At 46.0% G+C, this 58,385-nt stretch overlaps 1 protein-coding gene across 1 annotated transcript; it reads right to left on the minus strand.

Annotated features, from left to right (window-relative positions):
- Window positions 1-23,434: 23,434 nt before the first annotated feature.
- Window positions 23,435-43,407, minus strand: LOC142589055 (epoxide hydrolase 4-like). Its single transcript, XM_075700843.1, has 7 exons — window positions 43,331-43,407; window positions 33,993-34,223; window positions 32,878-33,008; window positions 31,552-31,664; window positions 26,691-26,868; window positions 26,095-26,231; window positions 23,435-23,931 (listed from the first exon to the last, which is right to left on the minus strand). Exons 4-7 carry the CDS (start codon window positions 31,646-31,648, stop codon window positions 23,513-23,515), a joined length of 831 nt encoding a protein of 276 aa, XP_075556958.1. The 5' UTR covers window positions 31,649-31,664; window positions 32,878-33,008; window positions 33,993-34,223; window positions 43,331-43,407; the 3' UTR covers window positions 23,435-23,512.
- Window positions 43,408-58,385: the final 14,978 nt, after the last annotated feature.

The raw sequence follows: 58,385 nt of genomic DNA on the forward strand, positions 1-58,385 counted from the left end.
TCATTATTATTGCACGAAAGGAGCTGGCATCGCGCTTTCTGTTTGCCCACTGCAGCCCTTGATTAATTGCTTACCTACGTACACTAAAAAATGCATTTAAAGATTCCTTTGGTGGTTGTTTCTATCCGTTGTTGTGAAGTCATCGGAAGCCACAATGAAAGTGTGATGTTGGAGGAAAAGGGAGGAAAACGCCAGAATAACCAGTTGGATCAATGAGGACACTGGGGTTAAACTCGATGGTTTACCGCATACAGAATTCGCACACAATATTGTGGTTACTCAGCGTCTGGATCTTTTAACTATCAAGCACAGGGTATTATTTTTGTTGGACTTTCAGAGGACGATCTATTTTGAGCCCAGGAAAAGGAAGAAAGAATGTCATTTTGTGGTTTAGTAGCATTGACTACCTAAGTGACCATTACTACCCAGAAGTACCATTACTAGAAAAATTCATGGGATAACAAGAGTCAATATGAGAAACAAATACTGAGCACCCGGCTTTGGCAGTCTGAAGATGCGCAAATAGGCTGCTAGGTTGCCCCTCCCCCCGCCCCCCATCTGCTGCAGCTCCCACTAAATTCCTGCTCTCAACTGAGCGTCCCTTGTTGCAGCCTCTCAGTCCATGAATACTTCGTTTAGCGCAAAACGACAGGCGCAAGAAAGACTACCCCCCCCCCCCCCCCCAGGACAAGGCGCTACTATCAACTGACATCATTTTATTGCGTCACTCCTTTATAGACCGCTCAAACCAGAGGAACATGCGCAGTGAGCACCATGCGGTGGAACCACCAACATGTTCCTCTGGTTTGAACGGTCTATAAAGGACTGACGCAATAAAATGATGTCAGTTGAGAGTAGCGCCTTGTCCTGGGGGGGGGGGGGGAGGGGTCGTCTTTCTTGTGCCTGTCGTTTTGCGCTAAACAAAGTATTCATGGATTCGCACCAACTAGCCCGCCAACGCATTGAGCCTCTCCCTCCCATAATGTAAATGGTTACACGTAATAAGAAAAGAAAAATGTAATTGAAATGCAGCGAGCGTGGCCACGTAAAGAATGTAATTGGCAAATTGGAAAATTACGGAGAAATCTAATCGATTGCAAGCATCAAATACGTGTTAATCGTTACGTGCATATATGTCCAGCTTATAGTACCACATGAATTGTCTCGTCATTTGACTGCCTCAATTGACAAGGCTTAGGGCCGCATACACATTGATTCGTTCGCGATAGCTTTAGGTTTAGGTTAGAGGAGATAGGTTTCTCCTCTTTGCTTTTAGGAGTTTATTCTCAGTTATGTTTTCTCATTCAGTTGCACTTCACTATGGGTGGCCATATTTTAGCAGTCGGTGGGTAACAATCATTAAATATCGCTCACGCTTGTGCACTGTGTTATAATAGGAAACATGATTTCATAAAAATGACATGTGCCCAGAACTGAACGCGAAAGACCTCACCGAAAACCAGCTGGAATAAACGCAAAACTAATGCATCACTAGCACTCCATACTCTTACCTGCTTGGTGGCTAAGCGGCTATGGCGTTTTGCACTCGGTACGAGGTCCCGTGTTCGATTGCTGGCTGGGGCGTCCGCATTTCGATGAGAGTGAGGGCTAATAACGCTTGGGCACTTGGATTTTGGTGTAACATAAAAAACGCCAATTTGTAAAAATTATTCCGGAGCTATCCGATACGGCTTTTCTCTTAACCGATTGTGCAGATTGGGGATGGACAAACTTGCAATTTACGCAGTCGTAATTGATCTGGTAGGCACATGTACATCTGAAGTGGCCGTCCCACTTACCGTGAAATATTTTCTTCACTGGCGTCAAAGGCGAGTCGAGAGGACAGGGTAAGACCCCTGTCAATTAGGGCAGTGTTGTACTTAAAGCACAGGCGAAACGACCTTTTATTACGTACCGCTGTGGGCGTTGTCATTGTAATGTGACTAACGTTTCATAATGCGCAGGGCTTGCATAACGCCTAACAAATGTGATGTCCGGTAAATTAGAGCAACAGCCTTTTGCACTCGCCTTGGCAAATGCACCATATCAAGGGAGGTCAAGTTATCTGATCCTTGACACAATCAGGCCACAAAAGGTGGCTATGTTGCAGCAGCCCTTGTCGGTATGTATTGGCAACGTCATTGTTCTTCAAATACGTGTAGGACTGCACTAGACGGAAAGTTTATCGACTGCTGCCGCCGTGATAAAGTAAAACACTACCCGGCGCTGCAGATGTTTCACACGCGCACACAGACACGGATGCGCACACGGACACGGATCCGGATTAGCAGTAGCACACACGTGCACATATTCTCGGCGATACAATGGGCGATAAGTTTTAATTTGGGGATGCGCTATCTGGGATATAGAATGTGTATGCTGGCTTACGAAACAAACGGTTGGCAAAGTGCGTTCTCAAGGGGTTGCGGTACGAAGTGATAGGGATTGTAACTAATGAAAGGCACGCTAAGTTAAACGGTGCCGATGGCTCATGGTGTAAAATATCTTCTTAGTGGTGCCCACAGAATACGTACAAAAAACATAGAAAAATTTTTACTGAATGTTCTTGAAAATGAATCTGTATGGCACACGGTATACGCAATTTGCGAACGGTCCTGCCCACATGGTAGGAATTCGCATGTTGTGTAAATTTCAAGCATGTTCACATTGGAGGCAACGCCATGAAAAAAATAAAAAATTAGAAATCTTGGGATCATTACTTGGATGCGTATCGGTAGTAAGCGTAGCTTTCGTTATTGTTTGCGGCATTGTTAATGCAGATAATGGCAGATGTTATAGGTATGTAAGGTTAATGACCAAAATGTATCCAAGAGTAGACGCAAATGAAATATTATTTTTCGAGAATAAAATGCTAGCGTCATAAGTACAACGGAGTGTTTGAGCAGACGTAACGTGGTCACGTGAGCATTGCATACTGACGCAATAGTTTTTATGCAGCGTGGCTTGTGTTTCATTGCGACAGAAATGCAGATTTACGGGTGGGCAAGTGCAAGGGCTTGGATAAATTTTGTAGACCCGTAGGTTACAGGTACAGTAAAAAATTAACGCTACGATTTAGGGGAAGCGTCTCATATTAAGAGAGGAGCAGACGATTACGAGTTACCGTTTTTCGTAGTCACTTTTTCTTTTCAAGTCCTCCGCCGCGTAATCGTGCTAAACTCCGCCTTCCCTCGCTCTGCATCATGATTTTACGTATTCTCGTCTACTTCTGTTTTTTTTTTTTTTGGAGTCAGCATGCGAAGCCTTCCCAACTTCCACGCTAACCACCATTCCGTGAATAACCAGCGAAAGCTGTGCAAGCAGCGTGCGATGCAAATGTTCTGTCACAGCACAGAGTGGGCACGGCATCCCAGTATCCGCAAGCGAGCCGGGCGTTTTGACGGACGGGTGTAGGGGTAAACTAATAAATCTCCATACTACCGCCACTCTAATGAAGGGAATTAACGAAAATTTGAACGGGCTGAGTGTTTGCCACAGTGCAGCGACGTGTTCGCCTAGAGCTTTACCGCGAAATAGAGACTTACTATTGCTGTAAGCAAGTGTAAAACATTTTAAAATCTCGAAAAGTCGATGTATTCACAGTTACGTTCTTGCCGAAAATATACACCAGTGGGCAAGCAGAAAGCACTTGGTTACTGCTAAACTATTTTTTTTTCTGGTTCAGCTCTGTGCGGCTAGATGGCTGGGCACCATGCATGCCATTGGTGTTTGCGCCTATGCTCATCAGCCTATCTTCCCAGACCCACCCCTCTTGCGCTTCCATTTGCCCTAGCACCGGGCTTGCTAAAACTCTACATTGTGCTAATAATCCTCCCGCGTAATGTGGCGGCCGAAAGCGCATAGATGCTGACACCGATCGGATACCGATGTCCCGATGGGTTGGAGCCACAGTGCTCACATGTCGCCTCGCATAGTGACATGAAGTCACATCACCGCTTGTTGTCGATCGGTGGGTATATAGCGGAGAACGCAGGAACGTCGATCCATGGTGCTTGCGAAGAGAAATCTTCAGACAAGAACTGAACGCGCAACTCGCGTCAACACAGGCAATACTGTAGCACATGCCGGCGACACTTGCTGTGTGCCGTTAGTGCTTGTCTGTAGCGATAATTTGCCGTTTTGTATTGCCCGGCCTTTACTTTTTGAATGCGCAAACAATTGCACGTCTGCCAAACGAGGGAAGCCGTCTGTCTTTTATGTAAGGCGAACGTTTTCATCGTAGGGCCCGCAGCAGCAAGCGACCTGGCCTTTGTGCTGCATCTGGCTTCAACGTGAACTAAGCCACGTGAACACAGCACACACGAAACTATCTGTACTCTGTGCAATCTGTCCCCCCCCCCCCCATCGCAGATCGCTTTCAAAATAAAGCTCTCACGGCCACCATATACACAGCCGTCAAAAGAGTCAAAGGTTGATCACGGTGCCTAATGGTTCAACGCGGTTGGATCAGGCGCTGCATAGCGTTAAGGGCGTATCATGATAGGAACGTCATCAGTGCACCTGGAAGCGACACCTGCAGTCGTGTGTTTGCGTCATCAATTCACCTTGAGCAACAGTCCGCAGCAGTAATTTCGCCGCAGCGCTCTCCTTCATATTGTCGTATCAAGCTTCATAACATTGAAAATGCACCGGGCTGCGTGGAGATGATCAAGAGGCAGTGCTTAAGCATACTTAGACAACTCTCTGAGAAGTTTCTGCGTGATTTTTATAGCCAAAAATAAACTAACAGTCCAACTATTACGAAGAACATTTGTTCACCCTAAATTAAGGAAAGTTGTCAATGACGACCTTGGCTAACCAGTTGAAAAGAAAGCCAACTGACGTCGATTGGGATAACTACGTCAATTAGGAGGGGGTAGCTGAAAACACAAGGGAGCAACGCCGCTGTGATTGATAGAAATGAACATTTTAAAACTTTCTAATAAGTTAGCCGCTTTACACTGAGTGTCTAAACGCGTCACGTTGTGATCAGAAGAACCAGCGCTGACGACTCAGTACTTCTATACAAATCAATCAAAATTATTTCAGTGTTCCTTTAAATGCACAATTTGTTGGCACGCTCTGGTCGCATTCTTTGCGGTTGCTTGTTCCTTTGCCATGACTATTACACACTATGGTCAATTGGCTGGTTCGGTTGCCAAATTTTTGTTTACGTCTTTGTTGACGATGCTTTCACTTCTTCCATGGTGTAATGAGCTTGCGTTAACTGTTGTGTATACAGCAGAGGAGATCGTCGCTAACTGTTTGCGCGAGCAGGATCACTCTCTCCACGGGCGGCGATACCTATTGACAGCCACTGGGTATTGTGATCTCTCTACGCTCGTACCCAGCCCCAGCCGGCTGTTAATTTATGCATACGCATAAATTGGTTAATTTATGCAATAATTTATGCATTATGTTAATTTATGCATTATGCATACACAGCTTTTGCCGACGAAGCGACAAACCAGAGTGTTGAACGACGGATAGACGCTTAGAGAAACAAAGGGAAGCGGCAAGACTGCAGGGTAGGTGAGCGGTGGTGTGCGGTCGTAATGGGCAGTGTGAGGCGGCGGAGCAGTCTGAAAAAGATGTCTTCGGAAGCTAAGCCTAGCGTTCTGAACGTGTTCATGGGCAGACTGGGCGACATCGAAGAGTATTCTCCGGGCCACGCAGAAGCCTGGCCTACATAAATCTAACGCGTACAGTTTTATTTCACGACGAATGGCGTAGGTGCAGGAGCAGCAGCAGCGTCTGCGGTCTGGCTACGTACATTATTCTTTGATTGATGTGTTCGGCGACAACGCCAGTTGAGATGCCGTTCGTGGCAATTGCTTCAAAGCTCCCAAACAACTGCACGCTGAGGCCTTTGGTAATCGTACATCGTTTCTCACTTCACAAACGCAGTAAGCAGACCGGCGAAAGCATCGCCGATATTAAAGCGGATTTGCGCAGACTCTCGAAGCATTGCGAGTTCGTTGTCTTCTTGGAAGACATCTTACGGGATCTGCGTCTTCGCCGTTCGGGACGAAGGGCTGCAGCCGCATTTCCTGGTTGAGTATACGTTGGATTTCAAGAAGGCATACGAAAAAGCCAACGCTGCCACGTATGCCACGCGGCAAACAGTAACCATCAGAGGAACGTTGCCTTCAGCGTGAAGCATACATCGGATGGATCAAGCGCCAAAGGGGGCAAAGACAGGCGAAAAACATGAGCCCTTGAAGGAGCAAAGAACCACAAGAACCAGGTGGCGTTTTCGTTGCAACGTTCATCACGAGGTTACAAGCTGTGGTTTCCGCTACGCAGAGTGCTATTTCTGCAAGCGGAAGAGCATATTGTTCGCGACTGCCCTCTAAAGCAAAATACAAGGAGCAGGGATAAAAGCGACAACAAACGCCCAGTCAAGTTGGTATGCTCAGGACTGTGTAGACTCTGCGACATCGCCAGTGCACTGCCAGCTTTCACACTGAGCGGAAGCCAGTTATTGATCGAACTAGACTCTGGATAGTTTGTTCCATTGTCAATCTGAGGACACTGAGCAAGATGGGAATATCGCGTAAGGCACTACTACCGTGTTCCTCGAGAGCGCACACTTGCACACAGCGGACTGTCTGGGTCGTGGGCGTGTTCATGTCGATACAGCGTAGGGAGGGCGGGCAGCCTTTACTCGCCCGAAGGGGTCCGGAATCAGCTTCCTGGGGAAAAACTCTTTTCAACCGGTAGGGATATTTCTGAAATGACTACACGAGCTCCAAAGAGTTCCAGCGGAGAAGGCTAGCCAGCTGTACGCAACAAGAGCAAGGCAGTGACGAGCGTGGAAACTCTGCTGGAGCACTATTCAGATGTGTTCAAACCAGGACTGGGCAAGAGCACGGGCCCTCCGGTGCGGATTCAAGTGAAGCATCAAGCCACGTAGAAGTTTCACAAGTCACGGCAAACCTGTCGCCCTTCTGCCGATTGTGGATGTAGCTATAGAGAAGTTGCTGGAGCAAAGGATTTACGTTCCAATTAAGCAATCTAGATGAGGGACACGTATTTTTCCACCTCTACAAAAGAACGGGAAGAAGAGGATTGGCGGATACTGGAAGGGAACAATCAATGCAGTTGTCAATTCTGATATAACTCAATGGCCACTCCGGAGCAGCTGCTCTAAAGACTGGAAGGTTGTTTAATGTTTTCTCGGCTTTATTTAGATCATGCTTAGCAGCAACTCTTTGTCACGACGACAGCGCCATTCTACAGAGCGCGATAACTCACAAGGGCCTGTTCAAGATGATGCGGCTGCAGTTTGGTGCGGCAGTTGCCGTAGCCATCTTTAGATGTTATATGGAAAGACAACTGAACGGACTTGAAGGGGTTCTATGTGGCTGGATGACATCCGCATTTGTCAGAGAACCGTCGCTGAGCACGATGGACGGCTGCCGGAAGGGCTGCAGTGTATCCAAAACCATGGACTTTGTGTGAATGCCGACAAGTATGCATTCAGGGACACCAAGTAACATACCTGGTTCCGAGGGCAGAGTAAGTCCTTTGCCTGAATAGGTGGAAGCCATGAAGCAAGCTGCGCAACCGACGTACAAGAGTGATCTGCAGTCGTTCTTGTGGGGCCTAAATTTTTATAGCCGTCTCCTGAAAGGAGTTTCACACCTGTCAGAGCAACTTCACCTTGTCCCGGATAAGGGAAAGTCATGGAGTTGGATGAAGATTTAAGCAAGGGTATGCCAGGGTGCCAAGAGCCTGCTAGAATCATCAGCCGTCGTAGAAAACTTTGATGTGTCACGCCCCATAAGGCTGTCCTGCGATGCGTCTCTGTGCGGGCTGGGTGCTCTACTGAGCCAAGAGGGAGAAGAAGGCGTAGAAAAACCACTGACCTTCGCCTCCATAACTTTGTCTAAATCAGAGCGCCCTATTGCGCAGATAGACAGAAATGCTCTGGCTTTGCTACTTGCTGTTCGTGAATTCCACCACTGGATTTTTGGGTGGAAGTTTGAACTATTGACGCAGTGTAAGCCGTTTCTGGGGCTTTTGAACCAGGCCAGGCCATTTCCTGCCGTATGGTCAGCTCGGATATTGCGCTGGAGTCTAACTTTCAGATGACAATTACAGACTGTTGTGCGTACTAGGCTGCAAGATGCCACATGCCGACGTTTTCATTCATCTTCGGCTTACTGTAAAGGTGGAGTACGAGCCCCCGTTAGGAGACATCTTGCATCATGGGGCAGCGCCGTAGGTTGCTCTAGATTCGACCAAGTTCGTTTATTGAACACGGCCTGACCACTTTCTGTGGCATGTGCACCACGGGATTTTACAAGGCTGGCGCTCCGACAAGCTGCAGGATGAATTCCGCCACTTTGTTGCCAGGAACAATGAAATATCCATCTATAGAAACTGCGTGCTGTGGGCATGTCGCGTTGCGAATCCTGGTTCCCTGCAAGCCCAAGTCATGGACACCCTACACAAACCGCACCCGAGGGTACTAGGTATGAATGGTCTTGCACGCAGTACAGTGCGGTGGCCGGGCATCGGCACTCAAATTGAACGCAAGGTAGCTAGCTGCCAATTATGGCAAGAAACTCTGCAAGCCCCCAGTAAGGCCCCGATGGACTCATGGAAGTCGACCAAGAACCCATGGTCGCGTTTGCACGTCGACTTTCCGGGTCCCTTCAACGGGACTTTTTCTGCAGGTCGTCCATTCACATTACAAATGGTTGGAATTTGACGTAGTACAATGACTGATGACGAGAGCAGTACTGAAAGAAGTGCCGGCAGTGTTTGCTCGCTTTGGTATTCCCGAAGTGATAGTGTCGGGCAGTGGAACTGCGTTGACATCAGAAGGGTTTGCAGTGTTTGCAAGTAAGATACAGGTCCGGCGTACATTGGATACATTGGAGGACCCTATCAGCGGTCCTCCAATGGAGAGATTGAGAGGATGGTGCAGGAAACAAAACACGTGCTATATAAGTTGTTTGAGGAAGATTGGGCAACCAAGCTTTCTCGTTCCTTGTTGGCCCAGCACATCTTACCTCGTACAACTAGACAGAAGAGTCCGGCCTCACTTCTGATGGCGAGACGACAGCGATCAGCCATTGACCATCTTGGCCGAAACAGCAAAAACACACAGCGTAAAAATGACGCGTGCGCAGTAAATATGCTATAATATGCCTAACAAAACTGCATTTTATTCTGAAATGCCGCCGGCTGACCCTTTCCGAAAGGAATAGAAGAACGCTGCCGCCGATCGCTAAGTAATTGTCTAGTCGCACCTGCCGAAGAGCGTGGGTTTGTTTGGGAGGCAGTCTTACATACTCGAGCACTTTCGGCATGTCTAGGACCTCCTTCTGCCAACTGTTCTTTGTTGAGGATCCGTTTTAGCGTCATTCTTAAGCTTTCATTGCATGCCACCGTGATTTTCGACCAGCCGCCGCAAACTAAGCAAAAGAAAGCGGATCAATCGCATACGCCGGTTCCACCCTCTTTTACCGGTTATCGCTTTTAAGCGCTGTGGCTTGGCCCCATCCAATCCCCCTCTAATTGAGTGTGCTCCTCGCCTCCTGTCTGCCAAATAGATAAAACATTGGGCTCAGTGTAGGCAATGTTGTTCGTGTTTCAAGCAAACAAAAGTGAACTCCTATGAACGAGGAGATCGTTTTATTAGTCTGTTCAGACAACCCTGCTGGTGACCGCCCAATGTTTGCCTCGATGATTATGCAAATTTGACATCAGGGGATTTGAATAAAATTATATTGGAATAGTTTTTCGTTATAGGGCCCCAGGACCCAGGACCCACCACTGCCATGGGTGAGTGAAGATTTTCCAAGTTCAATTCTACTCGTCAGCCATTCGCCCATCTAAGCCCGAGGCTACTGACCTACCTGGAAGCCTTTCATAAGAGCCGAGTTCTTCCATCTAACTTGCAAAGGCAGAAGCTTCTATAATCGAGAAGTTTGAGAAAAAAGGCGGGGCCCCTCCCATGTGACTCAAGCGCGACAGCCCATTCCCTCCGCGACGGAAATAGTCCGGCTGAAAAAAACCGTGCGCCCTAAACGTCTAATTCTTGGTATAAATAGAGACCTTTGTAATTTTCTGACTGTATTGGGAGAGCTCTCGTGATTGGAATGCTGCAGTACATGCCGGATAGTGAGAGACAAATAACCGCGTGCCTTCTAGAACATAGCACGTCGGCTGCTATTTAGCTTTATTGCAAGGAAAAAAAGAAGAAAGAGCAGCTCTGCATACCATGTGCGCTGGTTTACACGCAACACAGAAGATTTCCTACTCCTTTTCTGAGCTTAAAATGGATCAGTTGCTATTTAACAAGTACTTAAAAAACAAGGAATTTATCGAAACCATTACAAACATGGGGCGAGAAGACGCTCGACGCAGGAAAGGTACAGAATGCTTCAATCATCGCTTTAAGTATATACTCTTGTATTTAAACAGCATAATATTTATATCTCTGGCTTTGCTTTCGCAAACTTATTTTCAAGAATGTGATCGGTTCTTTTTTTTCCTTCCTTCTCACTTTTTCCTTTGTGTACAGCGACACAGCACAGAATACAACCGCGCTATTAATAGGCACCAGACTTTGGCAAACGTTTCTCATCATAGCGTCACTTTGGAGCAAAACGACACGCAATGAAACAAGCACGCAGGATGTTTGTGTCGTCGCTGAATCGCCTTTCCAGACAAAGCGTAGCGCAGCGTCAGCGATGCTCGCTGCAATTTTTCGTCACCGGATCGTGGGTCGCAATAAACACACGCGGCACGAATGGTGCATCATTAGCTCGCAATATTTTCGGCAGGTAGACCACCAGAAACTGCCTGGGAATTTACTCTCTCAAAGGGCAGACGCGCGCGACAGACGCGGAATCGGACCAGTTCAAAGGGTGTGCTGCCACCTTCTCCATGGGTGTGGTCACCGGCCGTCCGGCTCATGACGTCAATCTAAACTGCAGGGTAACTCGTGGAGGCTCGTGTGCATCCACGTTGGTGGAGTAAACGCCCTCTTTTTCCCAATGTTGTACCCAACTATGGGTGCCCTATAGCTGAGGGAACACCTCCTCGGCGTTACCAGGACCATGTTCCGTAAGGTGGAAGGCATGTTGTGTATACAGCAGAGGTGATGACTGGCCACCGTCAGTGCGAGCAGGGCCACCCTCTCTGTTGACGAACTTTGGGGATTGGGGTCTCTCTAGGCTTGCACCCCGCCCAATTCGGCTGGTAATAAACGGTTATCCATACATAAAACTAACGTAAATGGCAGTAGCCAGAGCGTACGGCAATGTGAATATACTTCTAGCGATACCGGCGGCATGACGACAATAACACGACGTTGATAATTGCAACATTACAATAGGGACAACGGAATCGTCACAATGAAACCACGTTGTCCTGACAACCATGGTTTGAGAATGATGGGATGACGACAGCTGAATGACGAAGACTGCATGATTACGAAGGCTTCACGAATGCATAGAAATGGTGGGAAGAAAACGTATTGATGATGATGATGATGACGGTGATCGTGAACGCACAATAAATTTACCCATATACACGATAAGAAAAAAAAAACCTATTCATCCTTGAACAAAGTCAACACAAAGTGCGCATATATTCGTATTATTATAAGCAAGAAGCGGTGACCGGTAAGCAATTTGCATGCCTTTATGCATATTCGAAGTTCTATGATTAGCTCGACAACTCACACAATGCGGAAGGCAGCACTATGCTCCAAAGGATCCATTAAAGCGCCTTGTTTGCTTTGTAAGGATGCGCTCTGAGAAATAGCACCTCGCTTTATTATGAAACGAATACCATCAATGTCTTGCGGCGTCGTATGCGAAGCCAAGGCGGTTTAACGTATAGATATTTAACAGGGATTTCTAGGTGAAATCTACGTAAATAATAACGCTAACCTAGGGAGGGACCAACGGAGTTCTTGAACATCCCTATCAGGAGCTATACTAGTTTACTAGAACCTCCTTGCGTGTGAGTGAATGATACCGATGTAGCATGACAGATCATCAGGGCGATTAGCATACGTTGCCAACTTCAGATGTTTTAGAATCTATCTATCTATCTATCTATCTATCTATCTATCTATCTATCTATCTATCTATCTATCTATCTATCTATCTATCTATCTATCTATCTATCTATCTATCTATCTATCTATCTATCTATCTATCTATCTATCTATCTATCTATCTATCTATCTATCTATCTATCTATCTATCTATCTATCTATCTATCTATCTATCTATCTATCTATCTATCTATCTATCTATCTATCTATCTATCTATCTATCTATCTATCTATCTATCTATCTATCTATCTATCTATCTATCTATCTATCTATCTATCTATCTATCTATCTATCTATCTATCTATCTATCTATCTATCTATCTATCTATCTATCTATCTATCTATCTATCTATCTATCTATCTATCTATCTATCTAACCGCTTACTCTAACCCAGTGCCTCAAGTTGTCTGGTAGCTTAAGCCACTAGGTATGAGGCGATATTCGTCAGCCCGTTGTGTTTGATTCATCGTTCTCGCTCCAGCTTTGTAATCTGAGCTTTGTCCTGCCATCGTCATCAGGCTTTCTACGCTGAACCAGTAGTTCAACTTGTCCGGTAGTTTGGGTCACAATGTACGTACTCGTGAAATAGATGCCGTCGTGGTTGTACCATCACCGTCATTACTCCTTCGGCATCTTGTTCTCGCCTTGCTTTCGTTGTCATACTTTGTACGCGAACATAATGGACCGTGTTATGGAATACGTGGGCGAATAGCTTGCAAAGGCGTTTATTAGTCACCGGAACTTGCGATGGACCGTTAGAGCAGGGCATGGTGTCCCAGTACGAGCGGTGTTCCCCGAGCGAATGCGGTAGAGATAATGACCGAATAGAAAGGGCTGGAGAGGATGGCCCACTATACGTCCCTGTTCTTCGTTACTGTTACCCCCGAGAACGAAAAGGGAGCCGTCCAGTGACCTGACAACTTCTCGCTGTGGGTGGATAATAGTACGGCTTGAGGCGCTCAACATTGACAATATCTTACCCACGATGGCGCGTGTCCAAAGACGGTTCAGCGGGTTCAGTCACGTAGTTGACGGCGGATGCGCGTTCGACGACACAGTAGGGCTCCTCATATTTCGGTAGTCGTTTTGAAGAGGGACGAGGTGCTGGGGAACGAATAGAGAGCCACACAAGCATTACAAGGAGGAAGTTGGACGCAGAAGTGGTGTAACCACGCGTGCTTTTCTGGCGTTTTTGGTCTTTGGAGGTAAAGGCTCGAGCGAGATCACGGCACTCTTCGGCATGTGTTGGCGTGGCTGAAATGGGCGCACATTCAGATGTATCCGGCCGGTATGGTAGACTTGCGTTGATGGTGTGCTACTTGTGTCGACCGTACAAAAGGTGAAAAGCCGGTGGTGCTCTGAGTAGCGGTGTTGTACACGTAAGTCACGAAGGGAAGAGTGATATCCCGATTTGTGTCGACGGAGGCGACGCACATGGCAAGCATGTTGCCGAGCCTACGGTTGAAGCGTTACGTAAGGCCATTCGTTTTAGGATAGTACGCCGTAATTGTACGATGAACGATGTGGCACTATAAGAATGCCTTCAACTACTTCGTACAGGAAGACACGTCCGCGATCTCTAAGCAGTCCCTGATGTTGCCGATGACGCAGGATGAATCGACAAATCAGGAATGAGGCGACATGTCGGCGCTGTAGCTGCCGAGAAGGTGGCAGTTTCGGTGTATCGCGGGAGCTGGTCGACTGCCATAATGGCCCAGCGGTTTCCACCCGATGGCAGGGGAAGGGGCCCATATAAATCTATGCCGACGCGCCTAAACGGCAGGGTATGGCACGCTAGCGGTTTTAGAATGACTGGCGAGAGGAGGAGTGAAGATTTTCGGTGCTCACAAATGGGGCAAGAGCGAAAAAACTGCCCAACGCAGCTGCAGAAGGCCCTGGTACGTTTTAATAACTACCGAGTGTGCACACTGTGGATCGGCGTGGAAAGATGCGCATAACTCCGAACACAGACTGCGAGGGACTACTAAGAACCACTGGCGTCCGTTAGGGCTACAAATGCGTCAATGATGGAGGTTGTCGCGAATGGTGAAATGTTAAACTTGACGACACAACGCGCGAGTGGTTGGTTTTTGTGACGAAACAGAAAGCAAGTCTATAGGGGAGGTAATCCAATGGGAGGTAATCGAATTGTCCTTGCGGTGCTCGGAAGCGATGGTGGTAAGGCTGAACAAAGAAACGGTGAAATCTGATAGTCAGCAGCAGGTATTGTCGTCATGTGAGGGAGCCCGCGAGAGGGCGTCGTCGTCAGAGTGCTGGCGCCCGCTGCAGTAAAGCACGCGAATATTGTAGTCTTGCAGGCGAAGTGCTCTTCGGGCAAGAGTGGCCTGAGGGATCTTTCAAGGACGAAAGCTAACTGAGTGTGTGGTGGTCAGTGACTACATCAAATAGTAGGCCATACAAGTACGCCCGGAACTTAGTAAGAGACCAGATGATGGCCAGACATTTTTTTGTGTCACAGGTCTAAGCTTTTGTAAGCGTACCACTTGCATCAACCATGACATGTTCAGAAAATCCTTATTGGCGCTGGGCTAGCACAGCGCCGAGACCAACATCGCTAGCATGTGTGTGCACCTTCGTAGGGGCTCTCCGGTGGTAATGGCGCAAAATATGTGGAGAGGTTGGCAAACGACGGAGCTTTGTCAAGGATCGTTACACTTTCACCACCATGAAGTGAGGGGTCCATTGCTTCCAAGATACTTTGTCATGGGCGATATGATGTCGGCGAAATTGCGCATGAAGCGTCTGAAGTAAGAGCAGAGGCTTATGAAACTGCGCAATTCTTTGACAGACGTTGGCTTAGTGAACTCAGCGACGGCCCGAAGTTTGGCTGGGTCGCGGAGTATTCCATCCCTGGATATGATGTAGCCTCGAATTGTGAGCTGCCGAGCTAGAAATCGGCACTTTGGGTTTAGGCGTGCGCCTGCGTTCCTTAAACACGCAGAAACACACCGGAGCCATTGAACATGCGTGGCGAAGTCAAGAGTAAAAACTACAACGGCCTTCAAAATAATACAAGCACGTGTGCCACTTCAATCCGCGTAGAACTTTGTCCATCATGCGCATGAAAGTGACCGGCGCATTACAACGTCCAAAATGAATTACGTAAAATTCGTATAAGTCGTCGGATGGGACAGAAGCTGTCTTCGGCCGATCGGCGTCCGCTATGGGAACTTGCCAATACCCTGAGCACAAATCTAGAGATGAAAATAATTGTCCGCCTTGTAGACTGTCAATCGCTTCGTCTACGCGCGGGAGAGGGTAAACGTCCTTGCGAGTGATATTGTTGAGGTACGGGTAGCCCACACAGCACCGCAAAGCACCATCTTTCTTCGTTGCAAGGACGCCAAGGAATGGCGATGGACTGTTCGAAGGTCGTATCACCTCGCGGCGAAGCCTGTCGTCGAGTTCGTTGGTTGCACGATGTTCTGCACAAGATACCGGATACGGACGTTGCCGCAATGGCGGTTGCGAGCCAGTGTCAATCCGATGCGCAACAGTTGACGTCAGGCCTAGGGCAGATTGCCCTGCTTCGCAAGAAGAACGAAATGCTTATAAGAGGCACAAAACCTGAAACCGCTGGATCGGTGTAAGACAATCGGCAGAATAAGAACTGAACACATCACTGAGGAATAGGTCTCACGTAGAAACATCACTGAGCGCACTGGAACTGGTACAGTAATGGCCATCGGGCACGCACATCACTGGCACGTCTTAGATCACTTCTACATTCTCAAGACATTCCCCTCGGAGCAGCATTACAGGGTATGAGAACGAGTTCCAAACGAAAATGGTGCTGAAGCCCTGTATGATGTCCACTGTGGCAAAGGGTAGCAGCAGATCTTTCGGAGTGAGAAAGCGCACAGATGACGACGGTGGTGCATCAGCACCTGAGATTCCACTTCCGTGCACGGGCACGACCATTGATGCGTTCGGAGGAACGTGGGAGTCAGCTTGGACAAGTAGTGTCCTCGAAAGCGAGAAAATCTCGGTTAGCGGCAAATATAGCAGCGGCGAGAATTCTATTTCGGCCTGTGCGCAATGAATAAGGCATTGACGCAAGAGAAAATCCCAGCCAAGGGTGACGTAATGAGAGCACAAGGAAAGGATTATGAATTCTATGATGTATAGAATGCCGGCAGTGCAAGACAGCACGACAAGTACAAAACGAGCAGCACAAGCTGCTAAGGAGTGAATATGTTGAGGGACAGCCCATAAAGGGGCGTCATGCCTTTGCGAAGTATACGGCAATGCTTAGCGTCCATGGCACATACGGCGGCTCCTGTGTCGACAAGCGCAGATGCACGAACACCTTAAACAAAGACATGGATTGTGTTTGAAAGTCTGCGTTGAGGACTATTACATTCCGGTGGTGTCGCAGCCCTTGGACTGCGGCGTTTACTTTTTCTCGTCGCGAGCGACGGGGCGACGTCGCATCGGCGACAGAGAGCGACGGCGAGGAGACGGTGAACTGCGGGCAGGTGGCATCGGGTGTGAAGTCGGTGACATAGCCGACGATTGGTCGTCATATGGACGGTTGGGCTGGATGGTCGCAGGTGGTATAGCGCTAATTGGCTGTACATAATTACAAAAACATGCGACGTGACTGGCGTAGCCACACGCAAAGCAAATGGGCCGGTTCTCCGCAGTATGCCACCGCTTCGCTAGGGCAGGTCTCATCCATGTCACAGGATGCGTAGTGCAGGGCGGCTGCTTATGTGACTGCGTGGCGGGCTGCAGTGTGGGCCTATCCACGACGTCGGCGTGACGGAGAGGCGCACTTGAAGAGAATGATTGGGTCCGCGCGACGACTTCCGTGTAGCTGAGCGGTGCAGCTACCGGGACCTGTTGGGGCAGCGCAACGAATTCAGCGTAGCTTAGTGGAGCAGCCGCAGGAAAATGATGGCGCTCGTCTGGTAAGACATCGGTGATTGCTGAGCGATCGTGCCATGGAGCGGAGGCTATGAGTTCGTGGCAGACTGTTGTGTACGCAGCGGCTGAGCGAAGGTCATCAAAGAGACTTGGCGAGGAACTTCCTCCTGGACGAACATTTGATTTATGCACGCAGCGCTCACTGGTCAGAGACGGCAGGCAAACCAGCAATGTCTTCGTTACGCGATGAAGAGCGGCGTGTCAGCGAGCGCTGCCTGCATGGCTCCGCGTAGCTTTAGCATAAAGTGACGATGTCGGTCATTAACTGATGATTCCAAAAGAAGCATCGTCAAAGCATAGTCCTCTATCCTTTTTTGACAGCTCGGATTTTGACGGGCTCCTACATTGTTACGTTGACTCGGATACACAAGTCCAAAACAACCTCAATGTAGCTCGTAAATGATTAACCCGGTTGCTGTGTACGTTGTCGCAAACGCGATTCCGCACACAGCTTACGCACAGCCGGACAACCAAATACTGTCACTAAAGAGGCCTTCAATTGGGACTGAGGCGGAACATCGGGCTCATGGTTGTTGCTTCAGGGACTGGCTACACCCGTGAAATTGAAGAGCACGTTGCTCAGTTTGCCGGGGTCGTCGCGTTCGTTGTGGGCGCTTACCCTCTCACCTGTCGTCGGCCAGTCCTTCAGGCTGCTGTCATCCGCGCCGCAAAACATAGCAGGGTCCCTGTGGCGAAGCACATCACACCGCATGATGGACGGAGGAGGCCCTTGCTGGGACGAAGTAGGATAGGTTTGCTGGAATGCATCGTCGGGTATGATTGAGCATACAGTACGGGATTGAAGTTACAGGATGGACATTGTAGCCCGAAGCACCCTCCCTCACTTCCGAAGCCGTTTATTAGTCACCGACGTTTGGGAACGACCGTTCGAGCAGAGCACGGATTCCCAACACGAGCAGCGTTCTTCGAGCAAACGCTCTGTAGAGATTGACCAACCAGAAAGTGCTGCAGAGGATGGTCCGCTATAGCGTCCCTCTTATTCACTACAAAGCTTGTGCTTTCGATAAAGTCATGGTCGTTGAATCTTCATCCTTAAAGCTTTTTCAAGCGACTCTCGCCACACCATCGTCGTCATATAGTCATCACGGATTAGTTGTCGTGCAATCGCCAGTTTCATTCTATTCGCTCCAGCTTTGGCTTTCGAATCTCGTCATCCAATCATGAGGACTCCATCGTCGTCAGACCGTCTTCAAGATGCAGTCATCGTGAAGCCATCGTCGTAATACACTAGCCATCATATTGTGGTCTACACACGATTGTGACGTCATCTATGCCATTGCCTTGTTCTCATATGATAATCACCATGCATTCGCTATGATTCCATTGTCGGGATGCCGTTGTCGTCATTCCAATATCTGCATTCAAACTTTGCCATCTGACCACCCATCAGTTTGTCCCATCGTCATCACGCCGTCGTCATCGCAGATTCCATTACCTTGTAGTCATGTCATCGACGTAATCAGGTTGTTTTACCATCTTCATCTCTACGAAAACGTCATCTGTTGTTCCAATGCAGCCATAGCCATACCACCTGCGCCGCTGAATCGAAGGCATTTCCTTTTCGTCATTCTGTCGTAATGCATTCTTCAGGCAGTCCCTGTCATGCACCCGTTGTGATATCGTCGTTGATGCGATGGCATGATCGTTTCCCCGTCGCCATTCCACTTCGTTTCCTGAATCGTCATATGATTGTCTTCACTCCTTCCCAAGCCTACTCTGTGGCCCAAGTTGTCTAATAGTCTAGGCCCATAAATATGTGGTCAAGGAAGTGCGGCCGTCGTAGTCGTTTTATGTTCGTCAATTCAGATTCGTCATCTGGCTTTTGTCATGTCGTCATTGCCACCCTATCCGTGAGGACTCAGTGACCAATGGTATGCAATAGTTTGAACCGCAGGTATGGGCTCTTGGTCGCGATGCCGTTAGGTCATTGCATCGTAGCAGTTGAAGCTTTGTGACCCGACTCGCAATCAGGCCGTCATTGAACTGCCATAGTCGCCATACTTTTGTCATGCGTTAGTCGTAATCTGTCGTCCCGAAGCCGTCGTAGTCGTTCTAATGTAATCCCTTCAGTTTCTTCACTTCACTCTCGTAATGAAGTCACTATCCTCGTCATACAGTTGTCATGATGACAGTATCGTAATACGCTCATCTTAGTCCTATAGACATCAGACCTTTGTCATGCCATTCTCGTCATTGCCTTATCCTCATACGGTCGTCTTCATAAATTCGTAGCAACACTGTCAACGTGACATCGTCGTGGTTTTTCCGTCTTCGGCATTAAAACATTGTCATCCCAATCTCGTGATTCTGTCGTGGTTGTGCCACAGTGTTCACACAGTCGCTGAAATGACATTATCATCCCAACGTCATCGTTACGTTGTGAATTAACCTGAATCATCCCATCCGAAATCCCATTGCCATCATACCGCCTTGGTCGTTATATCGACGTGATTTCTTGGTCGTTATTTTATTTTAATCATCTCTTCGTTATTGATTTGTGATTATGCCACCAATGTCATGTAATTTGCCTCATCGCATCGTCTTCACGCAGTCGCTGTCATGCATTCATTTCCACAGTGTCGTCACCATGCCTTCGTTGCCGCATCATCATCGTCGTCCGTCCAGCTTCACCTTGCGGCTTTCATCATATCGTCATTGTCCCAACATCGGCGCCATGCCTTCGTAGCCATCCCAATGTCCTCGTGTTATAGTCATCAAGAAACCGTCCTTATGCCATCGTCGTCCCTTCAGCATCAGCATCTCATTGTTCACATGAAATGATCCTCATAGCGCTCCGTCATTCTATCACCCTCATTTCTACTTCGTTATCACATCATTGTCACTACGTCGTAGTAATGTCTTCATGCTTATGGGTGCCCTTGGCAAACGAATTTCATGGGAAAGTTGAGCAATAACAGAGACAGCCAACGTCGCATGTACCGGAAGCAACGTCAGCTTCAGAATCACCACCGCGCATTTGACTTGAGCAATAGAGTGTGCCACTAGATTGATTGATTCGTAATGTCATTAGCGTCGGCAGTAATCGCGAGATGAATTTTTAGTATAGACAAGAAAGGCGGTTCTTGCCTGTGGCTTTGAGCAGACAGCGGCAAAGCGATCGACGGGCCGTCGTCTTTTATTTATTTCATAGCAGTGATTCTATGACAACGGCGCACGCATTGTGTCGTCGGTTGGCGGTCGACGACATCGACGACCAGCACCTTAGAGGGTACTGGTTGCCGAGGCAGCTGAACTTGAGCCGTGTGCGGCGCGGTCACATATAATACCTATGAAGGTACGGGTGCCGGCACCCGTACACATATCGTTATGGCCAGTTATAGGCCTGTATATATTATGGCGTTTCTTATATCCGTAATTGCTATCGCAATAAAGGCGTACAGTTGATTTTTACTACAGTGGCGGTGGTACTGGTCATGTATACAGGCTTGGATAACCTCGCTGACCTGGCCGGCAATTGCTCCGATTGAGCGTCGCTTTTGCGCCAAATATGTCCCATGTTTTCGTCATTCCAGACTCGAGCAGAAATGTCAAAATAATGCGTAATACTTGCACTGTAATTCTTCTGATGGCGGTGCACTGAAGGGGCGAGCGCGGTTGCGACTGCACGCGCAACCGCACTGTCGAATGGGAGTGTGCAGTGATTTGCCGTAAGAATATAGCGTCAGCAACATATGAATGATGTGCCATGGCGCTATCAGTTGACCGCACTCCTTCCATTTCGTCTACCCTAATCCGAGCTATGCTTCCTCCTCGCTCTCGTACTGTGACATGATTAGAGAGAGAGAGAGAGATGAAGAAGAATGGCAGGTAGGTTAACAAGATATCAGTCTCCGGTTTGCTACCCTACATTGGGGATGGGAGATAGGGGTAAGAACGAAGACAGAGAGAAGAGCGTTAAAAAACGCACACACGGAGACACACGCACACAAAGGACGTTCCAGTTAGACGTTCACAAAGGCCGGTAGATCGCACAAAGCGCAACAGTGCTTGCACGGCCTTCTTCATAATGTTAGGTCCTTCGATGGTATAAATTTGTTTTCTCCAATAGCGGTTGGTCGTCCAGCTGGTGAAGTTCGTGACGAAGGCATAACCTCTGTGGACTCTACTGCGGGCAAGCGCACAAAATATGGTCAATCGATTCCTCATGGCCGCAGTGGTCACAGGTTGCGGTGTCGGTCATCACTATGTGGAATGCATAAGCTTTGGTAAAGGCAACGCCCAACCACAGTCGATACAAAAGCGTGGCGTCTGCTCGGCGAAGCCGTGATGGCGTTGGAAGACTTATTGTGGGAGCAAGTGAATACAGTCGCGTATTTCTTAAATGTGGCTCGTTCCATTGCCACGTGGTGCACCGCCTAGCAAGTAGGTGGAGCTTCCGTGCTGCGTCAGTTCTAGAAAGTGGAATTGGGACGTGGTGCCCCTCAGTAGGGGCTGAGCGGGCAGCTTTATCGGCCCGTTCATTGCCGATAATGCCGCAGTGACTTGGAAGCCATTGGAAGGTTATTTCATGGCTTGCATCACTTATATGGTGGAATGTCTCTGTAATGTGAAATATTAGCTGCTCGTGTGGTCCGCGTCGTAAAGGTGACAGTAGAGACTGCAGTGCCGCCTTCGCATCGCAGAATACCGTCCGCGTGTGTGACGGTTCATCACCAATGTAATGAAGGGCAGTAAACAGCGCTGCGAGCTCTGCGAGCTCTGCTGCCATCGATGTTGTCGCGTGAGTAGTCTTAAATTTGATTGTTATAACTTTCGCAGGTATCACGACTGCCGCCGTGGAGCAGTTTGGTAGGACAGATCCATCAGTGTAGATATGCGTAGAGTCATGGTAGTTCTTGGAAAAAAATAGTAGCGTGAGCTTTTAAAGAGCTGCTGATGATAGATAAGCTTTTTTCGCGATGCGAGGTTTTGTGAGGTTGATGTTTGGTTGAGCGAGGAATCGTGGAGGAATCGAAGGTCTCGCAGCCGGAGTGAAACAAGCTGGCAATGATACATCATGTGCGGTAATCGTTTGGCTGAAAGATATGCGTGGTCTGTCGGCTGCAAGAGAGGCTACGTGGTGACGAGGAGTAATGGTTAGATGCCTTATATGGGTCCCGAGCACTTCAATTTCAAGGTGGTTCTTGACAAGGTGGTCTCGCTAGCGATTGCTATCGTAGCCACTGTTGCTGCACTCTGAGGCAGGCCTAGACAGATTGCGTGCGCTTGAGCCTGAAGACATTGTGTTATGCGTAAGTTAGTTTGACCGGCGTTGGTTATTGCTGGCAAGGTGTATCGCAGAAAGCCGAGAAAAAGCACCCTGTACAGTTGTAACATGACACTTGTCGACATTGCCCACGTCTTGCCAGTGAAAAATTTGAACAGGTGGCAGATGCCTGTCAACCGTCTTTTCACGCATGATACGTGAGGGCTCCGTGACAAGTCCCTGCCGATTATGACACTTAGAAACTTGTACGATCGAACACGTGGTATTAATTGGCCATTTAGTATTACGCTGTAGTTTGTCATGGGTTTGCGCGTAAATGGCACTAGTGCGCATTTCTCGGAGGAAATTTCCAGGCCTCGGTTACGCTGCCTCTTCGGGAGCACACTTATATCAGCCAGAGGTCTTTCTGGCTAACAAATTGCGCAACAACAGCTTAGCTAAGTGAATTCGGCCTGGGAAATCAATCTTACGGGCTCTTTCACAATTCTTCTAAACCATTTACAGCTTGCCTGCGCAGAGTAGCAAACTGGAAACGCTAGTTTGCTTCTTAGCGTCTTCAAACTTTCTATGTCTCCATCTGACACATGTAAGGCGCGAGGTTATCTAGTGACCCCCGTTGCCCTGCCATATTATGGAAATTTGGGTCGAGTGGGGTAGCATAGTTCAGATTCTGAAAGGTCACATCTCAGATGAAGCACAGAAATAACTACACTCAGTCGGTTGCTAACTTCTGTGTGTTTTGTCTTGACACTCGTCATCGAGAATGAGAACTGACTTACCATATTTTTGTGAACTGTGCTTTAATAGCGCAAATATTTACATTTATTGGTGCTTAGCCACGACCTGCCGACATAAAGTGTTTAATTGCGTTGCTAGCGCACTTACTGTGCCACATAAGGATGACGTATTCAGATAAAGAGCCATTACTGTACAAATAGTTGTTGCCCTGTAGTTCATAATTGTGAAGTCTGTTGTTTTAGCTGCCGCATAGCATTGAAAGCAACCGTTACCATAATGCCCGTTATTACCAGTAAGAAAAAGCTGTGTGTCTCGTATTTTCTCTCTTTTCTGCTGCAGGGAGTACTGATATTCCATAACATGCACAGCAATTAGTGGAGGGCGATAGGCTCATTTTGTAATATCCGAAGCCTTTGTGTTTTAGCGCCTTTATTCAAAGCTTTAGTTTCTGACGACTGCACACAGTAAAGTCGCCGAGACTGAAGTCGTCTATCCTCTCATAGCCTCGGGAAGCTCCGCACCATCAGGAACGAAAGGAAGACCCTGGGGTGTCCACCCAGCACCTGCTACCTTGGACTCGCTGCATGGAGGTTTAGCCGACTGCCACCGCGACCAACGTGTGTCCTCGGCCACATTCACGTTGCCCGTGCTAGCGAATTCGCGGATGCGCTCGGTCACATGCTCGGGGCATTCCCGCTGGGCAAAGTGACCAGCTCCCTCGTAGTAGACCACCAGCGAATTCGACAACCACTCCTGGTTGTATTTGGCGACGGGCTCGGTAATAAACTCATCTTTCTTGCCCCAAAGCATGAGTGTAGTGACGTTGATTTTGCGGTACGGTATCTTGTTCAACTGGTCACTGTCGTTGTTGAAGGCGCGGTAGTAGTTGATGGTACCGGTCAGTGCTCCTGCGGGAAGAAGAAATGTTAAAATTTAGAGCCCCTCAGAAAGGAACTTTTCATTGCGTGGATCATATGCATACACATGTACATCTACCAGGCAGGATTATACGTATACCATACGTACACCAGGCAGGATATAAGTAAAGGCTGCTCAGCAATCGACCCTATTCACACGATCAATCAGGTGATAGAGAAATGTGCGGAATATAACCAACCCTTATATATAGCTTTCATTGATTACGAAAAAGCGTTTGATTCAGGCGAAACCTCAGCAGTCATGGAGGCATTACGGAATCAGGGTGTAGACGAGCCGTATATAGAAATACTGAAAGATATCTATAGCGGCTCCACAGCCGCTGTAGTCCTCCATAAAGAAAGAAACAAAATCCCAATAAAGAAGGGCGTCAGGCAGCGATGTACGATGTGTCCAATGCTATTCACAGCGTGTTTACAGGAGGTATTCAGGGACCTGGATTGGGAAGAACTGGGAATAAGAGTTAATGGAGAATAGAATGCCTTAGTAATTTGCGATTCGCTCACGATATTGCCTTGCTTAGTAACAGAGGGGACCAATTGCAATGCATGCTCACTGACCTGGAGAGGCAAAGCAGAAAGGTGGGTTTAAAATTAATCTGCAAAACAATAAAGTAATGTTTAACAGTCTCGGAAGAGAACATCAGCTTACAATAGGTAGGAAGGCACTGGAAGTGGTAAGGGAATACGTCTGCTTAGGGAAGGTAGAGTCAGCGGACCCGGATCATGAGGCTCAAATAATCAAGAACATAATAATGGGCTGGGGTGCGTTTGGCAGGTATTCTCAGATCATGAACAGCAGGTTGCCATTATCCCTCAAGAGAAAAGTGTATAACAGCTGTGTCTTACCAGTACTCACCTACGGGGCAGAAACTTGGAGGCTTAAGAAAAGGGTTCTACTTAAATTGAGGACGACGCAATGAGCTATGGAAAGAAGAATTGTGGGTGTAACTTTAAGGGGGATAAAAGACGGCAGATTGGGTGAGGGAATAAACGTGAGTTAATGACATCTTAATTGAAATCAAGAAGAAGAAATGGAGGCCATAGGCAGGGCGTTTCGTGAGGAGCAAAGATAACCGGTGGGCTACGGACTGGATTCCAAGGGAATGGAAGCGTTGCAGTGAGCGGCAGAAAGTTTGGTGGACGGATGAGATTAAGTTGTTTTCAAGGACAACATGGCCAGAATTAGCGCATGACCGGGGTAGTTGGAGAAATATGGGAGAGGCCTTTGCCCTGCAGTGGGCGTAGCCAGGATGATTATTATTATTATTATTATTATTATTACTATCATGATACATATATAAACAAACATTCTCTCCTAATTGCAGCACGGAACTTAATAAGTAGGCTTGCATGACCACGGTTTATTTTAGATGTGTGGAGATGCATATCAACGAAGGTTGAGAGCAATGTTTAGGAGGCAAAAGCGAATGCTAGGCCCAGAAATCAGCCCTCTTGAGCTGTGCCGAAATCAGTGCCGTTAATCAGTGCATTAATCTGCTGTAAGGGTAAGTTGTTCGGTTGGGGTAAAAATGGGGAAATTTTTTCAGCCGACATTTTTCTCTCACGATATCTTGGCGTGTCAGGTTTGGCTGCGTGACGTCACCTATTTCTGAACGTAATTCTACGTTTCACTCTGGATATTTTGAGCCGTGATCACTGACGGAATATTTTTTTCGTTGATTGTGTATTATTTTTTAGTATTGAACTAATATTGAAATTCAGCTCGCGCTTTAGCGGCGGGTCAATTCGATCCGTGAGTCATGAATATTGATTTGGAATCACAGCGTATTCTATTTTATTAGCCAACTTTGCTGTAATCACGTGCCAGTGAGGCTGTATTTCCGAATGTGTATGTTGTTAAGGTATAGAGAACCAGGTATCTAGTTCTAGTCCACTTGTCCTTTGCTTATTTTGTATAAGGCAGAATGGTCGATTGCTTTTTTTCTTTCATTTTCTGCGTGCCTTCTAAATACCCTTGTAATTGAACTACTGCAGTGCGCTCAAATATGTCATCAGTACTTCCTCTAGCGTTTTAACTACGCCACCCATTTCCATCCAGAATTTCCACTTTTGTGTTATAGGTCAATATGCCAATCTGAGACGTGAAAGCTTAATAACTGAGAGGAGGCATACCAGGTTTGGAGTAGGTGTACTTGTGGGCGTATTCCTCCTCCTTCGTGAAGCCCTTGTGTACCATGTCAAAGAAGGCAAAGTCTTTCAGGATCAGGTACTGCTCTGGCACTACAGGGCGTCGGAACGGAAGCTGGTACCTGCGCAAAGACAACGTACATATCTGAGGGGACAAACATGTTGTTGATGCGCGTATTGCGAAGAAACTGTCTCAGTAACACTTCTGCAAATGGATTCCACACTGCGGCCGACGACAATCTGCTAATGGCTAAAAATAAACGACAAAATGAAAATGTTCTTGAAAACTTACGATAATGAAAACTTACGATAAAGATTTGAGGTAGCTCTATAATTTTGTTTTTATCTGTGCGAGAGGAGTTCGCGCCTTTCCAATACAATGCTCTTTTCTTCGAATTTTGTCTGGTTCTAAATATTGTAGCGAGCGATATCTTTCTGTGCACATTTCCTGACTCTTTTATTAGGAGTTGAAGTGTTGATAATAAAAAAAAATATGTTCAGTGAAACATATATTTTTTAAAGACCTTTTAACACAGAGGCTTACAATCATCACTCTCCTTCAGAGCGGCTAGAAGCCTCACCATGACATCCTCATTTGCGTAGGGCTGCGGAAAAGCTGCTTAATGAAGGCCTTGGGATGCATGCTGTTGATGAGCACCATCTTGTCGATCATTTTCTCGTGCAAAGTAGCGAAGCACATGCTGATCATGCCGCCCCAGTCGTGGCCCACGAGCACAACTTCTCGCTTGTGGTCGGGGTCTGAACGTGAGAAAGGAAATGTAGTATTTGCTTAGTATTTTCACAAGTACTCCAGTCATCCACGGCGGGAAAAGCGCGTGGCATAAAAACCAAAAAGCCGTAATCACTCAATTTAGGTAGGAAATATTGTACAAGGCAAACAGGTGGGAAAGGTATGATAAAACACTAATGTTTCCCCTCAGCGGCTCTCAAGAAGCTTGTCTTCGCGACATCGCTCCGTCATTGAATCAAGGATCACAAAAAATGATGAAGGTGCCTGGCAACATCAGTTAGCCATGGTTTCAGACGCATTAAAATGCACTGGGCTAAATTACGCAGGAACGTTCTTTATGATGTATTTATTGCCGCACCACTGTCTCAATTGAGACCCGATGGTGACGACAAAGACGATTTGCTCGAGAGTGCGCGCAGGCTTTGTCAAATAAGAGAGGGCTGCGTTCCCTATTCCCGGGTGCGCCGACAGTGTGCGACAGGACGTTCTCGCGCAATTAAAGTTCCCAGTCTCCACAAACCAAAACTATATATATATATATATATATATATATATATATATATATATATATATATATATATATATATATATATACATGTAAGATCCAATTCCGCTGCCACCGCCACTCGGCTCCTCGTCCGTTCATCTCAAAGTTCATTCTCTTCTGTCTGCGTGCGTCTGTCTATACGTACGCATTTCGCGCTCCTGTAACATTTCTATATATATATATATATATATATATATAAATGTGATGCAAGTGTTTATTCCGATTCGGTGTCGATTAAAGTAAGATAACTGCAGACGCACATAGAAAAGCAAGCACAAACTCCATTTTAATGTTTCGGTCGCGGTGGAACCTTTATCAAAAGTGCCATTGGAAGCACCCTGACTTCGACTTTTACATTTTGTGTGCAAGACTGGAGCATATCCAATAAAAGAAAAAAAGAAGAAACGTACGGCTTCATGAATAAAAACGCGCGAACATTCAGTGGCGTCACTAATATCAAGACCCGCACATTAACGCAAATGAATAGAAGCGTAGTAGCGTCTGAAATCATAAACACAGAATTCAAAAATACAGGTAGCCTATGAAAACAATAAGGAAATATGTGAGAATTTAAAATAATAAGGACCAATATTAGAGAAAGAGGTGGGGAGAATTTCGAACGAAAGCTGCGGGAATATGCATATAGCTTCTTAAACATGCTAGGCGAGAATAAATAACAACTTGTAAATGCATAAAGCAGAGGAAATATATTCATTGCTGCCCCAAACATGTAGGGGCACTTGTAAACAAGTCACTCGGTAGTTGGGTACGCATGACAGCCTGTCTCTGCTTTCAGTAATTCCTCTTGAAAGTGTGCTGAACTTATGTGTTCGAAGTGAGTCGCAAGCTCTCTGTTATAGTACATGTAGAATCCTCATTTTAAAGTAGTGGCCTCTTATTGTTTTGCAAATGGTAGCCATGTGTGTTCACATGTTAGGTTATAAGGAGCTCAGGTGTAGATTGTACATGTGATATGTCATTAATTAGGCGTGGCCTCAAAGGGGTTTCCGTCTGTCCGATATGTTGTGTGCGGAAAATGATGTATTCAAGGAGATATACTAGGTAACAAGGGTTGCATTTGGAATGGGCTTAGATTTTTTAATAATATGAAGACACGTTGCTTTTCTCAATGTTAGTGATACCCATCTTCGCGCAGAATTTGCATCGAAGATTTCCATATTGTGGCAGTTCTTGAAGTTAGCTGAGTTAGTTTTGGAAGACGTGACAACATGTGTGAGGTTTGTGACACCTCTGTAAACAGGCCGCAGAGGTTCAAGGGCAATTTGAAGCATTTGATCGCTCTGTAAGAGTCTGGTATGTTGTTCCTGGAGGAAACGATTTATGTTAGCTGGTAACGCTCAATTCTTCACCATGAGGTTATTCTGCAAATCGGGGGAAGTTGGTTTGCTTTCGAGGAGCGCATGACAACGGGGCCAATTTTTCAATCGCGTCGCTATAAAAAGAGGTAGAATAACGCTGGTGTATTAAGTTGTTACCGCCTTCTTCATAGTTCGATGCAAAGTCCTCTTCTTTAGTGCATATCCGCCTAAAACGCAGAGCTTGGCTGTACGCGCTGGCTGTTTGTAATGTAACAATTGCTGTTTGTAGAAGTGTTGGCGATTATCGCTTGAATTTCTGTGAACTGATGTGATACGTTTGTTTTTGTGCACACTCATGCTAACATCCAAAAAGGTTATTGCGGCAGCCTAACATTAGAGGAAAACGCGATGGTTGGGTGGACTGACTTGAACTGAGAAAAGAACTTCAGAGACTGTTCCTCATCGTGGAACCAGATTAGAAGCGTGTGGTTTGTGAACATTTTGTAAAACGATGAGTATAACGAGCAGATTTAGGAAACCCTGATTCCAGTATTCCTATGAATACGCTGATGTAATTAGCGCATATATTAGTTTCCACTGACATGCCGTTTACATGCACGAAGTGCTTTCAATAAATTCAAAACCATTGAGCTCCAATACGAACTCCCACTAATATATTATGGAATAAAGCGCAGTTGTGATCCAGTTCCCGTTTTATACAGACCGTGGCGGCTGAATTTCGGTTCTTGTTGCCTTCAATTCAATGCGCTTGTTGTGTTCAATTTTGGTGCTCGTATTATATCTCCCAATACAAATATGCCTCATATTAAGAACCGAGTATCTAATTTTTACAAGCGTTGCACTATATTTGATGTTCTGCATACATGAAGAACGATGAGAAAACGACACAGTAGCACACCATGTGCTGTTCTCGTTCTTCATTGTCTTTAAGATCAGGCAAGAAGCACTAGAGCAGTGCACGGGATAACGGCATGATCATTCGTTCTGTCTCGTACATCATTGCAGGTAGGATAATTTCACGTCACAACACATTTCAAAAAGGTGCTGTCATTTTGGTCGGCGTTAATGTTGTTTCCTGTGTAGCGCTTTAAAATTCCGCTTCTTACCACGTCAGCACACTACGGGGCCTCCCTTGTAGACGTTTTCTTAAGCTACCAGAAAATCAGCGTGAATAGCTGGAGGCTACAAGCCGTAACAGAAGACTCTCTTTCGTCATAATTCGTCGGTGCCTCCCGTCGATCTAGTGCGTTCGGAGCCCAGGAATTTCTTCCGCGGCTCTCTCTCTATTGTGAGCAGGTAAGAATGTTTTCAAGGAACAATATGTGGAAACAGTAGCGTAATCCTTTTCAGCGACAGCCTTGAAAGGGTGCATGGAGCTGCAAGTATGGTTACTACACCGCCGACTATGAATGTTATTATCCCTTTTCTTGGGCTCTCGGAGTTTTTATTGTAATGTCTGGAGTCCTGATTCTCTCCGGCTATAATACTACCATAGATTAGGGCTTGTGACGCTAACAGTCGGATCTAGCCTCGCAATGATAGCGCTCTGATATCAAGGTGAGCTACGTGCGCTTTGTATCTGAGAAAACACCCACACCAGTCTCAAATCTATCGTGTTTCTCAGCCACGTTACAGCAAAAAAAAAAACAAATTTCTAGAATGCCCAGTTTCTCCATGGATGTCTATATGAAATACCACTCGCACTATACTGAAGCAGTGTGTGTTCTGTTCCACCTGAGATGTGAAAGAAGAATGTGTGCTGAAGAAAAGTAATGTAGCATTAAAGGCTGCAAGATATCCGAATGACTTCGGTGACTATGCTTCCCTTAACTGTACAGTGAATAATAATTATGACGCGTTTTCGTGTGGCCCTGCAATGTTGCCGGCCTGTTTGTTTCGGAGATATGCCGCATTTTAGTGTCCGCGTTTGCTGCGCTATACTTGGCGAAATGCACGAAGAATTTAGCGTTGCAGAAGCAATACAAGATGGTACTAAAGGTCTCGCAATAAATATGCGGCAATCGGCGTTAACAGCATCCAGAGTGCAAAGAATTTTACCAAGGTTCTTGTCTTACCCATTCATCTCTGCGCGATTATCACAAGCAGATACATTGGCACCCTTTGCATGATAGTGATCACCTACTGATGAGGGTTTTGGGCAGATGCATTAAAGGGACACTAAAGCGAAACAATAAATCAATTTATATTAATGAAGCATTGTTTGAGAACCCTGCAGGCAGTCATTTCAAATTAATAGTTTGATTATTAGATGAAAAAATGAATGTACAAGTATCAGTATTTGAATTTCACGCTGAAACCCAAGCGCCGGTACGTCAGCGTGACGTCAGGGATTCCAAAGTATGTTTTCGCATTTGGGCCGCGTTGGCTGGATAAAGGTTCCCGAAACTTGCCATGTTTAATATTTCGTTCCTTTAGAACACAATGTAGTCAATCTGTACCGATATATATAAATAGCAGGCTCTACAAGATGCCATCAAAATACAAGACGTCACAGCCCCCAGGTGCGGGAACTTATGTAGGCGTCGCCACCCGTATTTCGTTCTTCCGCTTTTTCTGGCTTACCGAACGTCTTATAGTTGTAAGAGTCTTGTTTTTGGTGTTGTAGAACGGTAATTTACTGATGCAGAAGAAATCATGTTTCACTTTAGTGTCCCGTTAAGACAACTGGTATGTACTAGTACACGTTTATTTGTTACACTTTGTTGAACACTTACGGCCCGCTTCATAGCACATGCCTAATGTGTCGCTGAACACTCATTGCAAAAAAAAAATACTACACTTACTCAGTTTGTCCAGAAGTCCTTTTACGTCTCCGATTAGTTTCGGCATGAGATATTCGGCGGTGTCGCTCGGTCGTGTGGTGTCACCGTAACCACGCATGTCCGGGGCCACAACACTGCAGGAAAGGTGCAAATCATGTCAGCAATTTTGGTAAGAAAATGTTCATTCAGATTATCAGCAGTAACGGGGATAATAGAGCAACGTCGACAAAATCTGCGAAGCGTGAAAGTGACAAAGAACGTTTCAGGCTTCAATATTTGCTTTAACTCGTGAGAGGGATGTCCCAGAAAGTTTGATTTCCTACGCAACACCGAGTGTACCAGCGAAATTTCAATTTTCTTTAAATGGCATATGTTACGTTGAACCAATCTAGTTGCTGACCTGACCTACTCCAAGAGGCCAGGTAATAAGTAAATAAAAATCTAACTTTCCAATTAATTACCTTATGAAATATATTGAAATTTACGAATACCAGACGTGTGTGTTCGCAGGGTGAATCCGCATGTAACAAATTCTCAGGATGAAACGAATTTAGAGATAATTATTCCCGACTTTTGTGGAGACACGCATTGACGTTCCGGCTACATTTAGCTTCCATGCAAAAAACGATGTTTTATTAGGATAGTAAGTGGTATTACAGCGCATTCTTGCTGCAAGTTTGACGACGCATATCTCTCAAGTGGCGCTATCCACACAATTATCTTCAAGAGGATATGGCTTGCAATCTCTCCTGCTAGAATTTATAACTTGCAGCATGACGCAAAGCGTAATCAGGTAAAACAGAATTAGTGAATTTTTGGAAAGTCCTTGATTATGTAATTCAACTTTTTCTGCAGGTAATGTGCACCTCATCGACTGGGACCAGCTGCCGATCTAGAATTGTGTAACCTGACAAAGGCAATTTTCAAAAATTCAGTGTGTTGGCTGAAACAGGCAAGAATGTTTATAATAATGTAGGCTGCTAGGGCAGCGATGTGTTAATTTAAGGGAAAAGTAATCCATTTCGCATGCAGCGATCCTGAAAATTTACAATACCTCCTCCATTAACATACTTGCACAGGGATTGCACGTACATTTAGACGTTGCGTAAATGATACATAAGGAACAGCTCTTGGGAAGGACAAGGCCGACCTAAGCTTGAAGAAAGGAAAACGAAACATTCTGTCAATTGTTACTAAACGTTTGCTAAAGCTCTCGTTATCAGGATACTCCTGTATTATCTAAAACACGGGACGGGCCTAGTCATTTTTCATTTGATGGATTATTTTTTTATTTGTCGTGTCTTTCTTTTTCGGGAAAGGAAGGAAAGGCAGAGACGTCGTAAGTACCAGAATTCGTTGCTGAGCTCTGGTATCTGTCTGTTCCAGATGAACTAGAAGTCCAGGAAACCGTGCAAGAACAACAGCATTGTACGGTTTTCAACATCGCAGCCCTTGGTCACATAGTGGAATGTAATGTTCTAAAAAGAGAAGAGAGAAGGCAAAATATACCAACAATGCTCTTAATGGGCATATAGACTAGTTCAAGTATATCTTCGGATACAGTGTCTTGCAATGATCATTCTGGCGTCATTACCCACTCTAAGAAAATATATATTGCTTGCAGGAATTTAAATGTTAAGATTGAACAATATTTAGAAATCGTAAGCGTCAGGCGAAGGTACTTCCACGTTGTTGTTCTGAAGCACCTGACCTCATACCGCCGGACAGCTCTGTGTTAAGCGAAATAACCTAAATAATCTCGACGTTACAAGAGTGGCGATGTTTGATTCTCTGAACTTCTTACGTAACTGAACGATTTTCCTTCCGGATTTCCCTCCCTCTACAAAGATCTGTAAGTCAATGAAGAAAATACCATCTGTTGCAATATCGTAATTGTTGTCTCGGAATATATTTTATCGCTTTCTTGTCGCGGTTATATTTTTTTCTCATATTTATTTGGTTCCATAACATGCATCGCAAGTGACAAGCACTTGCTGTGTGTCAATAGCTTTCTGAACTCTCCCTTGGTGATTATTCCGGCGCGTTAAGTGTTGTACCACAGTTACGAAGAATGTAGCACCAACTTGTCCAGCAGATAACAGTATGAAAGGTTATATTTATTTGTGCGGGCTGTTGGTCGAATATTTCTCTCCGACTCACACCACTTTGTTTGCCTAATTTTCAGTGAAAACTAAGTCCAGAAGGCTAGCATATTTTATCCGAGAAAAACTTTTTACTCTTCATATACGATCCTTGTTCGGAGACGTTTGACCTTCGCTTGCTGATGACGAGCACTCTGTCATGTACCTCTTTGACTCAGAAGTAACAAAACTAAAAAGAATCCGTCACTGATATACGCGCCACCAAACATTACTCAAATCTCAATTCTGGTCATTATCGACACCCAGTGCATTCAATAGGCTTATATTCACCGGCAATGCTCTCAAGGACAGTGTACGTACGTTTGCCGTCAAATATGCGTGCTTTCCGAACTTCTCGCTGTAGAACTCTGCCGGTTCCGTTCTGTTGGCGGGAACGAGAACAGAGGGACCGTGCACAGCGATCTGCATCTTAACGTATCCCTGCATCCAGAGGCCCATAGCGGTTGCTATGGCGAAGAACAGCGCTTGGCCGAAAATGGTGAGTGCCATTTCGATGGCAGTTCTTCAGGTGGCTTTGCTTATAGACACTCTCTGTAACGAAAAAAATAGCGTGCAAATTCACTGGATGTCAAGCTGTACCAAAGACTCGTCTCAATCTCTGATCTGATCGCAGTTATGACGTCCGTGTGTGTGCAAAATACATCTTCGCTGCTTCTTTCTATTAGTTTCATTATTTAAACTTCCGTTGTTCTTGTGCTACGTGCAATACACGCGAGCAGCGAAGAGAGCAACGCCAACAAGGACGCCAAACAGAAATTCAACAGCACGAATTATAACAGCTATTTATAACTAGTGCTAAATTATTACATTTATAATAAAGAATTATAAGCTGTTTAGAAATGCTTACAGCCTGGTTGTCAGCTACTTAAATAATCGTGAACAAAAGCCAGCGCCAGTTCTACTTCACCGATTGCATTTAATTAAGGAATAATACACTGTAAAGAATTGAACCAAACACTTTTGTGTGGGGTCAATACACATTGCTGCTGTAGATTTACCTTCGCCCGTGTAGTCCTTAATTCGATCAGTGAATGAAAGAAGCGCAAGATCAGTAGAGTAGCCTGCATGGTAGCCAAACTGTCTAGTGTAAACAAGGTCAAATTTTGCTAAATAATAAGTTACACGCCTTACAAAACATTTCTTTCAATTTTGCTGAATACGGAAAGCACAGCAATAGGGCGATAGTTAGAAATCCACCCCCTATCGGCATATTTAAGTACAGAAACAATTTCGGCTTTTTCTTAAGTTTATATGGAAATATACCATGTTTAAATACAAGGTTGTTACGCATAAAAATGGGTGAGCAGCGATATTAGTAAAATATTTAGGATGTACTGACTAAAGATCAGCACTCTTTGCCTTTATTTGTTGTATAACATTGTGTATTTTATCCTGAATGCACTAACAAAAAATGATTGCGGTCGTGTCTGGGCTGCTGTTACAGGGCTGCTAGGAAGGCGCTTACTATTAACAGAAATAAATTGTTAAACTCATTTTCAATGTCTAATGGATTGTGGAAAGTAGCCCTAGGGTTGCAAATCTGACTTATTCGCCAGTTCTTGTTCAAAAATGAGTTTAAGAGACTTAGCTGTATAGTAATACTTCCAGCTTCATTATTTTCATTTCGCAGTACCTCCTTTTGCCATCTTTCAGCAATTTGTTTAGCATATTTTGTAGCAAGAATGTCAATTCTGCAATGTGAAGTTAAATGGGCAAGGTTTAGCTTTTGTTCTACATATTGCCTTTCTTCCGCATGCGCACTAGCAAACTGTGTGTGAGGCATTGGTTATGTGGCGCAGGAAACATCTTAGTACACTTAACAAAAGTGTTTGCATCATGGACACATTGCTGTATTACGGATTAAAAAGTCACAAAAGCTAGCTCTGCATTTCATTGCAGCTTTATCGTCGACTAGTCAAATGAGGAGTTTGAATCTATGAATTGAACTTTCGTAAACAAGTACCTATAGAAAGGACGCTGAGCTCGTGGTGATGCAAATCACAAGCGACGAAATATGGGATCGTAACTTGTATTGACAAGTGGCATTAAACGACACTCATCGCAAGATATTTAGTAAGGTAAATCTTGGTCAATTAGCGTATTTTAGCCACCTCTGATGCATCTTGTTGGCAGGGTAAACAGATGCTGATTACAGAAGCCATCAAAACAGTTTGAGTATTCAACCGTAATATGTTTAGCTTCATCCAGAAGGTTCACGTTTATATCCCCGACAGTAAAAACGTTTTTTTCTTTCGCCAGGTATCTTGTGTAGGGTTTCGTATAGCGCAGAGCAGGAGTAAGAGACAGAAGATGATGGTGAGCGATATATGCAAGCTAGGATAGCTATTTCAGCCCCAGATTGCTTAACTTGAAACCGTAAAAGCGCACGAAGACGAGAACGAAGATAGCGGACAGGACGAGGTGATTCTAGAGTTTCAAGATGCACGCAAACCGACTGCCCAGTTATCCACTCTGTTACAGATTGTGTATGTTAGACATCAATTGCAATCCAAATAGATTTAGTGTTGTCAGCGGAGAAGTGGAGGTCGTTTGGGCGTTTTTATCTTATGCAAGATGATACAACGATAGCAGTTCTACAATACCTTTTAAATTGTGGCTGACAGTAATCAGGTGCGTAGTGTTGTAGGAATCAGTTTTTTATTGCGAGATAACAGCCATTTTCCAGACATACAGATGAAGGAAAAGTGGTAGTCATAGGATGCCAGGTAAGCATAAGTGCCATCATAATGATTTTTTAGACTGCGTTCGTTAAAGTGGATAGCCGATAAACCTGTGCTTTCAAAAAAGCGGTGACGAAGTTTTGTTGAGTAATACATATTAAAGTGTTGTGAAGGTTAACTTGCAATAGCTGATTGGCAGAGACTAAATATGTCGTCTGGCTAAATACAGACAGGTCTGTGTCCTTTGCGATGCGCAATACAGGACTGTCAACCGACTCTCTCACCTTGATGCGGCAGTTATCCGTCCACAGAAACATCCAGCCATGTTGCCGCTTTAGCTTCAACGCTTTAGGGAACATCATTTTTTTTCAGCATCAGGTGGTCGTTGACATAAAAAGGGCGAATTTTAGATCCACCAAAGCCGAGGTCATTAGTGTTCAGTCCAGCTTTTCGTGTCTTAGTGACGAAATCTTCATTCTTAGTTCGTGAGCAATAGCTTGCAATGATAGTTTTCTCAGCCTTTGCAAGCTTCCCTGGAACTCGGTCAACGACATCAATATCGCTATCCATGATGAGACATACACCTTTCGTCCCTACAGCTTTTATAATTATATGGGTTATTCTTCAATTCAGCATAATTTAGCCAAGAGTACTGCTCAACTATGAACACGTTTGCTGTCTCGGTTTCATTCTGCGATTGCAGAGCTTGATTAAAAGCTCTCAGGCGCTCATTCTCTGACTTCAATTTCTCGCAAGATAATTCACCGTTTCGTCGTGATGAGTACAAAAAACATGCGGAAATTATTCTCACTCGTTTCACGCATCTGAGCCCAAGATGCTCTCATGAAAATTTTACCTAAGGGATGTCGTATAGGCCAACAGGTGAAGTGTGGAACTCTTGACATATAAACGCCCAAATAAGACGTAAAACATAAAAGCACCAGAACATGGGATATGTAGGCTCGCCACCGCAATTTTTGCCTAAAGACATAGCTGGCGTTATATTTTTGTCAGTGCTCCAAGTGACTGAAATGATGCTCCATGTGAGTGAAATGAGCACAGTAAAATAAATGTATGAATGAAGAAGTACATGGTTTGCAAGAACTGAATATATGATACAGTAAGAGTCGATGACAACTGAAACACCCCAGTTTAGAAAACAATTAGAGCAAAAATAGTTTCGTAACGTGGGGCGCAGGATAGTGTTAGCCATGGCTGTAGAGCACTGTCACGCCACCAAGGAGAGATTGCTTAAATTAACTACAAGCAACGGTGCTTTTGTTGCCGAGAAAAGGACCGAACTGACCGGTGCTGGCAAGGGGCACTTCGGGCGGTGAGTCGCTTTGTCGGCTGGCGTAGTTTATCACATTGTATGGTAAGGAATGTCACATGCACGTGGCTCGCTCAGCAGCGAGGCGATAAAGGGTATAACGTTTCTTCAGCCCGGCTTTACATCATGAAGCCGCTTTCTAAGAAGCTGTGTGCACTATGGTCCTGTTCACGTTGTGCAGTGGGTTGTTCCACCTGCACGCCTTATCACCCTTGCAAATTGAAGAAGGAAGTGCAGCAACGAATGATATATGTCGCCTGCTGCGATTGCTTATGCTTTTCAATAAATTTGCCAATAGCTAAAATGTGGGTATTTTGATTTTTTTAACTTCAATGTATTAGGTCGTTGGAAAACAATAGTGGCACTGGATGCAGTTTTTTTCACAGGTGACGCGTTTCTTGAGAATATCTATACACAAAAAGCAATATACCGCATAAAACTTGCACTTAATTATCTTACGCAAGCTTAAACAATGGTTATAAGCAAAGCGGCCGATATTTATCTCCGCACACCATAAATCAACTAGGGTTTCGACAACTCGAGAGGTTTCAACGGTGCCTGTGTTTCAATAGTATCGAGTGCAGCAGAACCGTGAACACGCGTTCGAGTTCCCTTGTAGGAATTAAAATAGAAGACTTCAAAGTGCTTTAGTCCCTCAAATGTCGAGCAGAAAATTCAGCCAGATTGCAGGAACCTACAATGTGACGTGTAACAAGAAATAGCCAAGAGATAGCAGGTGAAATATTTTGCGCAGTATATATTTAACTGCTTCATGTGCGTAGGTGAAGCAGACTTCGTCGTTTCAAATTTCCTTACACCAATCGGATGTTGTCGCGTTACGTGAAACAGAAACAAATATTAGGATGTGCGGCTACGAAACGGATAGTGAACATGGAAGGAAAAGGGTAGGTAGCTTTGCATATATTAAGTTTATAGCGCCTATTTTTAGCGCAGTGAGTGCGGCCGCTTGATGTGTAGTAGTAGGGATACTAGGAATAGGGAAAGTTGTTACAGGGCTTCGACGGCCGTGCTGCGATTGCGAGATATACTAATTCGTGATGTCATTTACGAGGTGATTCCTAATGAGGCTACCGCTCCGTGTGTCTGCAGATGTGTCCGTGAGGCTTGGTGATTCGCGGATGGCATGGGGATAATGCATTCTAGGGTTTTACGTGCTAAACGCATTATCTGCTTACGATGTACTCCGTAGTGATGGATTCTGAATATTTGGGCAGCCTGTGGTTCTTTAACGTGCACCTAAACCTCAGTATACGGGTGTGTTCGCATTTGTCCCTCATCGCAATGCGGCTGCCGTAGCGGCACACGATACCGTAACCTCGTTCTTAACAGCTCAGCTCCATAAGCACTAAGCAACCACGTCGGGTAGGTATACGGATAAGCAGCGGGTCCCGCGAGAAAGCTAGCGCTTACATTGATGATCATCTATCGTGGTTTCTGCCTGCGTATATCATCTATGTATGTGTGCGTATTCCGCTTATAATAATGACCTATGGAAGGGTTGTTTGGCATGCCAACCAAGCCTAGAGCAAGTGCTGTGGCTTTTGAGCTAACAGTGCAGTCTGTGTAGATTTACCACGTTGAAAACCATGCTGATACTCCGAAAGTAAGTTGTGTTTCTTAAAGAAGCTATTTACGCGGCTAAATATTGTCTTCTCTAATCGCTTGTAGAATACAGGAATTATAGAAATTGGTCTGTTATTATTAGCATCATTAATATCTGCATTTTTGAATATAACAGAAACTTTTGAGATTTTCATGAGATTTCGGAAACAGCCACACTGAAAGGCCATATTAAACACGCAGGCTAGACGAGGAGCACGGAGGTCAATTACGTGCTTAATCGCCTCTACCTGAAATCCATCGACATCGACAGCTTTACTGTTTTAGAGAAAGAAATATGCACACTCTTTCTGCTTCATCTGTAGGTGCGAGAAAGATTGTATCAGTATTATGGTAAGTGATGTGAGTATGGGGGGGGGGAGCAATGCTTCCCCGTGGTTGCACTGCATTAGCAAAGTGCTCACTAAAGTGCTCGGCTAAATGCACACCGGAAAGTTTGTTCCTGCTAATGGTTATTTCCGTTAAAGTATTCTGACCAGCTTTGTGGTTCAGTGCCTGATTGATGGCTTTCCAGACTTGGTTGGGGCGCCGTCGACAGATTTCAGAAAACATGTGGTTGTAGTAGGAGGCCTCTGCCTTTTTCAGCGCGGCAGTTAGTTTGTTTCTGTAAGGGTTAAAGGCCTCAAATTCCTTAATATCGCGTGTGGAAAAAAACTTCTTAAAAAGGCCACTTTCTTTCTTGATCGTTTTCATGTGCGCGCGCCCTAACCCAGGTTTTCTTTTTGTCTGTTAGCTTTGGTGCTTACGTAAGAAAAAGATGTGTTGTAATGACTAGTGAATATAGAGAAGAATTCACGATAGCTCTCATTTGGGTCTAGCTTATCGTAAACAGAAGATCAATCTTCCCGCAGCATACGCGTGCGCAATGAGGTCATATTTTTGCTAGACATACATCTATGCTTACCGAAATCCTGGCAAGTTATTTCATTTTCAGTAGTTTTAGGAAAACCAATAAAGACAGGACAGTGGTCACTTACGCCGCTGCATACCGTGCCAGCTGCGCTCACACCAGTTTCTATGCTGACGATAAACAAGTCTAGTATGGACCGGCAAGTTGTCGTTACGCGTGTTGACGTAGTAATTACGTTATTTAGCCACAAGCGTAAAGTTTGTTAAGGGATTGCCGGGAGGTCAAATTATCATTGAGAAGGTTTATGTTAAAGTCGCCGCCTATTAGACTCTTATACTGATGAAATGTTGAGTAGTGTAACATTTCTTCAATAAATTCGAGGTATACACTGATATCATCAGACGGTGGGCGGTAAAACGCCCACCGTCTGACGTACTGTGCTGCAAATATTGCAATAGCCTGTTGGAATAGGCGAATTGGTGAACTAAATTTGGCGGTAGAGTATGATTGAGAGTATATATATATATATATATATATATATATATATTTGAAGAAAACGAGAGTATGACGCATTTTGAATAACATTATATTGCACTGACGTTTCGGCTGGTCGACCAGCCTTGCGGGGCCAGCGTGATTTCCTCAGCCACAACTATGTATATATATATATATAGACAGATACATACATATATGCGTGAATGCATGCATACATATATACAAAGGTATCCATGACGCGTGGGCGAATTGACGCGTCCGAATGCTCATTCCTCTCAAAGCAGGACTTTTTTGGCTAGCTCTCCTGCAGACATCTGTTCCACGAAAGTTACGTCGTACCAAAGTGCTAGCGTTACGCCTGCCCTCTTCAGGCCAAATCAGCATCGATATTGGACCCATTCGCACTCTTCATAGGATGCGAGTGACAGTGTAGACCGTGACAGCTTGGGCTATTCGTTAGATAGTCGTAAGGGGAAATTGCACAAACTGACGAAGCACAAGAAGGAGAGCGCTGTTTTGTGTGCGCCTTCTTTTCCTTTGGCTTTTTGCGCTTTTCCGCTGCCAGGTATTGTACACGCTTGCTCTCCTTGTCAAAACTACAGGGAGTATAGTTCAGTCATTATATACACAGTTTTATTGAGACTTGTTCTCAATTGTTGAACATGACCACTCACTTGACATCTGAAATGCCTAAAGGAAGAAGAGTAACCGATTACTATTACATTACTTCTTTCTAATCTATTATCAACTGAAGTTACCAGTGCCAGCCCCACCAAGGTAATTGAGGAATTACTCAATAGTAATTGTCCACTTCTGCGTTAGTTTACTCCGTATTCATTATTATTGCACGAATCACGCAATAAAAAGGAGCTGGCATCGCGCTTTCTGTTTGCCCACTGCAGCCCTTGATTAATTGCTTACCTACGTACACTAAAAAATGCATTTAAAGATTCCTTTGGTGGTTGTTTCTATCCGTTGTTGTGAAGTCATCGGAAGCCACAATGAAAGTGTGATGTTGGAGGAAAAGGGAGGAAAACGCCAGAATAACCAGTTGGATCAATGAGGACACTGGGGTGGAACGCGATGGTTTACCGCATACAGAATTCGCACACAATACTGTGGTTACTCAGCGTCTGGATCTTTTAACTATCAAGCACAGGGTATTATTTTTGTTGGACTTTCAGAGGACGATCTATTTTGAGCCCATGAAAAGGAAGAAAGAATGTCCTTTTGTGGTTTAGTAGCATTGACTACCTAAGTGACCATTACTATCCAGAAATACCATTACTAGAAAAATTCATGGGATAACAAGAGTCAATATGAGAAACAAATACTGAGCACCCGGCTTTGGCAGTCTGAAGATGCGCAAATAGGCTGCTAGATTGCCCCTCCCCCCGCCCCCCATCTGCTGCAGCTCCCACTAAATTCCTGCTCTCAACTGAGCGTCCCTTGTTGCAGCCTCTCAGTCCATGAATACTTCGTTTAGCGCAAAACGACAGGCGCAAGAAAGACTACCCCCCTCCCCCCAGGACAAGGCGCTACTCTCAACTGACATCATTTTATTGCGTCACTCCTTTATAGACCGCTCAAACCAGAGGAACATGCGCAGTGAGCACCATGCGGTGGAACCACCAACATGTTCCTCTGGTTTGAACGGTCTATAAAGGAGTGACGCAATAAAATGATGTCAGTTGAGAGTAGCGCCTTGTCCTGGGGGGTGGGGGGGAGGGGTCGTCTTTCTTGTGCCTGTCGTTTTGCGCTAAACAAAGTATTCATGAATTCGCACCAACTAGCCCGCCAACGCATTGAGCCTCTCCCTCCCATAATGTAAATGGTTACACGTAATAAGAAAAGAAAAATGTAATTGAAATGCAGCGAGCGTGGCCACGTAAAGAATGTAATTGGCAAATTGGAAAATTACGGAGAAATCTAATCGATTGCAAGCATCAAATACGTGTTAATCGTTACGTGCTTATATGTACAGCTTATAGTACCACATGAATTGTCTCGTCATTTGACTGCCTCAATTCACATGGCTTAGGCCGCATACACATTGATTCTTTCGTGATAGCTTTAGGTTTACGTTAGAGGAGATAGGTTTCTCCTCTTTGCTTTTAGGAGTTTATTCTCAGTTATGTTTTCTCATTCAGTTGCACTTCACTATGGGTGGCCATATTTTAGCAGTCGGTGGGTAACAATCATTAAATATCGCTCACGCTTGTGCACTGTGTTATAATAGGAAACATGATTTCATAAAAATGACATGTGCCCAGAACTGAACGCGAAAGACCTCACCGAAAACCAGCTGGAATAAACGCAAAACTAATGCATCACTAGCACTCCATACTCTTACCTGCTTGGTGGCTAAGCGGCTATGGCGTTTTGCACTCGGTACGAGGTCCCGTGTTCGATTGCTGGCTGGGGCGTCCGAATTTCGATGAGAGTGAGGGCTAATAACGCTTGTGCACTTGGATTTTGGTGTAACATAAAAAACGCCAATTTGTAAAAATTATTCCGGAGCTATCGGATACGGCTTTTCTCTTAACCGATTGTGCAGATTGGGGATGGACAAACTTGCAATTTACGCAGTCGTAATTGATCTGGTAGGCACATGTACATCTGAAGTGGCCGTCACACTTACCGTGAAATATTTTCTTCACTGGCGTCAAAGGCGAGTCGAGACGACAGGGTAAGACCCCTGTCAATTAGGGCAGTGTTGTACTTAAAGCACAGGCGAAACGACCTTTTATTACGTACCGCTGTGGGCGTTGTCATTGTAATGTGACTAACGTTTCATAATGCGCAGGGCTTGCATAACGCCTAACAAATGTGAAGTCCGGTAAATTAGAGCAACAGCCTTTTGCACTCGCCTTGGCAAATGCACCATATCAAGGGAGGTCAAGTTATCTGATCCTTGACACAATCAGGCCACAAAAGGTGGCTATGTTGCAGCAGCCCTTGTCAGAATGTATTGGCAACGTCATTGTTCTTCAAATACGTGTAGGACTGCACTAGGCGGAATGTTTATCGACTGCTGCCGCCGTGATAAAGTAAAACACTACCCGGCGCTGCAGATGTTTCACACGCGCACACAGAGACGGATGCGCACACGGACACGGATGCGGATTAGCAGTAGCACACACGTGCACATATTCTCGGCGATACAATGGGCGATAAGTTTTAATTTGGGGATGCCGCTATCTGGGATATAGAATGTGTATGCTGGCTTACGAAACAAACGGTTGGCAAAGTGCGCTCTCAAGGGGTTGCGGTACGAAGTGATAGGGATTGTAACTAAGGAAAGGCACGCTAAGTTAAACGGTGCCGATGGCTCATGGTGTAAGATATCTTCTTAGTGGTGCCCACAGAACACGTACAAAAAACATAGAAAAATTTTTACTGAATGTTCTTGAAAATGAATCTGTATGGCACACGGTATACGCAATTTGCGAACGGTCCTGCCCACATGGTAGGAATTCGCATGTTGTGTAAATTTCAAGCATGTTCACATTGGAGGCAACGCCATGGAAAAAATAAAAAATTAGAAATCTTGGGATCATTACTTGGATGCGTATCGGTAGTAAGCGTAGCTTTCGTTATTGTTTGCGGCATTGTTAATGCAGATAATGGCAGATGTTATAGGTATGTAAGGTTAATGACCAAAATGTATCCAAGAGTAGACGCAAATGAAATATTATCTTTCGAGAATAAAATGCTAGCGTCATAAGTACAACGGAGTGTTTGAGCAGACGTAACGTGGTCACGTGAGCATTGCATACTGACGCAAAAGTTTTGATGCATCGTGGCTTGTGTTTCACTGCGACAGAAATGCAGATTTACGGGTGGGCAAGTGCAAGGACTTGGATAAATTTTGTAGACCCGTAGGTTACAGGTACAGTAAAACATTAACGCTACGATTTAGGGGAAGCGTCTCATATTAAGAGAGGAGCAGACGATTACGAGTTACCGTTTTTCGTAGTCACTTTTTCTTTTCAAGTCCTCCGCCGCGTAATCGTGCTAAACTCCGCCTTCCCTCGCTCTGCATCATGATTTTATGTATTCTCGTCTACTTCTGTTTTTTTTTGGAGTCAGCATGCGAAGCCTCCCCAACTTCCACGCTAACCGCCATTCCGTGAATACCCAGCGAAAGCTGTGCAAGCAGCGTGCGATGCAAGTGTTCTGTCACAGCACAGAGTGGGCACGGCATCCCAGTATCCGCAAGCGAGCCGGGCGTTTTGACGGACGGGTGTAGGGGTAAACTAATAAATCTCCATACTACCGCCACTCTAATGAAGGGAATTAACGAAAATTTGAACGGGCTGAGTGTTTGCCACAGTGCAGCGACGTGTTCGCCTAGAGCTTTACCGCGAAATAGAGATGTACTATTGCTGTAAGCAAGTGTAAAACATTTTAAAAGCTCGAAAAGTCGATGTATTCACAGTGACGTTCTTGCCGAAAATATACGCCAGTGGGCAAGCAGAAAGCACTTGGTTACTGCTAAACTATTTTTTTTTCTGGTTCAGCTCTGTGCGGCTAGATGGCTGGGCACCATGCATGCCATTGGTGTTTGCGCCTGCGCTCATCAGCCTATATTCCCAGACCCACCCCTCTTGCGCTTCTATTTGCCCTAGCACCGGGCTTGCTAAAACTCTACATTGTGCTAGTAATCCTCCCGCGTAATGTGGCGGCCGAAAGCGCATAGATGCTGACACCGATCGAATACCGATGTCCCGATAGGTTGGAGCCACAGTGCTCACATGTCGCCTCGCATAGTGACATGAAGTCACATCACCGCTTGTTGTCGATCGGTGGGTATATAGCGGAGAACGCAGGAAGGTCGATCCATGGTGCTTGCGAAGAGAAATCTTCAGACAAGAACTGAACGCGCAACTCGCGTCAACACAGGCAATACTGTAGCACATGCCGGCGACACTTGCTGTGTGCCGTTAGTGCATGTCTGTAGCGATAATTTGCCGTGTTGTATTGCCCGGCCTTTACTTTTTGAATGCGCAAACAATTGCACGTCTGCGAAACGAGGGAAGCCGTCTGTCTTTTATGTAAGGCGAACGTTTTCATCGTAGGGCCCGCAGCAGCAAGCGACCTGGCCTTTGTACTGCATCTGGCTTCAACGTGAACTAAGCCACGTGAACACAGCACACACGAAACTATCTGTACTCTGTGCAATCTGTCGCCCCCCCCCCCCCCATCGCAGATCGCTTTCAAAATAAAGCTCTCACGGCCGCCATATACACAGCCGTCAAAGGAGTCAAAGGTTGATCACGGTGCCTAATGGTTCAACGCGGTTGGATCAGGCGCTGCATAGCGTTAAGGGCGTATCATGATAGGACCGTCATCAGTGCACCTGGAAGCGACACCTGCAGTCGTGTGTTTGCGTCATCAATTCACCTTGAGCAGCAGTCCGCAGCAGTAATTTCGCCGCAGCGCTCTCCTTCATATTGTCGTATCAAGCTTCATAACATTGAAAATGCACCGGACTGCGTGGAGATGATCAAGAGGCGCAGTGCTTAAGCATACTTATACAACTCTCTGAGAAGTTTCTGCGTGATTTTTATAGCCAAAAATAAACCAGCAGTCCAACTATTACGAAGAACATTTGTTCACCCTAAATTAAGGAAAGTTGTCAATGACGAACCTGGCTAACCAGTTGAAAAGCTCGCCAACTGACGTCGATTGGGATAACTACGTCAATTAGGAGGGGGTAGCTGAAAACACAAGGGAGCGACGCCGCTGTGATTGATAGAAATGAACATTTTAAAACTTTCTAATAAGTTAGCCGCTTTACACTGAGTGTCTAAACGCGTCACGTTATGATCAGAAGAACCAGCGCTGACGACTCAGTACTTCTATACAAATCAATCAAAATTATTTCAGTGTTCCTTTAAATGCACAATTTGTTGGCACGCTCTGGTCGCATTCTTTGCGGTTGCTTGTTCCTTTGCCATGACTATTACACACTATGGTCAATTGGCTGGTTTGGTTGCCAAATTTTTGTTTACGTCTTTGTTGACGATGCTTTCACTTCTACCATGGTGTAATGAGCTTGCGTTAACTGTTGTGTATACAGCAGAGAAGATCGTCGCTAACTGTTTGCGCGAGCAGCATCACTCTCTCCACGGGCGGCGATACCTATTGACAACCACTGGGTATTGTGATCTCTCTACGCTTGTACCCAGCCCCAGCCGGCTGTTAATTTATGCATACGCATAAATTGGTTAATTTATGCATTAATTTATGCATTATGTTAATTTATGCATTATGCATACACAGCTTTTGCCGACGAAGCGATAAACCAGAGTGTTGAACGACGGATAGACGCTTAGAGAATCAAAGGGAAGCGGCAAGACTGCAGGGTAGGTGAGCGGTGGTGTGCGGTCGTAATCGGCAGTGTGAGGCGGCGGAGCAGTCTGAAAAAGATGTCTTCGGAAGCTAAGCCTAGCGTTCTGAAAGTGTTCATGGGCAGACTGGGCGACATCGAAGAGTATTCTCCGGGCCACGCAGAAGCCTGGCCTACATAAATCTAACGCGTACAGTTTTATTTCACGACGAATGGCGTAGGTGCAGGAGCAGCAGCAGCGTCTGCGGTCTGGCTACGTACATTATTCTTTGATTGATGTGTTCGGCGACAACGCCAGTTGAGATGCCGTTCGTGGCAATTGCTTCAAAGCTCCCAAACAACTGCACGCTGAGGCCTTTGGTAATCGTACATCGTTTCTCACTTCACAAACGCAGTAAGCAGACCGGCGAAAGCATCGCCGATATTAAAGCGGATTTGCGCAGACTCTCGAAGCATTGCGAGTTCGTTGTCTTCTTGGAAGACATCTTACGGGATCTGCGTCTTCGCCGTTCGGGACGAAGGGCTGCAGCCGCGTTTCCTGGTTGAGTATACGTTGGATTTCAAGAAGGCATACGAAAAAGCCAACGCTGCCACGTATGCCACGCGGCAAACAGTAACCATCAGAGGAACGTTGCCTTCAGCGTGAAGCATACATCGGATGGATCAAGCGCCAAAGGGGGCAAAGACGGGCGAAAAACATGAGCCCTTGAAGGAGCAAAGAACCACAAGAACCAGGTGGCGTTTTCGTTGCAACGTTGATCACGAGGTTACAAGCTGTGGTTTCCGCTACGCAGAGTGCTATTTCTGCAAGCGGAAGAGCATATTTTCGCGACTGCCCTCTAAAGCAAAATGCAAGGAGCAGGGATAAAAGCGACAACAAACGCCCAGTCAAGTTGGTATGCTCAGGACTGTGTAGACTCTGCCACATCGCCAGTGCACTGCCAGCTTTCACACTGAGTGGAAGCCAGTTATTGATCGAACTAGACTCTGGATAGTTTGTTCCATTGTCAATCTGAGGACACTGAGCAAGATGGGAATATCGCGTAAGGCACTGCTACCGTGTTCCTCGAGAGCGCACACTTGCACACAGCGGACTGTCTGGGTTGTGGGCGTGTTCATGTCGATACAGCGTAGGGAGGGCGGGCAGCCTTTACTCGCCCGAAGGGGTCCGGAATCAGCTTCCTGGGGAAAAACTCTTTTCAACCGGTAGGGATATCTCTGAAATGACTACACGAGCTCCAAAGAGTTGCAGCGGAGAAGGCTAGCCAGCTGTACGCAACAAGAGCAAGGCGGTGACGAGCGTGGAAACTCTGCTGGAGCACTATTCAGATGTGTTCAAACCAGGACTGGGCAAGAGCACGGGCCCTCCGGTGCGGATTCAAGTGAAGCATCAAGCCACGTAGAAGTTTCACAAGTCACGGCAAACCTGTCGCCCTTCTGCCGATTGTGGATGTAGCTATAGAGAAGTTGCTGGAGCAAAGGATTTACGTTCCAATTAAGCAATCTAGATGAGCGACACGTATTTTTCCACCTCTACAAAAGAACGGGAAGAAGAGGATTGGCGGATACTGGAAGGGAACAATCAACGCAGTTGTCAATTCTGATATAACTCAATGGCCACTCCGGAACAGCTGCTCTAAAGACTGGAAGGTTGTTTAATGTTTTCTCGGCTTTATTTAGATCATGCTTAGCAGCAACTCTTTGTCACGACGACAGCGCCATTCTACAGACCGCGATAACTCACAAGGGCCTGTTCAAGATGATGCGGCTGCAGTTTGGTGCGGCAGTTGCCGTAGCCATCTTTAGATGTTATATGGAAAGACAACTGAACGTTCTTGAAGGGGTTCTATGTGGCTGGATGACATCCGCATTTGTCAGAGAACCGTCGCTGAGCACGATGGACGGCTGCCGGAAGGGCTGCAGTGTATCCAAAACCATGGGCTTTGTGTGAATGCCGACAAGTATGCATTCAGGGACACCAAGTAACATACCTGGTTCCGAGGGCAGAGTAAGTCCTTTGCCTGAATAGGTGGAAGCCATGAAGCAAGCTGCGGAACCGACGTACAAGAGTGATCTGCAGTCGTTCTTGTGGGGCCTAAATTTTTATGGCCGTCTCCTGAAAGGACTTTTACACCTGTCAGAGCAACTTCACCTTGTCCCGGATAAGGGAAAGTCATGGAGTTGGATGAAGACTTAAGCAAGGGTATGCCAGGGTGCCAAGAGCCTGCTAGAATCATCAGCCGTCGTAGAAAACTTTGATGTGTCACGCCCCATAAGGCTGGCCTGCGATGCGTCTCTGTGCGGGCTGGGTGCTCTACTGAGCCAAGAGGGAGAAGAAGGCGTAGAAAAACCACTGACTTTCGCCTCCATAACTTTGTCTAAATCAGAGCGCCCTATTGCGCAGATAGACAGAAATGCTCTGGCTTTGCTACTTGCTGTTCGTGAATTCCACCACTGGATTTTCGGGTGGAAGTTTGAACTATTGACGCAGTGTAAGCCGTTTCTGGGGCTTTTGAACCAGGCCAGGCCATTTTCTGCCGTATGGTCAGCTCGGATATTGCGCTGGAGTCTAACTTTCAGATGACAATTACAGACTGTTGTGCGTACTAGGCTGCAAGATGCCACATGCCGACGTTTTCATTCATCTTCGGCTTACTGTAAAGGTGGAGTACGAGCCCCCGTTAGGAGACATCTTGCATCATGGGGCAGCGCCGTAGGTTGCTCTAGATTCGACCAAGTTCGTTTATTGAATACGGCCTGACCACTTTCTGTGGCATGTGCACCACGGGATTTTAAAAGGCTGGCGCTCCGACAAGCTGCAGGATGAATTCCGCCACTTTGTTGCCAGGAACAATGAAATATCCATCTATAGAAACTGCGTGCTGTGGGCATGTTGCGTTGCGAATCCTGGTTCCCTGCAAGCCCAAGTCATGGACACCCTACACAAACCGCACCCGAGGGTACTAGGAATGAATGGTCTTGCACGCAGTACAGTGCGGTGGCCGGGCATCGGCACTCAAATTGAACGCAAGGTAGCTAGCTGCCAATTATGGCAAGAAACTCTGCAAGCCCCCAGTAAGGCCCCGATGGACTCATGGAAGTCGACCAAGAACCCATGGTCGCGTTTGCACGTCGACTTTCCGGGTCCCTTCAACGGGACTTTTTCTGCAGGTCGTCCATTCACATTACAAATGGTTGGAATTTGCCGTAGTAGAATGACGGATGACGAGAGCAGTACTGAAAGAAGTGCCGGCAGTGTTTGCTAGCTTTGGTATTCCCGAAGTGATAGTGTCGGGCAGTGGAACTCCGTTGACATCAGAAGGGTTTGCAGTGTTTGCAAGTAAGATACAGGTCCGGCACATTACAGTCGTGCCCTATCAGCGGTCCTCCAATGGAGAGATTGAGAGGATGGTGCAGGAAACAAAACACGTGCTATATAAGTTTTTTGAGGAAGATTGGGCAACCAAGCCTTCTCGTTACTTGTTGGCACAGCACATCTTATCTCGTACAACTAGACAGAAGAGTCCGGCCTCACTTCTGATGGCGAGACGACAGCGATCAGCCATTGACCGTCTTCGTCCAGATTTTAACATGAATGGATAATTCCTACAGCATTATTTTTTGGACGGCTCTCAATGTGTTCGGGAATTCTCTCCTGATGACGCTGTATATGCGCGGAACTATCAGGGTAACACGAAATGGTTTCCGGGAGTTGTCGCTTCAGTCACAGGACCCCTATCGTACCAAGTTCATCTGTCTGACGGTTGCCTATGGAAAAGACATGTTGATCAGCTCCGGAACAGTGTCATCCCACTAAGCCTTGTTGGAGCTGACAGTGAAACATGTGTTCTTGGGGCCGATTGTGATCATTGCTGTGGGGCTGGCCAGGGTCGTTATAACGTAAAACTATTCCAAACATTTCTACTCCCATTTTGCAATCAACCCTGCGCCAGTAGTCAATATTTTTTGGACAACCACTTCACTTGTCCTTCACGTGATGTCACGAAAACCACGATAGCTCCCTATTTGATATGACGTGTACACACTGAGTGATGACGTGTACACACTGTGGCCACGTGTGGCCATTTTCAGCATTAGCCATCGGCTTTTCGTCAAAAGCTTTCAGGCGACACCCACTTCACCTACCTGTCACGCGACGTCAAAAACAGCAAAAGCACGCAGCGTAAAATGACACGTGCGCAGTAAATATGCTATAATATGCCTAACAAAACTGCATTTTATTCTGAATAGCCGCCGGCTGCCCCTTTCCGAAAGGAATAGAAGAACGCTGTCGCCGATCGCTAAGTAATTGTCTAGTCGCACCTGCCGAAGAGCGTGGGTTTGTTTGGGAGGCAGTCTTACATATTCTAGCACTTTCGGCATGTCTAGGACCTCCTTCTGCCAACTGTTCTTTGTTGAGGATCCGTTTTAGCGTCATTCTTAAGCTTTCATTGCATGCCGCCATGATTTTCGACCAGCCGCCGCAAACTAAGCAAAAGAAAGCGGATCAATCGCATACGCCGGTTCCACCCTCTTTCTCCGGTTATCGCTTTTAAGCGCTGTGGCTTGGCCCCATCCAATCCCTCTCCAATTGAGTTTGCTCCTCGCCTCTTCTCAGCCAAATAGATAAAACAATGGGCTCAGTGTAGGCAATGTTGTTCGTGTTTCAAGCAAACAAAAGTGAACTCCTATGAACGAGGAGATCATTTTATTAGTCTGTTCAGACAACCCTGCTGGTGACCGCCCAATGTTTGCCTCGATGATTATGCAAATTTGACATCAGGGGATTTGAATAAATTATATTGGAATAGTTTTTCGTTATAGGGCCCCAGGACCCAGGACCCACCACTGCCAGGGGTGAGTGAAGATTTTCCAAGTTCAATTCTACTCATCAGCCATTCGCCCATCTAAGCCCGAGGCTACTGACCTACCTGGAAGCCTTTCATAAGAGCCGAGTTCTTCCATCTAACCTGCAAAGGCAGAAGCTTCTATAATCGAGAAGTTTGAGAAAAAAGGCGGGGCCCCTCCCATGTGACTCAAGCGCGACAGCCCATTCCCTCCGCGACTGAAATAGTCCGGCTGAAGAAAACCGTGCGCCCTAAACGTCTAATTCTTGGTATAAATAGAGATCTTTGTAATTTTCTGACTGTATTGGGAGAGCTCTCGTAATTGGAATGCTGCAGTACATACCGGATAGTGAGAGACAAATAACCGCATGCCTTCTACAACATAGCACGTCGGCTGCTATTTAGCTTTATTGCAAGGAAAAAAAGAAGAAAGAGCAGCTCTGCATACCTTGTGAGCTGGTTTACACGCAACACAGTAGATTTCCTACTCCTTTTCTGAGCTTAAAATGGATCAGTTGCTATTTAACAAGTACTTAAAAAACAAAGAATTTATCGAAACCATTACAAACATGGGGCGAGAAGACGCTCGACGCAGGAAATGTACAGAATGCTTCAATCATCGCTTTAAGTATACACTCTTGTATTTAAACAGCATAATATTTATATCTTTTGGCTTTGCTTTCGCAAACTTATTTTCAAGAATGTGATCGGTTCTTTTTTTTCCTTCCTTCTCACTTTTTCCTTTGTGTACAGCGACACAGCACACGAATACAACCGCGCTATTAATAGGCACCAGACTTTGGCAAACGTTTCTCATCATAGCGTCACTTTGGAGCAAAACAACACGCAATGAAACAAGCACGCAGGATGTTTGTGTCGTCGCTGAATCGCCTTTCCAGACAAAGCGTAGCGCAGCGTCAGCGATGCTCGCTGCAATTTTTCGTCACCGGATCGTGGGTCGCAATAAACACACGCGGCACGAATGGTGCATTATTAGCTCGCAATATTTTCGGCAGGTAGACCACCAGAAACTGCTTGGGAATTTACTCTGACAAAGGGCAGACGAGCGCGACAGACGCGGATTCGGACCAGTTCAAAGGGTGTGCTGCCACCTTCTCCATGGGTGTGGTCACCGGCCGTCCGGCTCATGACGTCAATCTAAACTGCAGGGTAACTCGTGGAGGCTCGTGTGCATCAACGTTGGTGGAGTAAACGCCCTCTTTTCCCCAATGTTGTACCCAACTATGGGTGCCCTATAGCTGATGGAACACCTCCTCGGCGTTACCAGGACCATGTTCCGTAAGGTGGAAGGCATGTTGTGTATACAGCAGAGGTGATGACTGGCCACCGTCAGTGCGAGCAGGGCCACCCTCTCTGTTGACGAACTTTGGGGATTGGGGTCTCTCTACGCTTGCACCCCGCCCAATTCGGCTGGTAATAAACGGTTATCCATACATAAAACTAACGTAAATGGCAGTAGCCAGAGCGTACGGCAATGTGAATATACTTCTAGCGATACCGACGGCATGACGACAATAACACGACGTTGATAAGAGCAACATTACAATAGCGACAACGGAATCGTCACAATGAAACCACGTTGTCCTGACAACCATGGTTTGAGAACGATGGGATGACGACAGCTGAATGACGAAGACTGCATGATTACGAAGGCTTCACGAATGCATAAAAATGGTGGGAAGAAAACGTATTGATGATGATGATGATGACGGTGATCGTGAACGCACAATAAATTTACCCATATACACGATAAGAAAAAAAAAACCTATTCATTCTTGAACAAAGTCAACACAAAGTGCGCATATATTCGTATTATTATAAGCAAGAAGCGGTGACCGGTAAGCAATTTGCATGCCTTTATGCATATTCGAAGTTCTATGATTAGCTTGACAACTCACACAATGCGGAAGGCAGCACTATGCTCCAAAGGATCCATTAAAGCGCCCTGTTTGCTTTGTAAGGATGCGCTCTGAGAAATAGCACCTCGCTTTATTCTGAAACGAATACCATCAATGTCTTGCGGCGTCGTATGCGAAGCCAAGGCGGCTTAACGTATAGATATTTAATAGGGATTTATAGGTGAAATCTACGTAAATAATAACGCTAACATAGGGAGGGACCAACGGAGTTCTTGAACATCCCTATCAGGAGCTATACTAGTTTACTAGAACCTCCTTGCGTGTGAGTGAATGATAGCGATGTAGCATGACAGATCTTCAGGGCGATTAGCATACGTTGCCAACTTCAGATGTTTTAGAATCTATCTATCTATCTATCTATCTATCTATCTATCTATCTATCTATCTATCTATCTATCTATCTATCTATCTATCTATCTATCTATCTATCTATCTATCTATCTATCTATCTATCTATCTATCTATCTATCTATCTATCTATCTATCTATCTATCTATCTATCTATCTATCTATCTATCTATCTATCTATCTATCTATCTATCTATCTATCTATCTATCTATCTATCTATCTATCTATCTATCTATCTATCTATCTATCTATCTATCTATCTATCTATCTATCTATCTATCTATCTATCTATCTATCTATCTATCTATCTATCTATCTATCTATCTATCTATCTATCTATCTATCTATCTATCTATCTATCTATCTATCTATCTATCTATCTATCTATCTATCTATCTATCTATCTATCTATCTATCTATCTATCTATCTATCTATCTATCTATCTATCTATCTATCTATCTATCTATCTATCTATCTATCTATCTATCTATCTATCTATCTATCTATCTATCTATCTATCTATCTATCTATCTATCTATCTATCTATCTATCTATCTATCTATCTATCTATCTATCTATCTATCTAACCGCTTACTCTAACCCAGTGCCTCAAGTTGTCTGGTAGCTTAAGCCACTAGGTATGAGGCGATATTCGTCAGCCCGTTGTGTTTGATTCATCGTTCTCGCTCCAGCTTTGTAAGCTGAGCTTGGTCCTGCCATCGTCATCAGGCTTTCTACGCTGAACCAGTAGTTCAACTTGTCCGGTAGTTTGGGTCACAATGTACGTACTCGTGAAATAGATGCCGTCGTGGTTGTACCATCACCGTCATTACTCCTTCGGCATCTGGTTCTCGTCTTGCTTTCGTTGTCATACTTTGTACTCAAACATAACGGACCGTGTTATGGAATACGTGGGCGAATAGCTTGCAAAGGCGTTTATTAGTCACCGGAACTTGCGATGGACCGTTAGAGCAGGGCATGGGGTCCCAGTACGAGCGGTGTTCCCCGAGCGAATGCGATAGAGATAATGACCGAATAGAAAGGGCTGGAGGGGATGGCCCACTATACGTCCCTGTTCTTCGTTACTGTTACCCCCGAGAACGAAAAGGGAGCCGTCCAGTGACCTGACAACTTCTCACTGTGGGTGGATAATAGTACGGCTTGAGGCGCTCAGCATTGACAATGTCTTACCCACGATGGCGCGTGTCCAAAGACGGTTCAGCGGGTTCAGTCACGTAGTTGACGGCGGATGCGCGTTCGACGACATAGTATTTGTCATATTTGGGTAGTAGTTTTCAAGAGGGACGAGGTGCTGCGGAACGAATAGAGAGCCACACAAGCATTACAGGAAGGAAGGTGGACGCAGAAGTGGTGTAACCACGAGTGCTTTTCTGGCGTTTTTTGTCTTTGGAGGTAAAGCCTCGAGCGAGATCACGGCACTCTTCGGCATGTGTTGGCGTGGCTGAAATGGGCGCACATTCAGATGTATCCGGCCGGTATGGTAGACTTGTGTTGATGGTGTGCTACTTGTGTCGACCGTACAAAACGTGAAAAGCCGGTGGTGCTCTGAGTAGCGGTGTTGTACACGTAAGTCACGAAGGGAAGAGTGATATCCCGATTTGTGTCGTCGGAGGCGACGCACATGGCAAGCATGTTGCCGAGCCTACGGTTGAAGCGTTTCGTAAGGCCATTCGTTTTAGGATAGTACGCCGTAATTGTACGATGAACGATGTGGCACTATAAGAATGCCTTCAACTACTTCGTACAGGAAGACACGTCCGCGATCTCTAAGCAGTTCCTGATGTTGTCGATGACGCAGGATGAATCGAGAAATCAGGAATGAGGCGACATGTCGGCGCTGTAGCTGCCGAGAAAGTGGCAGTTTCGGTGTATCGCGTGAGGTGGTCGACTGCCATAATGGCCCAGCGGTTTCCACCCGATGGCAGGGGAAGGGGCCCATATAAATCTATGCCGACGCGCCTAAACGGCAGGGTATGGCACGCTAGCGGTTTTAGAATGACTGGCGAGAGGAGGAGTGAAGATTTTCGGTGCTCACAAATGGGGCAAGAGCGAACAAACTGCCCAACGGAGCTGCAGCAGGCCCTGGTACGTTTTAATAACTACCGAGTGTGCACACTGTGGATCGGCGTGGAATGATGCGCATAACTCCGAACACAGACTGCGAGGGACTACTAAGAACCACTGGCGTCCGTTAGGGCTACAAATGCGTCAATGATGGAGGTTGTCGCGAATGGTGAAATGTTGAACTTCACGACACAACGCGCGAGTGGTTGGTTTTTGTGACGAAACAGAAAGCAAGTCTATAGGGGAGGTAATCCAATGGGAGGTAATCGAATTGTCCTTGCGGTGCTCGGAAGCGATGGTGGTAAGGCTGAGCAAAGAAACGGTGAAATCTGATAGTCAGCAGCAGGTATTGTCGTCATGTGAGGGAGCCCGCCAGAGGACGTCGTCGTCAGAGTGCTGGCGCCCGCTGCAGTAAAGCACGCGAATATTGTAGTCTTGCAGGCGAAGTGCTCTTCAGGCAAGAGTGGCCTGAGGGATCTTTCAAGGACGAAAGCTAACTGAGTGTGTGGTGGTCAGTGACTACATCAAATAGTAGGCCATACAAGTACGCCCGGAACTTAGTAAGAGACCAGATGATGGCCAGACATTTTTTTGTGTCACAGGTCTAAGCTTTTGTAAGCGTACCACTTGCATCAACCATGGCATGTTCAGGAAATCCTTATTGGCGCTGGGCAAGCACAGCGCCGAGACCAACATCGCTAGCATGTGTGTGCACCTTCGTAGGGGCTGTCCGGTGGTAATGGCGCAAAATATGGGGAGAGGTTGGCAAACGACGGAGCTTTGTCAAGGATCGTTACACTTTCTCCACCATGAAGTGAGGGGTCCATTGCTTCCAAGATACTTTGTCATGGGCGATATGATGTCGGCGAAATTGCGCATGAAGCGTCTGAAGTAACAGCAGAGGCCTATGAAACTGCGCAATTCTTTGACAGACGTTGGCTTAGTGAACTCAGCGACGGCCTAGAAGTTTGGCTGGGTCGCGGAGTATTCCATCCCTGGATATGATGTAGCCTCGAATTGTGAGCTGCCGAGCTAGAAATCGGCACTTTGGGTTTGGGCGTGCGCCTGCGTTCCTTAAACACGCAGAAACACACCGGAGCCGTTGAACATGCGTGGCGAAGTCAAGAGTAAAAACTACAACGGCCTTCAAAATAATACAAGCACGTGTGCCACTTCAAGCCGCGTAGAACTTTGTCCATCATGCGCTTGAAAGTGACCGGCGCATTACAACGTCCAAAATGAATTACGTAAAATTCGTATCAGTCGTCGGATGGGACAGAAGCTATCTTCGGCCGATCGGCGTCCGTTATGGGAACTTGCCAATACCCTGAGCACAAATCTAGAGATGAAAATAATTGTCCCCCTTGTAGACTGTCAATCGCTTCGTCTACGCGCGGGAGAGGGTAAACGTCCTTGCGAGTGATATTGTTGAGGCACCGGTAGCCCATACAGCACCGCAAAGCACCATCTTTCTTCGTAACAAGGACGCCAAGGAATGGTGATGGACTGTTGGAAGGTCGTATCACCTCGCGGCGAAGCATGCCGTCGAGTTCGTTGGTTGCACGATGTTCTGCACAAGATACCGGATACGGACGTTGCCGATATGGCGGTTGCGAGCCAGTGTCAATCCGATGCGCAACAGTTGACGTCAGGCCTAGGGCAGATTGCCCTGCTTCGCAAGAAAAACGAAATGCTTATAAGAGGCACAAAACCTGAAACCACTGGATCGGTGTAAGACAATCGGCAGAATAAGAACTGAACACATCACTGAGGAATAGGTCTCACGTAGAAACATCACTGAGCGCACTGGAACTGGTACAGTAATGGCCATCGGGCACGCACATAACTGGCACGTCTTAGATCACTTCTACATTCTCAAGACATTCCCCTCGGAGCAGCATTACAGGGTATGAGAACGAGTTCCAAACGAAAATGGTGCTGAAGCCCTGTATGATATCTACTATGGCAAAGGGTAGCAGCAGATCTTTCGGAGTGAGAAAGCGCACAGATGACGACGGTGGTGCAACAGCACCTGAGATTCCACTTCCGTGCACGGGCACGACCATTGATGCGTTCGGAGGAACGTGGGAGTCAGCTTGGACAAGTAGTGTCCTCGAAA

The sequence above is a fragment of the Dermacentor variabilis genome, chromosome 7, assembly GCF_050947875.1.
Source record: "Dermacentor variabilis isolate Ectoservices chromosome 7, ASM5094787v1, whole genome shotgun sequence".
Lineage (NCBI taxonomy): Eukaryota > Metazoa > Arthropoda > Arachnida > Ixodida > Ixodidae > Dermacentor > Dermacentor variabilis.

What these genes read in the sequence shown, in the direction of transcription:
- LOC142589055 (XM_075700843.1), bottom strand. Translation starts at nt 31,648, where the DNA reads ATGCGTGGTTACGGTGACACCACACGACCGAGCGACACCGCCGAATAT. An exon ending in AGGACTTCTGGACAAACTGA is followed by an intron (nt 26,869 to 31,551) that starts GTAAGTGTAGTA and finishes TCTCACGTTCAG; the next exon opens with ACCCCGACCACAAGCGAGAA. An exon ending in GTACACCTACTCCAAACCTG is followed by an intron (nt 23,932 to 26,094) that starts GTATGCCTCCTC and finishes TTCTTCCCGCAG; the next exon opens with GAGCACTGACCGGTACCATC.